Raw genomic sequence first — 72,089 nt, 5'->3', positions numbered from 1 at the left:
CTGACAACTGAGATTCAGCAGCCATTTTACTTCTGTTTTTAACGTGCTTTTTCCTCTTTTCTTAGAGTTCAGATGTAGAAGAGGGGATGGGGTAAATGCCTGAGGCTTAGCTAGCCATAACAGTGTAGCAGTGTGGGAATTCAAGGACATGTTCTGATAAGGTTTTGGCAGGCTGAAGGGCAGCAGAGAAAAGCCTGTTTGTGCTAATTGATGAATGTGATTTAGTACAGCTTTTGTGGGGAGGGAATTGCAATTTGTTACTTTGTATCTGGGAGGAGGGAATCTCATTCTTGGGTTCAACTATGTAAGTGCCAATACTTTGTTTCCTAATAAAATGTTCTTTAAGGAAGAAATTCTTGCGTTGAAGTTCTTTTAATTGGTTTCATCTATCAGAATCATGACAGGGGTGTCAAAATCGCAACATCACATGACGTGTCATGACGTACTGCAACTTATCTCCATTGCCGGCAATGGGGTGGGTGCAGGTTTGGTGTGATGCATCCGGCCCACAGGCCGGCAGTTTGATACCCCTGTTTTAGAGAGTCATTGAGGCCACTTGGAGGTTTACCTGTGTCGTCAGGATCACCTGAGTAGTGCAAATGTGTGTGGAGCCTTCTTGGCTGCAGGATGTTTTCTGCCCTGGGTCCCTTCGCTATGGAAGATGGGCTCAAGCTGTTGGGGATGAGTCTGTGTTGTCTGCATCTCAAACTGAAGCACAAATGATTCCTGTAGTCTGCAATGTTTGCTGGAAATCCATTCATACTCCAGCACCATTCGAAGAGTGCTCATCCCAAAGTGCATAGCTAAATGTCTATGGAGATTCTCAGGTGTCCAAGTCATGGTTGTCCCAAAGGTGCTTTTTCAGGAAGCAACTGGACTTTCTTGTTTGTCTTTGAAGACATTTCCCTCAGAAATGTAAGCATAAGGCTAGAATTGCCATCTCTTGATTACGGACAAAAACATAACAATCACAAAAACAATAGTAATTCTAACTATGAAATAAAATAAAGTAGCTAAAAGGAAACAGAGATATAAGAGCTTCTTTAAAGCAAAAACACCCTGGTGTAGATCTGATCAATCTTTCATCATTTAATGTTATAACATTAAACAATCCTATAAGGAATGTATGTGGTAAATGGGTGTTTCTGCTGTTTGTTATGGCTCCTTTGACTACAATTCCTATCTGTACAGCTTGAAGCTACTTTGTCGGCTACCCTGTCAGCTCCTTTCTTTCTTTGGCCATTCTCTGCCAATCCAAATTCCTGTTTCTCTGGGATGCCAAGGGTGATGCCTTTGTGAAGAGAGGAATCCCTGATTAGTGGACATACCTTGCTCCCACTGCTGAAAGAGAAGAGTCTTCCCTGTCTATTCTTAAATTCTTCTGAAATCTTTTTCACCACCACCTCCTGACTCTTCTGTTTTGCTTCTCAACCTGGAACTAAGGAGAAACTTCCTAATAGTGAGGACAATCAACCAGTGGAACAACTTACCCCCCGAAATTGTGGGCGCTCCATCACTTGAGATTTTTAAGAAGAGACTGGACATTCACCTGTCTGAGATGGTATAGATTCTCCTGCTTGAGCAGGGGGCTGGACTAGAAGACCTCCAAGGTCCCTTCCAGCTCTATTCTGTTCTGTTCTGTTCTATTTGTTTTCCTAACTGTATCAGCTTGTGTGCTTGCATTCTCCTCTTTATCCTGGGTCCACCGTTGAACCTTTTTGTGTTACTTGGCTCTACTTTTACTTCCTCGAGACTCCCTGCTCTCAATGATCTCCACTTTTTGTTTTTTGAGTCACAGCAATAGTTTCTCTGGTTGCCTGATCAGTTGAACCCCCAACTGCACTGCTCCACCTTCACGCTGCAACTGATGATAACATAAGAAAGCTGCTGAGCTCTTCCCCCCCCCCATTTTCTTTCTCATTCTACAGCAGTTCTCAACTTACAATCATTTGTTTAGTTACTGTTCAAATTTACAATAGCACTGAAAAAAGTGACTTATGACCAGTTTTCACCCTTATGACCGCAGCAGCATTCCTACGGTCACATGATCAAAATTCTGTCACTTGGCAACTGGGGTGTATTTATGACCGTTGCACTGTCTCAAGTTCACGTGGTCACCATTTGTCACTTTTCCAGCCAGCTTCCAACAAGCAAAGTCAGGGGAAGCTAAATTCACCGTGAGTCACTTGAACAACTGCAGTGACTCACTGAATAACTCTGGCAAAAAGGTCATAAAATGTGACAAAACTCACCTAACAACTGCCTAGCTTAAGAAATGGAAATGTTGGGCTCAATCGTAGTTATAAGTCAAGGATAACTTGTATATGCTCTTTGTTGAGAGGGCATAAATTACACTGTGAACATCACACCCTACATAAATGGCATAGTTTTGTCCTGTGTTTCTAATAAAAAGCAGTCAGACCTACATGTGGAGGGGATACCCGTGGAATTATAAATCACCATGTTTTGGTGGAAAGATGGATAAATGGGAGCAGAGGAAAATAAACCCAGTTTAAAACGGTGAAAATAAATTCCTAAAGTTCCTTTTCCTTTGTTTTGACACAGCTCATTATTGTAACCTAGCCAGCAAAAAAACAAACAAAAACCAGCAACCAAACCTCAAATGTATTAGCATTCATATTTTGGAAAGTGATCAGCCTTGCTACTAGCTATTATTTCCATTAACATAACAGTTGCAGTTTCTATATTGGCTACAGTATATATTTCGGTTTTAAGTTTATTTTAAATTAAAATTAGATTATCCAGCTTTTAGGGATTGAATTCTGATTTAATTTTATTATACAGTGACTAGGATTAAAAATTATAAAGTAAAACATCTTGTTTTCTTTTGCACGAGTGGTGCTAAAGTAGACATAATTATGCATAAACATGGACATAATTAAGGAGACAAATTTTGGAACAGTTACTCAGGCATCTTATATAACTTTTATACAGCTTAATAAGGTTAATTAATTTCAGGATTTCCACTGATTTACCAATAAAACCTCAGGAACATATTTTGACATGCTCACATGTGGAGTAAAGCTATCATGTGGTAATAAAGACCGGGAAATGATTTCGTTTACAAATTTTAGACAACAAATTATCTTTAACATGTTGTTACTTTAACATGTTGTTGCTACTTTAACATTTTGTTAGCATTGAATGGAATCATGTCAAAAGAACTCCAGAAAGATGATAATTATTTGTCGCATAGGAAAGTAAGACCAAAATGTTCCTTTTTGAGGGAGATGAGTGATTTATAAATGTGGGAAATGAATGAATGAATGAATGAATGAATGAATGAATGAATGAATGAATGAATGAATGAAAAGGAACACTTGGATATAGCAGTTTTCTGGCAAGCCTAATGCCCTAACACTATTAATCAAAAAGGATCAAATGGAAATAGTAGGCCAATCTGTGCAGTTTTAAATAAAGAGTATTTAATGTGACTAGCAAGTACAAATCTACCATAGTCATCTACAGGGACAATCAAAACAGTTAAGATTCAGTGGTTCTTAATCATGGCAACTTCCAGATGTCTGGGGCATTCACTATCCATAATTCCTCAGCAGGCATGGCCATTGCTGAGAATTCTGGGAGCTGAAATCAGCGGTGGGATTCAAATACATGAACAACCAGTTCTCTGTGTGGATGCCATTTCTGGAAGTCCATTCTGGGCCTGGGCAACAAAAAATTAGCTACCTGTTCTGCTGAACTGGTGCAAAGTGGCTGAATCCCACCACTGGCTGAAATCCAGACCTTGTCAAAACGAACAAGGATGGGAAAGGCTGGCATAATGAAGCTCTGCCCCCTATAAGAGGCAGATAAAAAAGGACAGGGTTTCATTGTGCAGATTTTGCCTTTTTGATCCCCATTCCCTTGCACAGACACTTCTGTAAATGACTACAGTACACATATGTGTAAAGAAATAAACGATGGAACTTATAGGAATAATATACAGATGCAATGACAATCCTTGTGGGCCTTCTGTTGTGCCTTTGTCTTCTCCTGTTCTCAGAGCCCACATCCATGGATAGGAACTCAACTCTCTGATCATCTGTCCATAGTAACTCAACTCTCTGATCATCTGTCCAATAGAAGGGATTGCCAAAACTGCTACAGAAACCATCTGGGAATTCCAGCCAAGCCAGATGTATTTCATTTACTTCTTCAGTGGCTTGTTATGGCTTCCTTAAGTAAAAATAACAAGGTTCAGAGTACAGCATAATTTCCTATACTCAGGCTTGATAGTGCAATTAAGAAACAAAAGAATTTCCATTGTGCTTACAAAATTGCTTATACATGAAAAAAACTACCATGGTCACGAGCCAAACAATTTAAATGCTGAACCAGCCTTCTACTAAGTTAAACACTACCTTTTCTCTATCCCTTTCTTACTTCCTTATTTTTCATGCTCCCAAAATACACTTTTCTTGTTGTTAGCTGTGAAGTTGTGTCCGACCAATCATGACCCTATGGACAACATTCCTCCAGGCCTTCCTGTCCTCTATCATCTTCTGGAGTCCATTTAAGCTCACACCTACTGCTTCAATGACTCCATCCAGCCACCTCATTCTCTGTCATCCCCTTCTTCTATTGCCCTCAATCTTTCCCAGCATTAGGATCTTCTCCAGTGAGTCCTTCCTTCTCATTAGGTGGCCAAAGTATTTGAGTTTTAGCTTCAGGATCTGGCCTTCTAAAGAGCAGTCAGGGTTGATCTCCTCTAGGACTGACCAGTTTGATCACCTTGCAGTCCAAGGGACTCGCAGGAGTCTTCTCCAGCACCACAGTTCAAAGGCCTCAATTCTTTGGCGCTAAGCCTTTTTTATGGTTCAGCTTTCACTGCCATACATTGCAACTGGGAAGACCATAGCTTTGACTATACGCACTTTTGTTGATAGGGTGATGTGTGTGCTTTTTAGTATGCTGTCTAGATTTGCCATGGCTTTCCTCCCCAGGAGCAAGCGTCTTTTAATTTCTTGGCTACAGTCCCCATCTGCAGTGATCTTGGAGCCCAGGAAAATAAAATTTGTCACTACCTCCATTTCTTCCCCATCTATTTGCCAGGTATTGAGAGGGCCGGATGCCATGATCTTGGTTTTTTTAATGTTAAGTTTCAACCCAAGTTTTTCACTCTCCTTCTTCACCCGCAACAAGAGGCTCTTTAGTTATTCTTCAGTTTCTGCCATTAGAGTGGTATCATCTGCATATCTTAGGTTGTTGATATTTCTTCCGGCAATCTTAATTCCAACTTTTGATTCATCTAGCCCTGCCTTTGTGCTCTGCATATAAGTTAAATAGGCAGGGCAACAGTATACAGCCTTGCTGGACTCCTTTCCCAATTTTGAACCAATCAGTGGTTCCGTGTCCAGTTCTCACTGTTGCTTCTCGGCCCACATATAGGTTTCTCAAGAGACAAATAAGATGGTCTGGTACGCCCATCTCTTTAAGAACTTGCCACAGTTTGTTATGATCCACACAATCAAAGGCTTTAGCATAGTCAATGAAGCAGAAGTAGATGTTTTTCTGGAACTCTCTAGCTTTCTCCATGATCCAGCGTATGTTGGCAATTTGATCTCTAGTTCCTCTTCCTCTTCGAAATCAAAATACACTAGCAAGTTGTAAATGCTTTATAGCTCCTTTCTCTGTATCCATAGGAGAAGGAGTGGCAGAACCTGGGGGCAGAGTTCAAAAGAGGAATCATCCTGGACAGCCGTGACCTGGTTGATTGAGAATCTCCATAGACATCGAGAATCTCCATAGATGAATCAGCCTGGAGTCTGATTAGCTACAAGCAAAGTCCAACCCTTTTTGAATTCCACTGACCCTTATCTAGGGCCAAAATAGTGCTAAACATTAGTTGAACAGTTTTCTGTATATAGGCATGATCAAGGTAGTAATCAATTTAATTGGAACTTCGTGGGTGGTCCTGGTCTTCCATATCAGACAGTATCCCAATCTTCTGTACATGTTTTTGAACTTTTCTTTTCTGTACCGAACTACGTATCTTGATTATTGAAATCTCTGAGTGATAATCCAGTGGTTCCCCCTCTCCCCACTACCCAAGTACAATGTCATGAGAAAGAATGGGATAAATTGGAAATATTTTTTAGTTATCTGGGACAAAGTTAATAAGTCTGAACTGGCTCCATACCAGTACTGGACCTCCCTGAATTTTGTTATATTTTTTCTGGAATTTTATGATGCTGAAGCAGCTGGAGAAGTGAAAATTTTATTGTTTATAAAAAACATCACAGTAGGGAGGGAGACATGTCTGTCCTTGGAATGTTTGCATCATTGGTCTTCCGAGAAAAATCTTTAGTTTTATCATTCACTCCACCTCATTGTTATCAGGATTTCATCTGAACGATTGTAGATGATGTTTGATGAACTGTGCTAGGCAGGAGACTAGCAACTGATGGGATTTATGGGGGAAAAAGTTAATCCATTATATTTCAACTTAAACACTCAATATTCAGTACTGTTCAGCTCCGCCACATTCAAGACAAGGAGATCATCAAGTCTCTTTTGTTTTTGCACAAAATGTCTCCTGAAATTTGGCCAGGTCCATTCCCATTTAGGTTTAAACTGGTGGCACAGTGGTTAAACTGCAGTACTGCAGGCAACTTACCCACAGCCTGGAGTTCAATCCTGATGGGACTCAAGGTTGACTCAGCCTTCCATCTTTCCGAGGTTGGTAAAATGAGGGATCAGATTGTTGGGGGCAATATGCAAATAATGCTTCTACATTGTAAACTGCCCAGAAAGTGGTGTAAAGGGTTATGGGGTAGTATATAAGCCTAAATGTAATACTACTGCTATTAAAGGAATATAATTTGAATCTCTTTCACTGATTTCTAATGTAGTTTCTTGCAAAATTTAGTTCATTATGCTGAAAGCAAAGCAAAGTGATAGAGGGAAAAAAAATTCTGATTTTCTGTACAATTGGGTGGGTTATTAAACAACATTAGATCAGAACTAGATGCAGTGAGATGGGTAGCAAATACATTTGATGAAGATCATCATCATCATCATCATCATCATCTTGGCATCAGACTGGACTGGATTATCTGCAATTGATACAGGCCAGATGATGATAATTCTGAAACTCCTGATTGGATCAAACATTGAACTGGCTTGTCTCTATGTATCTCTATTTTATGAATTAAAGGACACTAATTGCACTGTGATATTTGAAGAACTCTGAATATGCACAGTGTACTGAATATTCATAGATAACAATCTGTCATTAAATTAATATCTGGGTAATAACAAGTAAACTATAGTTTTGCTAGGCAGGTATCAGAAAATACTTCGCTGGTTTTGATAACAGCAAATATCAATAAACAACGACAGCAGAAATTTATTAGATTTAATATTCCCAAGACACAATAGGAAAACAAGGGAAGCAGTTCAAAAGATATTTTTTTAAAAAAATGATCTCAGCACATATAGTGCACAGAGTAAGAAATAGAAAGAATTTGTTTCTCAAGCATACCATCATTATCACTATCAAAAGTTAGTGTTCTCATACACCATGTTTTATACAGCATATAAACGCCAGTTGGGGTTTTAGAAAAGGAACTAAACCTGTGCCATCTTTTGACTAGTTTGGAGGTGCAGAGTTGAGACTAAGCAGAGAGGAATTGCTAGGAGGCATGACTTCCTGATTCCATGGGGAGCTGGTTGCCAAGGGAGAGAGACTGCTATGAGGAGGACATACATTCTTTTATCCTGTTAAGTCTTGAGAATCATTTATCCCCTCCCTAATCTATGGTAGTTTGTGGGTGGGGGTGGGGGTGAAGAATTCCTCTGAACTAAAAAAAGTGTACGATTAGTGTCAAACCTCAGCTCTCAGGACTGCCTTTCAAACTGTTTTCCTGCTTTACATGCACAGTGTTCTTCCACCCAAAATTCCTTACAATGTGTTTGTGCGTTGTAGTCACAAAGGTGGTTCAGAACTTTATCTATCGAGAATTCTTAGTTTCTTTCATAAGCATCAGACACAGATACATGCACTGTATTTTCTACTTCCCTCACAAATAATTGCCTCACAGTTCACACCTGAATATCCATGGCTTCCTTTCCCTCCTTATGTGTTGTTGATCATGAAGCGATATTAGAATGGTATGACATGTCCAAATGACTGGCCAAAAGCAAATACAGCTTTTGGAGTTGAGTGCACCAATAAAGCACAGTTGCTGATTTTCTTAGCTTTGAGAAAAACAGGAGAGACAAAATGAACACGAGGAATTGGACAGACTCCTATAAATTGTGGTTATGACAGCAGCTACTCCTAAAGGACACAGAAATTTGGTCTTATATCAACAATAGCTGGAACATCAAAATGTAAGATTAGATACTGTGGTAGGATAATGGGAAACCTTTGCTTATAGGAGATTAGTCATGCTTTGATACTGAATAGTTGCCAAAAAGAAGTATAAACCAGGAGTAGACAAAGTCTCAAAATGAAGGTTAGTGTTTTGGGAGTTCCAGTCCTTTTGTGACCCACATTTTTATAACTACACATGGCATTTATTAGGGGGAAAATCGTATTCTTGATATAACTCATCTTTTATTCAAACACTTCTTCCTGATTTGTCCCAAAGATCCTTTTTATACATTTTTTTCAAAAATTGAAGCAAAACAAGCCAAAAGCTAGAAATTACCAAATTAAAAAGTGAAATAAATATGTGAAAAAAGAAATAAAATTCCAGAATGTATGCATACATAAATTATCTTAAGAAATATAAACCTTTTAAACATTTAGTAATTAAGTGTCTTGACATTGCATCAAGATCCTCAAGCACCCGCCCTTTTTGAAGTCCAGTTTTATATGTATCTTATCAATTTTATCCTCATTTCTTTTAAAAATGTGCTTTCATCTTTTATATAGTCCTGGCTATGACAGCTAGATTACATTCCTGTTAAAAGGATTCACATCTGGCTTGAAAAATTTTATGTGAGGAGTGCATACAAATAATTCCTCCTCAAACTAAAACAAGCTATTAAGATGCCGTGTTGTTAGAGCTCCAATATCTCCTTATTATTTCTATAATGATATAGATGAGAAGGTGGAAGGAATCTTTTTAGTGTTTGAAGATCAAGTTTGAAATGAGTGATTAATGCTCTAAGAAATTAAGTTCAAAGTGAACTCCATAGATTTTAGAGTGGCTGAAAGTACAAGAAGCAAATTTAATTTAACTGAATTTAACAGAGCCCAACGCAAAGTTACTTACCTAGAAAAAGAAATTAAATGTAAAGATGCAGGAAGTCAGATACTTAGCAATAGAGGTGTGTAAAAAGGATTTCAGAATCATACTTGGTCCCAAACAGAATGTAAGGCAGCAGAATGTAATGAGAAACATTTTACTAGCATCACTGTAAGCCTAGCTATCAAATCTCAGGAGGTAATGGTTCTACATTACTCTGTGGTGACCAATTTCCTGCCTTGAGCCTATGGTTACCATTGGCCACTGACTTCTTCAGAAGGATCCAGATCAGTGGTTTTCAGCCTGTGGTCCGTGGACCCCTAGGGGGGCCATGATGTCACAGGGGGGTCTGCAAAGGCTTGAAGAAATGCCATGATTTAAATCTTGAGTTAAGTCTTGGTCATCTGTGGCCATGATCTGTGACCACAAAAGGTATTTAAAAGGGGGCCTGTGCTGACAAAAAGGCTGAGTACTACTTGTCCAGATGAAGTGGAATATGTGGAGGTGAAGGCAATCCAGAGGACTCAGGGTGTGAAAACCACTTCCTGCGAGGAGGGACAGAGGGAACTGAGTATGTTTTGTCCTTAAAAAAAGATGACGCTGTGAGTCACAGATGGAGAGGGGGGGGGGACATGATAGTATCTTCAACTATTTGAAAGGAGAGAAAAGAAAGTTAAAACCTGTTATTTCCCATCCCAGAATGCAGGACTCAGAATAAATCAAATGGAAGCAGATGCCAGCTAAATGTCAGGAAAGACTTCCTAACAATAATATAGGTTTGTGAAGAAGATAATCAGCCTTTTGAATTGCACTCCTCAGGCAGGAGAAACTGAATCCAGGAGGATCACAAATCGCAACCCAACAACTTCCAGCAGGATGCTGCACCCTGGCAAAGGGCAGATCTGCACCCAAACAATCAAATAAACAAAACCTGAGTCCAGGACAAGAAAGTGAAGGTAGCCCTTGACTTACAACTTACAACCACAATTGAGCCCACATTTCCATCACTTAACAAGACAATTGTTAAGTAGGTTTTTGCCCCATTTTGCAACCATTTTTTTTGCCACAATGTTAAGTGAATCACTGCAGTTGCCATTGATTCTGAATGTCAGAAGCCAGCTGGAAAGTTGTTAAATAGTGATCACATGACACCAGGATAGCGCAACTGCCATAAATATATACCAATGGTGAACCACCTGAATTTTGATCACATGACCATGATGTAGTGGCTGTGTGAAAGAAAATTGGTCAGAAATCATTTTTTTCAGCACCATTGTAGCCTCGGTCACTAAATGGATGGCTGCAAGTCAAGGACTATCTGTAATTTGTGAAAATGACTCAAGACAGCTTCCCACCCCAATTCTCATGAAGATGAAAGAGGGAATAAAGCAAGCACATTCAGACTTGCAAGATTTGGTTAACATACTTGTGTTCGGTGCTGGACGCTAGCCAACCCCCTGGCTGCAATCTCCCGCCTAGCCTCAGACACCCAACCCGGTGTCCAGGAATTCCCACCAGCCGGATTAGCCAATCACGAGGCTGGACAGGTACATACAGAACAATACTGTAGCTGTTTTAATAAAAGTCATTTATATCTACATGGTGTCTGTTTCTTACTCTGGTCTACTTGGTAGGGCCGACACCAGTCAGAGCCAGTTCCTCCTCATCCAGAACTTCACAGCCTCAGATAATCAGTAAGCCTTTAAATGGCATCCTTTGTTCATCCTGGAGGAGAGATGTATAAGTGAAGGATAATTTTACGTCTCATGTCACTGAATCACTTCACTTAGCCACCATGTTAAATAGGAAGGGTAAGAGAATTGAGCTCTGGAGTACCTGATCTTTTCTTTGAAGACAGAGTGGTGGTTTTTTTTTCAACAATCCCTGTATTTGTAGATAAATAAAAGGATGGGCATTAAGAAAACACAGCAGTCTATGCACCTCAGATAATGTAGGCACCACAGACACATCAATGGAGGTGCTAACGTAGTCTTGGTTCCAGCATTTCCCCCCAATTTTTTAGCCACTGCTAATTTAATTTATTTAAAATAGTCAAGTTGCAGTATTCAGGATTCACAATAGAGTAAAAAAAATAAATAAACCTCTCTAAGCAGAAATTAACCCATTAGTCAATCAAGTAAACTAGCACATAGAGCAGTGAAAACAAAGAGAGGTGCAGGAAACAAAACAAAGTAAACACATAAAAGTAGGGAGGTCACCAAAAAAAACACAACAGTAGGTAAAATATTAAACTAAACCATGTTGACCAGGTGATTTTAAAGAAGGTGAAATAAGGTTAAATTCTAGTGAATTAGGGGATTTTCCAAGCTTTGCAAGACCATAGAGAACGCCCTCTGCTGCATCCCAACCAGCTGGGATCCAGTCTTTGTCTGAACAAATCTCAGGAAGCAGGCAGGCCTGCGAGGGAGGAGATGTGAGCCTTTCTAAGTGCACCAGGAAAAGTGTTTATCCAACCCTGATGTCATACAAATATTTTCCCTGGGAAAGCATTAGTGAGTGAGAGGAGCATGTCTGACAGCCAGATTCTAACCTGAGCAGTCATTAACTCAACATGCTTTATGACTATAATTGGAAAGAGATTTATTTAAGAAATTACCTGATAGGGATAGGTAAAACTTAGCACCTAGCTAACCATATACATACCTTTTAGATTTTTTTTAAAATCCCAAACTGTATTATTTTTTATTAATAACTTAAAGTAGTGAACATTCTTAATACTCCTTCCTCCTCCTTTTTCCCCCCACAAGGACAACCCTGTGAGGTGAGTTGGGCTGAGAGAGAACGACTGGGCCAAAGTCACCCAGATGGCTTTCAAGCCTAAGGCAGGACAGGTATTCACTGTGTCTCTTCAGTTGTGTCTGGCAACATAGAAAGTGACCAAAAATCAGCAAAGCCAGTAGCAAAAAGAGGGGACACAAAGTAAATCAGTAGCTTTCTACCTACACCAATAATTCCCTGGTGATCAGTAAATGATGAGCTGCTGAAGCATCAGTGCTACTGAAGTCACACTTCTACCTTTCTGATGCAGAGCGGCACGTATGTGTCTTGCTCTAATGAACTACAGTTCTGTTAATGTATTATAATAAGAGAATAACAGAGTTGGAAGTGATCTTGGAAGTCTTCTAGTTCAGCCCCTTGCTCAAGCAGGAAACCTTCAGACAAACGGTGGTCGAATCTCTTCTTAAAAACCTCCAGTGGTGGAGCACTCACAACTTTTGAAGGCGAGCCATTGTGCTGGTTAATTGCTCTCACTGTTAGAAAATTTCTCTGTAATTCTAGGTTGGTTCTCTCTTTGATTAGTTTCCATCTATTGCTTCTTCTGCCTTCAGGTGCTTTGAAGAATAGGTTGTCCCTCTCTTCTTTGTGGCAGCCCCTTAGATATTGGAACACTGCTATCATGTCACCCCTAGTCCCTCTTTTCATTAAACTAAACATACCCAATTCCTTGCAACTGTTAATCATATGTTTTAGCCTCCAGTGCCTTAATCATCTTTGTTGCTCTTCTCTGCACTCTTTCTAGAGCCTCAACATTTTTTATATATCATGATGACCAAAACTGGATGCAATAGTCCAAGTGTGGTCTTACCGAGGCATTATAAAGTGGTATTAAATACTTCACGTTATCTTGATGCTATCCCTCCGTTAATGCAAAGTAGGACTGTGTTGGCTTTTTCGGCAGCTGCAGCACACTGCTGGCTCATATTTAAGTGATTGTCCACTAGGACTCCAAGATCCCTCTTGTAGTTGCTACTGTTGAGCCAGCTACCACCTATTCTATGTAGAACCTTCCTTTTCTCACCACTGAATTTCATTTTGTTAGATAGGTCCTAGTGTTCAGATTTGACAGGATCCTTCTGCTCACTATGGTTAAGAGAAAAGGAAGTTTATCTTGTAGGAAAAAACTCATTCTATAGGAGTCTTATCATTTATGCAGATTTGAGAGAGATAGGCAGTCCAGAGAATGAAGAATAAGTAAATAAAATAGGAATCTGTTTTGTTTTAAAACTGGAAGAAATTGATACCATCTGGTTCTGAATTATTACATAAACACACACAAAACCCCCCAGAAACAAATAATAATTAAAGTATATAAGCTGATGTATATCTTCAGGTACATGATCAGATCCTTGCAAGGCCTGTATTTACTGCAGGCAGTGTAGGGAATACTTGATTCATCAGCCTTGAATGTAATGAAGTGGAGGCATTAGCTTTAAACAATAACAGATGGACAAGCTTCAGACTAGCTTCCCCGCATCTATTATCTTTCTATGCTCTACTAGGCCCAGCACGATCATTTTGGTTTGCCAAAAGCACTTCTACTTATAGTTTTGTAGGCTGCTTTACGTTGGCAATGCAATGCCACATGACAGTCTGGAAAGAGAAAGGGCATTCTCATTGAAAGATATAAACAAGCAGAGGGACAAAGCTGTGCAAAAAAAAAAAAAGATAAAGGTTTATTCTTCAGACTGTTATAAATGGAGGAGATTTAAAGGTGGTTGGGGGGAAGAGATTATTGGGCCATATGTCACTACTATTCCACATACATAAAATGCTTTCAACAATACAAACAAAGCTTTTTCCAGAGCTTAACTGTGCATCTGTTTAGAAATGGACCAGAGAACAAATAACTTGGGGAATGGACCATTCTGCTGCCATGTTACTCCAATGCTCCCTTTATTCTCCAGACTGAAGAAAATGGCTTCTAATGGCCAGCTGAATTTGGAACAGATGGTTGAAGTGGGTATGAATTTTGAAAGTTCTCTCGCTTCCATTTTAATTCTTAAGTGCAATTTTGTGGGCAGCATTCTAGAAAGATGCATGCTAGTTTTATCCATCAAGGATTATGAATCAGTCTTAGAGAAATTTCAGTTTAAATTTAGGCAGTGGGATTAAATTGGGGAAGGAAGGAAGGAAGGAAGGAAGGAAGGAAGGAAGGAAGGAAGGAAGGAAGGAAGGAAGGAAGATGTAAAACAGATGCAAATTGTTGATTGCATGGTGCTGATGAAGGCATACATATAGATTGCACTGTGGAGAAAATGGTCTCTGAGCATTTTCTAAATCCATATAGATAATTAAGGAAGGAGGAATTAAATGAGCATCATATTGTACAAAACACATTAGAAAGTAGAGACAAGATTGTTTTCATTATATTTCTTGCTCGAGGACAAAACCAAAGATCAGGAAGGTAAATTTAGATTGATTACTATAAGGGCAGTTCAGCCATGAAACAAATTGACCAGAGCAGCTGTGGTATCTCTTTATGTAGAGCTCCTCCAAGGAAATAATCTGGAGATCCATCATTCAGAAATGTTTAGTTCAAGCTTGGCCAATGTGTAACTCACCATGCTAAGCACAACAAACATGTCCCCTGGGGCATGGTGGTTAGGCTGAGTTGCATTTGGCTCCAGAATCAAATCCAAAACTCATATGATGTTCTTGAATCAGTTCTTTTCTCTCAGCTTAACCCATTTTGGCTGACAATTAGTGGAGTATTAATGCCTGCTTTTTCCAAGCTCCTTATAGAAAAAATGGAATATAAACATGCAGTATCAAGTACTTGATAAATCCAAGATCTTTGGGAACTTGCTCATAAGTAGATTTGGCAGTAAAAAGCCTTTTAAAATTGTTGTTTCCTTTCCAGAGAATTTTCTTCCTTATAAGAAGCCTTAGCCTTTAGTCAAGCCTTAATAAAAAACAGCATCATTTTCCCTAAGACTTTACATCGAAGAAGAAAATAAACTTGGTGTAAGAATTTCCCAGGTGCACTCATCATAGAGTGTTATCTGTTGCTTGACTAATTGAAGTTTTGTTCAGAGCCACAGAGAATTGTTTGCAGTGGCATTCCTTCCATTCAAAATCAAGCAGTAGCTTGCAAAAGTAAATTTAAAAACCCCACTGGTCTATTGCCAAGGAGGTTTTGCTGTTGCCCTTACATGCAAGAGTATGACTCTGGCATAAAAGAATATCAAATAGAACAACTTTTTTTCCCCTAACGTCTATAGTTTTTACTTTTCCAGCAAACAATTGGCCTACACATTTGTCTGAAAGATGGAGATGCTTTGTTTGTGCAATCATGCTTGGCTGATAGGAGATTTCCTGTGAAATCTGTAAAGCATTAAGACTTGAGTTTTAAAAAGGAGAAGAAGCATGTTTGTTGAAATTGTTGACATCAAATTCTTTTAGAGTTCCTTATTGGTAACCTATGCTTAAGCATCCACTTCTGTTGATTATAAAACAGATCTGCTATGGCTATTGGGCTGGACTGAATTTTGCCGGTTGAAGAAATCCTTACAGGCAGAGAGAATGGCTATTAAGCATGCGATGGCTGCTTGTCCCCTCTGACTCACAGCCCCCTTTGTTTTGGCTTTTACAATGCATTGTTTTTTCATATCGGCTAGTTAAATCCCATTATTTCCAAGCTCATTGACTCACAGAAGAGCAAGACCTGATGATCCTGGTTTACTGCTAGCTTCACTGTACCGGCAGCACTAATTGGCATTAGTTGCCATGGCAACATCTCTGGACTTCATTGCAGCTAGTGATCGACTTTGGTCAGGGGTCAGTGATCCAGAATCACTCCAAATTCCCGTCAAGCATTTCAGGCTGAACCACTTCTCTCTTTCATTTATGTGAATAGCTGGTCACTGGGTATTCTCTCTAAGACAGGCAGGAGAGAACAAAGTCTCACAGACCAACGTAAATGTAATCTGGATTGACAATTTGGTTCACAAGTTTAAAAAAGGAGATCTATCTTTTACATCTAAAGGGCATTGTTCAGTGCTCTGTTGGCCTGAGGCATTTTTCTCTTGGTCTGCGTCAAAGTAAATTGGATGTCCAGGAGTCTCATTTCAAAGTGTATGGTTTTCTTTGTGAAGGTCTATCAATCCTCTTTTTCAGACCAGCATCTGTGGATGCATTTTACCAAACGCTTAAGATGTACTTTTTCAGCCAGACATTTTGTTTGTGCTGATGGTGTTCTGCTGATTACCAGCACTGGTTTTAATTTTTGTTATCCTGTGTTTTCTTCAATATAATTTTGTATGAAATATTATCTATGCCTTTAATTTAACCACAGGACTAAAACAAAAAATATTGAATTATGAATACTGTGCTATATAGATCCCTAAAGAGCTCTGATGAGCTACTATAGTTGCCTGAGCTACAGGCTACTATAAGGGAAGCCAGCCTCCTGCCCTTTCCCTCCTTCTCTGTCTTTCTCTGTTATATATGAAAGAAACTTCATATGAAAGAAAGTGGAGAGGAAAGCAGGGCATAACTGAACCATGAGCAAACTTGTTTCTGAAGGCAGAGTCTTGGACCGGGCATTGGACTTTCAACACTTTTAAGGCATTTTTTGCACCTGTCTTTGATGAATATTCTGCTTAACAGTAATGAAGGGAGAGTGGAGAGACTTTAAATTACTATTCATTAGATTGAACATGGACCTTGTTTACAACCTGCTTCATCATGGCTTTCTATTTAAAATAGAGCACACAGTTCCAAATATACATTTTTACATATATGTTGTTTGTATACAATCCATGTCCTCCATTTGATGACACCTTCCTTTTTGGACAGTAATCTCTAATTTAACATAACTGGGTTCTGAGAAATTGGTCTATTTCCCCCACTTTATTTGTAAGAGGAACAGACTCATGACTACACAAACATAGTTACTCACATATCATGTCTAGTCTGGCCTTGAGCTAAGATAGAGAACTTTTCAGCTATTTCTGAATCACCAAAGACCATTCCAGGATCAGGGGACAAAAACTTTTATGTTGATGTCAGTCCCAGCAATTATTTATATTAAATATATTCACTTTGTTATAGAGCCAAGATAATGGGATCAGACTATCTGATGGAAGATGTGTGAAAACCACAGGAACGCTGTTAGTTGGATGGTAAAAGAACCATCTGTTGTTACATATTCACAAAGCACCTCCCTGTAAAAGATCTTGCGTCACTAATGGCAAAGTGCAAAGAGATGATCAGACAGCACATGGAGAAGAAAAAGTCTAGTCCAAAACATTTTGTAACAAGTAGTGTTGCGTACAATCCAAGAAGATGCATACCAGGTATTTTGCAGGATATCACCTTGCCTCGAACCATGAGATGAGTGGCACCTAAATTTGATAAATAAATATGCACAGGATAAACTCCCCAGTAATGTGTAGCATTATCCTGCAAATACAGTGTTTGTCTTAACACTCTAAAAAAATTCTGTTCCAAGTCACTGAATGGTGTCTTTATGAAAATTGACTTACTATATGTTTGAGAAGTACAAATGACCAGTTTTCTGTGAAGTTACAGCTTCTGAGAAGTGTCCTTCAACAATTATTATGAGTCCCAGACAACTCTTTCATCTTCAGGCATGGATTTGGTTAGACTTCAGAAGAGAAGATTTCTAGAACCGAGGAATGGTTTCATTGGTCATTATAATGGGGCAGTGGCTATATGCACACAGTCTACAGCTAGGGCTAAGCAATATGTACTGATTAATGAATGGGAAAGTTATGAATGGGAAAGTTTCTTCTAGCTTTATATTTGATCTCTGTGCAATTATGATTCCTTAAGTGCATCATTTACATTATTTGCCCAATTTATTTGCACATAGATCATAATAGCAGCCACGTATAGTTCAAGGTTTTTTTTTAGTATCTTATTTTTCTGAGTCTGTGGGGTGTGGGGCTTTTGCAAATCAATTAAAATTAATTCATCAACCTTGAGATTTTAAAAAAATGTTTGCATGAAAATTGTATGGATTTTACTGCACATTTTCCCCAGTGTACTTTTATCTGCTATGCTACCTATTTTGCGAAGGATTCCCCAAAATACAATGCATTTTTGTACATTTTGTTGCATTTTATGTGGGCTTTCCCTTAATATGCAAATGTTTAAAATTGGTGAACTGCTTTACAAAATGTGAATTCTGCATGATAACTAAATTTAATCTTGTATAATGGATGAATTCAGTTTGATAAATGCATACTAAAAACAATAATAAATTCAAAATTCCGGTTTTGATTACTGCTATGCACTATTTGTAGGAATTCCCTTGCAAATTGTCTAGAAGTTGCAGTTGGTGCCCGATGTGGCCATTAGGTTATGAATTGATACATGTTATAATAATGATAAAATATTTGTACTGAAAGATCTGCACTAGTTGAAGATTCCTTGCAGAATACTGTTTAACTTGTTCAATACAGCTTTAAAGCTCTGAAGGGCAGAGGACCTGGCTATGTAAAAGCTGCCTTTCCTTGATATAAATCTGCCCAGTTTCCAAAATATAAAGAAGAGGCTCTTTTGAAGATCTGCTATCAGAGAGTTATCTTTCTGGAAAAAAAGAGAGAGGGGCTTTCTCTTGTGTTGTTCTCACACTGCCTTGCAACATCCCTTTTAACAAGTCTGTAAAGACCCAATTGCCAGGGTCTTAATTATTAAAGGTTTTTAATAAGCCACTCTGAGTGGCCTGAACTACGAAATGGGCAGCAAATAAATTTGTTAAGTAAATTAATAAAATAAATAATACTTTCTATTTTTAAGATGTTTTTAAGTTTCCTTAGCTGCCTTGGATGCTTGGCAGAGAAAAAAAGAGCAAATAACAAATATATAAACAAACAAAAATTGTTTCTGTTCCACAGTAAGGGTTTACAAAATGATTGATCAAGCGGAGGAAGTTATGGGTGAGGGCTACCCCAGGATCCAAATATCTTTTCTACATGTAGATTGTTTCCAGATTTATAACGTCAACACAGAAGTCAGGTAAGTGTGCAAAAGTGAAATTTTGCACATGGGTTCGATATTAAAGAGTAGAAAAGTTTGCATACTCCGCATCTGGACCTTCAATAAAATGAATTCCTCACAGTTAAAATATTGCCCACACTGTATGGTGGACCACCAGTTCTGCTGAGAATGAATTCTTTTCAGCTCTTAAACCAAATATGATTTATACTGTATTCACAAAAGCTTATGTTTTAAATAAGCATAAGACTTCTCTTTCTGAAATTTGACAATGGTGTATCAAAACTAGAACTGTCAACATTGTGTGAAATTGAATTTCCAGTATATTGCTGAAAGTAATTGCTTCCACTTGTCCGATCTAAAACATATGTCAGGATTAGTAAACTTTACACTTGTTCTGAATTTCTGAATTGCTAAAAAAGGTAGAAATATAAGTAGTACATTTCATTTGTATAAAACAATAGAAAAATCTTAAATTTGGGCTTGATTAATTATATATTATTTAGATTTAGCTTCATAAATTTACTGATCTCTTTGATGGATGCTTTAGAAAAATGTGCAGCAAATGTGAAGTAAATTGTTACTGTAATCCTGTGTTTCAAATTATATGTAATGGCATTTTCCCTCCTGTAATGATCATATGCTGAATGATATTTCCTGTAGTTAATGAGTTGCTGGTTGTAACCCATTCTCAAATATTTTGGAATGGCTTATTTTCCAAAAGCATCATGGTAACATGGAGTGAATTTAGCATTCCCCACTGAATTTGTCAAAGATTTATTTCTCATACTCATCTTACTTTTTAAAACCTCATTTTATTTTATTTTTTAACCAGCAGAGAAAAAAATTCCATGCATAGACTAATTGGCAGATGATTCAGCCATCACAAATATATTTTGCCAAAGCTTATCTGCATCTGATGCAGAAGTTCTGAAAACTTGAATCATCGAGACAAACATAAGTTGAACCAGGATGCCAGACACATAATTTCTCAAGATTTATCACAAGCATTTGGACTCTAGCAATTACTTCATTCTTGATCTAAAGCAGCTTTGTGCCACTGCCATCTTTCAAATGGGCAGAGACCACACCTTCCATAATCCTCAGCCAGACTATTATGTCTGAAGATAATGGAAACTGTAGTATAACATCTGGAGGGCACCAAACTGGAGGAGGTAGTATACACTTTGTTACATGATCAGTTACAAGGAACTTATTTACAGGAAAGTATTTAAGTTTTGCAGTACTTAATACTTCAGTCTTGTCACAACAAGAGATGACAAGACTGAACATCAACATCTTAGGAATCAGCGAACTAAAATGGACAGGAATGGGTGGATTTAATTCAGATGACTATCAGGTATACTACTGCGGGCAAGAATCCCTCAGAAGAAATGGAGTAGCCTTCATAGTCAATAAAAGAGTAGGAAAAGCAATACTGGGATACAATCCCCAAAATGACAGAATGATCTCAGTTCGAATCCAAGGCAAACCATTCAATATCACAGTAGTCCACGTCTAAGCCCCAACCATTGGTGCTGAAGAGGATGAAATTGACCAGTTCTATGAAGACATACAGCACCTTATAGAAATAACACCCAAAAATGATGTCCTTATCATCATGGGGGATTGGAATGTTAAAGTAGGAAGCCAAAAGATAACTGGAATAACAGGCAAGTTTGGCCTTGGAGTACAAAATGAAGCAGGGCACAGGCTGATAGAATTTTGTCAAGAGAATACGATGGTCATAGCAAACACTCTTTTCCAACAACCCAAGAGACGGCTCTACACATGGACATCACCAGACGGTCAACACAGAAATCAGATTGACTATGTGCTCTGCAGCCAAAGATGGAGAAGCTCTATACAGTCAGTAAAAACAAGACCACGAGCTGACTGTGGCTCGGACCATGAGCTTCTCATTGCAAAGTTTAGGCTTAAACTGAAGACAGTAGGGAAAAGCACTAGGCCACTCAGGTATGAATTAAATCATATCCCTGTTGAATATACAGTAGAGGTGACAAATTTAAGGAATTAGATCTGATAGACAGAGTGCTTGAAGAACTATGGACAGAGGTTCGCAACATTGTACAAGAGATAGCAACTAAAACAATCCCAAATAGCTGAGGAAAGGAGGGAAGCGAAAGGCAAGGGAGAAAAAGAAAGATACACCCAATTGAATGCAGAATTACAGAGAATAGCTAGAAGAGATAAGAATGCCTTCTTAAATGAACAGTGCAAAGAAATAGAAGAAAACAATAGAATAAGGGGGACCAGAGATCTCTTCAAGAAAATTGGAGAGATGAAGGGAACGTTTCACGCAAAAATGGGCATGATAAAGGACCAAAATGGCAGGGACCTAACAGAGGCAGAAGAGATTAAGAAGAGGTGGCAAAATTACTGACCTCGAGCCAGACATCCTAGAATGTGAAGTGAAGTGGGCCTTAGAAAAGCTGAGCAAAAACAAAGCTAGTGGAGGTGACAGTATTCCAGCTGAGCTATTCAAAATTTTAAAAGACGATGCAGTAAAAGTGCTACACTGAATTTGCCAGCAAATTTGGAAAACTCAACAGTGGCCACAGGATTGGAAAAGATCAGTTTACATTCCAATTCCAAAGAAAGGCAGTGCCAAAAAATGTTCAAACTATCACACCATTGCACTCATTTCTCACGCTAGTAAAGTTATGCTTAAAATCCTACAAGCTAGACTACAGCAGTAGGTGGATCGAGAACTACCAGTACAGGCAGGATTTCGAAGAGGCAGAGGAACTAGCGATCAAATTGCCAACATATGCTGGATCATGGAGAAAGCTAGGGAGTTCCAGAAAAACATCTACTTCTGCTTCATTGACTATGCTAAAGCATTTGATTGTGTGGATCACAATAAACTGTGGCAAGTTCTTAAAGAGATGGGAGTACCAGACCATCTTATTTGTCTCTTGAGAAACCTATATGTGGGTCAAGAAGCAACAGTGACAACTGGACACAGAACCACTGATTGGTTCAAAATTGGGAAAGGAGTCCGGCAAGGCTGTATACTGTCACCCTGCCTGTTTAACTTATATGCAGAGCACATCATGAGAAAGGCAGGGCTAGATGAACCAAAAGTTGGATTGCCGGAAGAAATATCAACAACCTAAGATATGCAGATGATACCACTCTAATGGCAGGAAGTGAAGAAGAAGTAAAGAGCCTCTTGTTGTGGGTGAAGAAGGAGAGTGCAAAACTTGGGTTGAAACTTAACATTAAGAAAACCAAGATCATGGCATCTGGCCCTCTCAATTCCTGGCAAATAGATGGGGAAGAAATGGAGGTAGTGACAGATTTTACTTTCCTGGGCTCCAAGATCACTGCAGATGGGGACTGTAGCCAAGAAATTAAAAGACGCTTGCTCTTGGGGAGGAAAGCAATGGCAAATCTAGACAGCACACTAAAAAGCAGAGACATCACCCTGTCAACAAAAGTGTATATAGTCAAGGCTATGGTCTTCCGAGTTGCAATGTATGGCTGTGAAAGTTGGACCATAAGAAAGGCTGAGTGCCAAAGAATTGAGTCCTTTGAACTAGTTTATGGTGCTGGAGAAGACTCCTGCGAGTCCCTTGGACTGCAAGGTGATCAAACCGGTCAGTCCTTATAGGAGATCAACCCTGACTGCTCTTTAGAAGGCCAGATCCTGAAGTTGAAACTCAAATACTTTGGCCATCTAATGAGAAGGAAGGACTCACTGGAGAAGAGCCTAATGCTGGGAAAGATTGAGGGCAAGAGAAGAAGGGGACGACAGAGAATGAGGTGGCTGGATGGAGTCACTAAAGCAGTAGGTGTGAGCTTAAATGGACTCCAGAAGATGGTAGAGGACACGAAGGCCTGGAGGAATGTTGTCCATGGGGTCGCGATGGGTCGGACACGACTTCGCTGCTAACAACAACAACAACATATATTAGCTTCATATTTAATACATACATATATTCAGAACTAACAAACTAACAACTAGTTCAGTTGTGCACATGACTTTGAACAATTGAACTAGTCATGGTCTGCACATCACCCCAGCAATTGATTGCAAAGAGAGAGAGAGAGAGAGAGAGAGAGAGGGAGAGAGAGAGAGAGAGAGAGGGAGAGAGAGAGAGGAGAGAGAGAGAGAGAGAGAGAGAGAGAGAGAGAGAGAGAGAGAGAGAGAGAGAGAGAGAGAGAGAGAGACTTTCATTAAGACGAAAGGCCAATATCTTTATTTATCATATACAGTCAGTCATTCCTTCCTGCTCTGAAGTAAACTATTGATCACTAGAGAGGCATTTTACTGAAAGAACAGGTCGCAATCATTATTGTTGTTCTTTATCATTTTCTAAAATGAAACTTTTGGGATGAGAAGCAAAATGTCTTCAGAGAAAAGCAAGAAAATCCAGTTGCCTCTTGAAAAAAGCATCTTTGGGACAGCCATAGACATTGAACTTGTAACTTGTTTATAGCAGCTATTCTCATCCATGTCCATACTAACTGGGAGTGATAACAGTCAAGATCCCAAACTATTTAGAAGACATCAATTTTAAGATATGGTAGGTCAAAGTTAAGGTAGAGTGATAGAAGTTAAAATAGGCTAAAGGACAGAGGGAGGGAGGGAGGGAGGGAGGGAGGGAGGGAGAGAGAGAGAGAGAGAGAGAGAGAGAGAGAGAGAGAGAGAGAGAGAGAGAGAGTAACAGCTAGGAGAGCTGAAAAGATTCAATCACCAAATGCCAATCTCAAAATGAAAACACTTTTTTTGTTTACAAACCTTTGAGTATCATGTCCAAAAGGGATAAAATGAAAGCTTCTTCCCTTGACCTATTAATTTTTGCTTTTATATTTTGTGCTTACAGGAAATTGTGGTTGGAATTTTATGATGGATTGTTCTAGTTCTGCGACAATTCTGGAACACCAGGGCTTCATGAGAATCATCTAGGAGTTCCACAAGGCAATATTTGTTTATACTGTATGAAGTTTATTACTACCGTATTAACTGCAGCTATTTGGTGAAATAAAATGCATTGCATGAAATATATTTAATAATAGGTCCCACGTTGCTTTTTCATCCTATCATTCTAGGAGACAAGACCTCTGCCATGTACTCTTTTCCTTGTATTCTGCAGTAGCAGTTTTTCAACTGCTACTTCAGGCGGGGATGCAAAATTGTGAAGTCAGCATTCTGTAGTAGATGACATCCCAATGGATGGTGGGTTTGAGGAGTAGATGCCTTGTCTGGATAACTCCTGAGTTCTTGGATCCAGGTGGGAGCCAATTGCTATCCTGGCAGAGCTTATCTAGAAACCCTTGTTTGTGTTTCCAGTATAATGGAAGAAAAGTCTAACGCTGCCTCCTCTTTCCTAGTGTGCCTTGGATCTTAAGTAAGTGCCCTGAGTTCCTTGCACATATTCATCTCACTCCCATTTCTTCTGTCCTTGAATTGAATTATGTTTCCTGTGGGTATTTATATTTATTAAATTTTTATACCGCCCTTCTCCCGAAGGACTCAGGGCGGTGTACAGGGCAATAAATATCAAAATATACATACAAAAGTTTAAAAAGAATTAAATAATTATGCCCAATATAAAACAATGATTAAAACAATGTTAAAACCAAATCCAAACCCCAACCCCATCAGACCAGGCCGGATTGTTCAAATAAATAAATATATTCCCCTAGAAGGTAATTCTTTGTCAAGAAAAAAAATGTAGAAACCTATTTTGAAGTTGTGAATCTACACATAATTTCTTGGTCACAGAACATATTGAAACTAACTTTGGAATAAAGACAGTATGGATGGGCTCAAGCACAAAAGGAGCCATAAAACATGCTGGTCACTGCATTTATTCCAGATGAACTAGGCTAGCTTTTTTAAACATGAGAATCATACTCTATATTGATTTACCTAATATGGTCTCTATATTCCTTCTCTTAGATTTTCATTTCAGACATTCTGCAAAAGTTGATTAATAAATAATATAAAAATACGTTCACCATTTTAGTCTAGAAGTGAATAATCTGATAATCATTTTGCTGCATCTGCAACTGATGTTCTGGTTCTTAAAAGCCTGTGGCAAAGTTGTTGTGGTCGGGGAAGACTTTCCTCTATGTTGTGGCTTTGCTTCCTCATTAAAAGTTAAATTTTCCTTGCAAAGCACATGCACATTGTTTCTGAGGTGCCATGTTGGAGATTGGCTTGAGGGCAGGGATGGTGGGGAGTAAAAGGCTTTTCAATATGTCCTCTGGCTGTTTGTCTTCTGCCTTCTGTGGTTGAGTTTGGGGAATAGCATGGGTGATGCTGTTCTGTGACTAGTTAAACAGATGGAAGATGTTGAGGAGATCAGGAATGTGGGAAGGAAGGACAATAGTAACAATAGGCAGACATAATGACTGGGACTTCTTAATTATTTAGATTGGTCCTTGGAACGAGGCCAAGTTTTCTCCTTCAACCATTGTTTTTCTCCCACTCTTTTCTACACTACTGCTGCCTGCCTGACTAATGGCGAATGGCTCAGGATGTCACAATGCCTTACCAATATTAGTCTGGCACAAAGCTTCATAAAATAATAGAAAGGCAGATTCTATATTCTCCAAGGAGCATTTTTGGGGTAATCTATGGGCAGATCCAGGAACAGATAGATTTGCATCTAGATAAATGGGTGGATAGCCAGTGTAGTGTGGTAGTTAATGTATTGGATTAGAAGCAGGGAAACCCAAATTCAAATTTGGCACCAGCCACATAAGTTTATTGGATGGCTTTGGGCCAGTTATGCAATGTATCAGCCCAACGTAACCCACAGGATTTTTTTTTGGGGGGGGGAATAAGAGGCATGAGACCCTGAACTCTAGGAAGAAAGACAGGATATAAATTGAACACATATGAATAAATAAATAAGTCATGGAGAAAACACATTCCTTGGTTGTTTGCTCATATAATCAAGTAAAATACTCAAGAAAACAAAATACTAACTAAAATGTTGCTAATTGCCATTTTAGTGCAGGGAAAGTTTTGGAAAGATTACCGTGTGTACATGAGGTTTGTATAATGTTTTTTCTGCCTACTTGCTATTATTAAAGAGAATGCAAAAGGTTGCAGATCTGTGAGCCAAGCACTTAGGACAAGAAACCTTAAATACAAGGAATGTATCATTTTCAGCAACGTTCCTAATTTTATTTCCATTGTAATTGAATGGGGTGGACCGTGTGACTAATCTGGTTTTTTTACTTTTAAAATTTTAAACTTATATTTTTAAGGAATTGGTGATGTTATAGCACAACTTAAAAGTCATTTTTTTCCTTTATATTAACAAGCTTATTAGTGCAGAGTATTTCTGTACCACGTTCTGCATTAATGTACTTGGTCAATAGTTATTTTAAGATCAAATGAGCAGACGTGGTTAATTTCGGAGTATGTCCCAAGTACACATGTTCCTGAAGTCAATGAGTTTCATAAGAATCAGTATATGTTACACCAATGTGTGTACAGCAGAGAATAGAAATGAATTCACATGTTAAAATGTTCCAGGAAGCTCAAAGTAGAAACATTGCAAAATCTTGTGGGATATTTTTTCCTGATGTACAGTACATTAGTATAATCTGAAATATTTTTGAAAAGTGACAGTGTTATTTCTCTAGCTCTGCCTGGCCTATGGAACCTATAGTCTGATGGGACTTCTGGGAATTGTAGTCCCAACCCATCTGGAAGAGAGTGATTAAGAAAGGTTGGACTGGAAACTTTTTTCTTGGAACCTGTACATATGTATAAATCTGTTTTCTATTAACTCTCAGTGGAATGTCATCTGCTGTCCATAACAAATCAATAAAACAGGCTGAACATCCTTCTTCTTGCATCTCATGGAAATTATTTAAGGAAAGGTGGCACAAATTTCCTGAAGCAATTAGCTATTCAAAATCAGCAACCATGAAGTATGCAATAAGTACTGTCATAGTACTGGCACAAGAACAGACATATGCCCTTTCTTCTTATTTCATCTTCAATACTGATTCCATTCATATGTAATTGCTGAACTAGTTAGAAACAGAATTCCTTCTCTCCAAGAATATTAGTTCACAAATGAAGGCGAACATATGTATCCCGGGATAATGTTGCAGGATCCAGTTTGGGTCAGTCACTAAACTCATCTCATTGACTTCTTTGTACAGAAACAGTGTGTTGCCTTTTCTATCTTAGTACAGCTCCCATTTAGTCAAAAGCTTGGTTGCACATATAATACAGTATAATCTGTCAACTGTTGTTTTCCATTTTTTTCTTTGCTTCCCAAAAGCTGCATTCATTTCTGAAAATGCTACTGCGAGGAATATTCATTTTATTTGTGAGAGTTACTTGGACCTGCTCAAAGCTAGATTCTGACTGATCGGTTCCAGCTGAGATGCCTGGGACATCTATGATTGCTGATTCAGAGAATTAGGGTTTTCCAATCTTTTAGCTTGGCACCTGCTTGTTAGATCCAGGTTTCTCCCAGATTTTTAAAGCTGTCAAGTAGATGGTCTCTGATATCAACTTCTTTGAATGGAGGAGTGGTTCCATTAGCCTTGAAGGAGGCTGTGGTGCACCCTCCCCCCAACAGGAAGCCATTGCTGATCCTGAACAACTATTGTATAGTCTCCAACCTTCCCTTTTTAGAGGAAATAGTAGAATGGAGGGTCAGAGGACCCTGGAGAAAGCCAATTATTTGGACCCATTTCACTGAGACCAGGGTTTAGTAGGAAGGCAGCATTGGTCACATTTATTGATAACCTATTTTGGAGCCCGGATGGGAGTGGTGTATGCAGCACATATGCTCTATGATCTCACAGGCCTCTTGAACTCTCTACTCCAGCCCAGAGTTACTTTGATACAAGGTGGGCAGCAAATAAATTTAATAAATAAATAAACTCCTGCTCAAAAAGTAGGTAGAAACTACGGCCAAGAGGGATTTTATGCAGGGATTTTATACCTGGTGCACCAGTTGCACCTTTTGCTTGACCAGAAGGCCTTTCAAAGAATCATCTCACATTTTGATTACTTTAATTCTCTCTATTTAAAGTTAACCTGGATGTCCATGATGTGGTAGCATGGCGGCAGCGAAGATGCCATGTTATGGGTTAGCTTCAGGGTGCATTTTAAAGTGTTGGTTGTCATCTTTAAAACCCTTCAAACCACAGGGCTTGGCTGAAGGATCAATTGTCTCCTGTCGTCTCTGCCCATTGAGTACAAGATGAGTGTACTCTGGGGCCCATCAGTACAAAAATTTTCATCTTGTAGGATCCAGGAAGTATGGCTATTTTGTTACAATTTCTGCCCTCTGAAATAGTTTCCTCCCAGAGATTCAGATCATTCAGGAAACTATTGAAAATCTGGTTTTTCTGTCATGTCTGGTGGACAGTGATTGTGGAGTTTCTTTTTGTCATTAGTTTTATTTTGCTTTGCATTGAATTTTTTTTAATTTTTTTTTTAATCTTGTGATCAGTTAATCTCTATCTCCATCTTTCTATCTCTGGCTCCTAGTGGTAAGCTGCCTAGATTTGTTTGGGAATCAGTCAGCTTATAAATTAAACATAGGTCCTAAATACATTGAATCATACTGAAATAACAGCCAATGGATTCCAAAGAAACACGATTACCAACTTAATCCGAAGAGAGACACCCACAAAAACCCAAGACAGAGAACAAGAAAATGGCAAAGCCCTCCTCCCATACTTGAAAGGGACCACAGACAGAATCAGCAAGATCCTCCAAAAACACAACATCAAAACAGCATTCTACACAGATAGAAAAATATCCACCATCCTAAGAAACCCCAAAGACATAATTGGGTTAGAAAACCAAGGAGTATACGAAATCCCATGCACCACCTGCCCCACCACATACATCGGACAGACCAACAGAAGAATAAGTGCACGCATTGAAGAGCACAAAAACTCACTCAGAAAGGGAGAACAAACTTCATCCCTGGTCCAACACTTTGAAGCCACGGGACATGAAATTGATTTAAAAAAAACCAAAACTATCGCCAAAATTGAACATTTTAACAACAGAATAATCAGAGAAGCCATTGAGATAGAAAAACACCCCCACAGCATGAACAAACGAGATGATACCTCTCGCCTACCAGCCATTTGGAAACCCGCCTTGATTGACAGATGAGCCCCAACCACCAAGAATGATACCAGACCCAAACTCATGATAACATCACATGACATCACCACCACACAACCATTCAAAAAGCAAATCCGAACCCACAATGATAACGACGCACAACCACAAAACAGAAACCTAACTACAGCTGCAACATCAGCCACTTTAAACCCCTCCAAACCACACAATAAGCAAACTGACACCCACTATAAAAACATGGCACCTCCACAAACACGAAGCCGAACAAAAGCAGCACAACTCACCAGCTCAGGTCTAAGGCTGGCAGCTGAGACCAGCCCATCCACTCAAAACACACCCCCACCCAATCAGAACACACCCACCATTCAAAACACATTCCCACCCAATCAGAACACACCTAATCCCCCACCCAATCAGAGCACACCTCCACCCACAGAACACACTTCCTCTGGCAGTTTACAAAAGAGGAACAAACAGCCACTACCACATGCTTCTCCCAGAAGAAGGAAGCTGAAGCCACCAGCCTGAGGATGACGGATGGGATTCCGTCGAAACGTTGCTCCTACACCTTCAATTCTATGCGGGAAAAAACCAGAATGACCAAAGATCCATATATATATATATATATATATATATATATATATATATATATATATATATATATATATATATATATATATATATATATATATATATATATATATGTGTGTGTGTGTGTGTGTGTGTGTGTGTGTGTGTGTGTGTATGTGTGACGCGGTGGCTCAGTGGGTTAGGATGCTGAGCTTGTCGATCAGAAGGTCGGCAGTTTGGTGGGTCAAATCTCAAGTGCCGCGTAGCAGAGTGAGCGCCTGTTACTCATCCCAGCTTCTGCCAACCTAGCAGTTCAAAAGCACGTACAAATGCAAGTAGAAAAATAGGGACCACTATGGTGGGAAGGTAACAGTGTTCCATGCGCCTTTGGTGTCTAGTCATGCCGGCCACATGACCACGGAGTCATCCTCAGACAAGTGCTGGCTCTTCGGCTTTGAAACGGAGATGAGTACCAGCCCCTAGAGTTGGAAACAATTAGCACGCATGTGTGGGGGAAACTTTACCTTTACCTTTTACCCACATAAATAAATAATTAAACAAACAAACCATCTTTTATTTAATTCATCTCTTTTACCTTCTTCCTTCTCAGTTCCTTTATTGTTCCTAATGCTTTTACTAAAATCTGAGGCAGTTTTCCTGTTATCTGCCAGGTACATCAAATCTATAATTTCGAATGTCCACTCCCCTTGATCCATGTTGATACTATACTGTGAATTATATTAAGAAGGGGAAACCCCTCTTGGGGAAATTATTTAGGGGTGGTCTAAAAGTAGCTACATCTCTCCTGGATTTGCCTATTCTACCACGAATACTGAAGTCCAAAAATTCAGCCTTTAGTTGCTTCCTTTTAAATATTTCTCAAGCGTTTCAAAGATTTCAAACCATTTTGTTGTAGTCAAGAGGCTATATAATAGTCAGTACCCATTGCATTTTCCAAGCATCTGATCAACCAAAAGTGAGATCTTGTGTGTTTTGCTTACTGTAAAGTCATAAAACTGTTTTGTTGATTTCTTCTCCTACTAAATTCACAATTTCTTCCCTGCAGACCATTTTCACCAGACCTTGAAGTTTCCTAGTATACAGCTTCTCAAAATACTACAATGCCAGTTCCCCGTTACTGCTTCCCATTCTTTATGTAGCAAGTGCTAAATCATCCAGTCTTCTTTCTCCAACTGTCTGAGAGGCTAAATTCTTAAATCATATTGAGTCATAATGAGATTTGTTTAGTTTTGGCTTTGTGTGCTGTGTCAGTCCAGCTATTGTGGTTTATCCAATAAAATAAGTGATGCCATAGGACAAAGTGTGAAGCCAGCACATATCAAGACTAAGAATGTACTAAAAGTATTTTCAGTGTACTAAAAGATGGTAAGATATGTGTGTTAAGAATTAAAATATATAATCGATGTGCTGACAGATCTGGCACTGGGCATCACCCACTTGAAATAAAGACTGAAAAAACTGTTGAATCGCTTTTGTGAGGTCTTATTAGCGAGAGGAAAGATCACCCAGAGTGTTCTTGGCTTACATCTATTACATAAATTGTGTGCAAACCAATTTCTTGTAGTTTGTAAATAATTATAATTCTTTGAATTATTGCCAAATCTCAAATGTATTACAGGTTTACATGCTGAAATCCTTGCCTGGATTTTCCCTTCTCCTTACTATCAAAAAAAATATCTTAAGAAACTTCATTTTCTATACCATTTTCTTCAGTATAATGCAAGTCCAAATAAAAACAAACTTTTTAAAATAATAATAATAAAAATAAAAAATTGGAAGGGACCTTGGAGGTAATCTAGTCTAACTCCCTGCTCAGGCAGGAAACCCTATGCCATTTCAGACAAATGGCTGTCCAGTCTCTTCTTAAAAACTTCCAGTGTTGAAGCATTCACCACTTCTGGAGGCAGGTTGTTCCACTGGTTAATTGTTTTAACTGTCAGAAAGTTTCTCCTTAGTTCTAGGTTGCTTCTCTCCTTGACAAGTTTCTATCCGTTGCTTCTTGTCCTGCCTTCAGGCGCTTTGGAGAATATGTCTCTTAAAGTTTCCTATTTGCTTTGGGTTTTCTTTAAGTAAATGGATGAGATATACATTTTATTCAGGTCAATTAACTTAGAATTATAATAAAATTCTCAGTAACTAATAAGCTAATTACTCAGTCCAGCCAATTACCCTAAAATTTTATATGAAAGTAGACAGTCATCTTATGTTATTTCCCAGAAGGTGTTTCTAACTTAATTCCAGTACAGTTGCTTCTTCTATTATATTCCTGTATTTGGGTCCGTAATGCTCAGTTATTAAACATTATAATTAAATAAGTAAGAACTAATGCAAACTAAAAAAAATTAAAAGCCTAAGAAGAAAAAATAGAAAGTGCAGGAATGGAAAAAAAGGAAAATGGAAAAGAAAGAAAAAATAAAAATGTATATAAATATGAGAAATATATAAAGAAATGTCTTTCTCTTCATAACAAATATAAATTATTTCAATAATTTATCACCTCTTAAAGTACAACAAATTATTTCACATGTCAACTCTCATCTATAAACAAATCTTTAAAGGCTTGTCATTCAGTCCTGATCAGCAAAAATCCGTTAAGATTTTGTGTTTGCACAGTTGAGCTCATGTCCTAGGTATCAGACATTTGATTTTGCCCTGTGATCACTAGAAAACAATCTTACAAGAGGAGCAAAATAGCCACAGTGTAGTAAAAAGAAAGTCAAAACCCCAAAATGTTACATAAACATCAAGAAAAGTGCTAAGACAAATGATGAACATGGATCATCAAAATAAAGCTTCAGCATTATATTCAGAGAAGCTCTTATGGTGCTCCACAGAGAGCTCTCTCTCCTCCCATTCTGCCTATGGTGACATTATATATTGCACCTATAGTGATGCCTGTAGAGCAGAAGGAAGGAGGGAGTAGCAGAGGTAAGAATCATTAGTGTTATTACATTTTTTGTAAAAATGCATGTCTAAGAATAAGGGTTGATACATATAAAGTGACTCATGGAGGAATGTACATTGGCCTTCTCATGTATTATCACTGGTTAGTTAATCATTGCAGATATTTGAAGGTTCACCAAGAACTCAGTCACAATCCATAACACACAAGATATCATTTTTGCTGTCTTAGTGTGACTGTGTTTTCAGTCTCCAGGTAATGCAAGCCATAGTTTCTCATGATATCCCCAAACTGTGGGACATGATTGCCTCTTAATTAGATTAAAAATTTACTTCAAAACGTTTTTAAGAGGATACCTTGACATCATTTGCTGATGTGCAAGTCCTGACAAATAATAATTTATGCTGACTGGAAGCTGGAAGTAAAATTTAGAATGGTGGTGGTAGAACAAAGTATAATAGCCTTGACATTTCCAATTCTTAGGGACAATTAACAATAGTTAGATTTATTTTAATAATAGTACTAGTTGAGAAAATCTATATATTGGCCATTTCAGCATGCAATGTCCTAGGAGAAGCAGCAATGCCATGAGTCAATGCAATTCTTCATGAGAAAATGAGCAGTAACTACATCCCAAGCAACTGTAGCAGAAAAAAGGGACTTAGAATATCCAGGGCTTTCTTCAGAATTTAAATGATGAAATTAATAATTATAATAGCCAACTATAATAAAATATAAATAATGATTTAGATAATGGTTATATATGGTAACTGACAGTAGGAACCACTAAGATAAATAGTTGAGTAAATGTGCAGAGTGGAGAAATATTTTTAGTAAAATAAAAAGTGAAGGAAATTTTTTCTAACCCACTACTGGATAGTATCTTCAATATTTTCTGAGCCCATTTTATTTTTTAAAAGGAAGAGATACCACTGCCCCTTTAAAAAAATTCAGTCAGAGGAAACAATCTCCTATTCTTGTTTTTATTTTTAGAACTTCCCCCTCTTTTTTTGCTCAACCATTTAAAAGGTTATTTTAATGTAATAACGGAACAAATTCTATGGACTACAATTTTGTGGTCTCATTTTCTGCCACATGCTTAGCAACATCTGTCAGAGATGTTTTAGTTTGGATTCCTGCTCTGAGTAGCAAATTGGACTCAGTCATCTGAATAGCTGCCCACCACTTTTGGAGATTCTGAGAATTTTTGGAAGCACAGAAGGGACACATTTAGCCAAAGAACAAATGACTCAAGAAAATGAGAGTAGCAAGTAAAGATTAGAAGTTGTTAGATTCTAGCCAGTGTGGCCAATGACTGTTGCTGAAAATGTCTGGACTGTTGCATGTTATTAATCCAGTTCTAATGCAAAATTACTCCTAAAGATGTCTAATATCCTTATGTGATTTCTTATCTTCCCTTGATCAAGATAAGTGCTGCTGTCTACATCTTCCTCAGATTTCAATGTCTTTCTCGTGCTGTTGCCAGTCATTGCCTAATTATAATGGCCTGTGAAATTTGCTGGTAAAACATCTGGATGAGAGTTTCTCTATACATAAGGATGGTATATACAGTGCATACAGGAGTATTCAGATCCCTTCACTTTTGTCAATTTTGTTACGCTGCAGCCTGATTCTACTGTTGTTGAAATTGATTTTTTTTCTCTTCAATCTACACTCAGTACCCCATAATGACAAAGTGAAAACAGAATTTTAGAAATGTCTATAAATTTATTAAAAAGAAAAAAAAATGTAATATCACATTGCCATAAGTATTCAGACCTTCACTGAGTACTTTGTTGAAGTACCTTTGGCAGCAATTAAGCCTCGAGTCTTTTGGGGAATGATGTGACAAGCTTTGCACACATGGATTGGGGGATTTTCTGACATTCTTCCTTGCAAATCCTCTCAAGCTCAGTCAGGTTGGATGGCAACCATTGGTGGACAGCTATTTTCAGATTCCTCCAGAGGTGTTCAATAGTATTCAAGTCTGGACTCTGGCTGAGTCACTCTAGGACATTCATAGAGTTGTCCCTAAGCCACTCCTGTGTTGTCTTGGCTGTATGTTTGGCTGTATGCATTGTCATGTTGGAAAGTGAACCTTCGGCTCAGTCTGAGGTCCTGAGTGCTGTGGAACAGGTTTTCATTGAGGATATCCCTGTACTTTGTGAAGTAGCCGAAGGACCGCTCGGGACGACAGGCTAGTTAAACAACAAGTTTATTTAGAGCAAGACAACATTGAATGATTTGTTCGGCTTTTATAGCCGACAGCTGGTCGCGAGGACCAATCAGCAGTGTTTGTTTTGGCGCCGTGTCAGACGGGGACCAATCAGCGTCGTCATCTTCTGACAGCTCCGGCTTCCGCGTGGTGTGGTGTTTTGACAGCCGCGAGCTGTCAGTGGTTGCGCCTGCGCAGTGCGGTGGACGCTTTGACAGCTCAGGCTTCATCACGGTCCGGAGTTTGACAGCCGCGAGCTGTCAGTGGAGGCGCCTGCGCAGTGCGGGGAACTTTGACAGCTGTCAAAGTTCCCGCGTGTATTCCTGTCAAGCGGCTTTACTTAAATACCTTTGACGATGCCCTAATATTTATACTTGTGAACATAAGTACACTTTCATTGAAGAATGTTTACATATACAATACACCCCTTACCCCTCCCCTGGTGCGTTTCTTTCCTCTTGGATGTTTGAACCAGCCCATTGATAGTCTTTTAGATAGGTGGGTGGTTTCCGATTCCTGGTTGATCGGCGAAGGGGCGGTGGGTGGTCTGGGTCTAGTTCTTCATTTTGATGTTCAACTTCCTGGTTTGGGATAGGCAGCATTTCCGGTGGGGGTTGTACGTCGGCACTGGTTGGTTGCTCAGCATCGTGTGGCGGTTGTCTGGGTCTGAGCTGGTCAATATGGCGGCGTATGTTGCCCTGTGCCTGCGTAGCTATAAGGTATGAGATGGGCCCTGTTTGTTTTATTACAGTCCCTTGGACCCACTTGTTTTTATCTGTGTATGATCTTGCCCATATTAGTTGACCCGGGTTAAGTGTGCGGCCGGGGTGGGGGTGTTGTGGTTCTACTGGATATGTGTCGGGGTGCAGTCTATCGAGACGTGTTATTAGCCTCCTTCCCCATCTTAATTCCGCTGGTGATTTGCCGGTTGTGGAGCATGGCGTTGTGTGTTGTGCTAAGAGGAACTGGCTGATGCGCCTCTGCCAGTTTCCTTTAACGAATTTTTTTAATGCTTCTTTTGTGGATCGTACCATAATTTCAGCCATCCCGTTTGACGATGGGTGGAACGGCGCCGACGTGACCAGCCTAATACAATTCCTCGTAGCGAAGATCTGAAATTCACGAGAGGTGAATTGAGGTCCATTGTCGGAAACTATGGTGTCAGGTAGGCCGTGTGTTGCGAATATTTTCCGTAAGGCTTGAATAGTGGCTGCGGACGTTGTTGTCCTAAGGGGCGTGACTTCCAGCCACTTGGAATAGCTGTCCACTGCTATTAAGAAACTTTGGCCCTGGATAGGTCCTGCAAAATCTATATGTATACGTGACCAGGGGTTCCTTGTAGTCTCCCATTTATGGATCGGGGCCTGGGGGGGTTCATTCCTGGTCTCCTGACAGGTATAACACCCACCCACATACTTTTCAATTTGTTTATCTATGTTAGGCCACCACACGTAACTTCTAGCCATTGCTTTCATTTTTACAATTCCAGGGTGCCCTTCATGTAAGATGTGTAATGTTTGGTCTATGTTTTCTTCTGGTATGATGACCCTATTTCCCCATAGCAGGCATCCTCTATGTGTTGAAACCTCGTTTTTCCTATTATAATAAGGTTGGAATTTGGGTTGTGGGTTTTGAGCTGGCCACCCTGTTGTGGCCCATTTGAGGACTCTGGCAAGTATTTTATCTTTTGCTGAATTATTAGCTATTATGTTTGCAGTCAGGGGGCATTCAGGCAGTTGAGAGATTGCTAAAATTTGGCTGGCTGGGGCTGGATCTGAGTCCCTGGTTTGTATGGGCAGTCTGCTGAGGCAGTCAGCATGTCCCAATTCCTTACCTGGTTTATGTATTAGTTGATAAGAGTAGGCTGCTAAGAACGTTGACCATCTTAAGATTCTCGGAGAGAGAATTTGTGGTGTAATTTTATTCCAAGTAAATATGCCTAGCAGGGGTTTGTGATCTGTAAATATCGTAAATGGTCTTCCATACAGATAATCATGAAATTTTTTTGACCCCTGCTACTATCGCTAGGGCTTCCCTGTCAATTTGTGCGTAGTTTCTTTCAGCTTTGGTCAGAGTGCGAGAATAGAAGGCTATGGGTCTTTGTGTGCCGTCCTTGAATAGGTGACTTAAGACTGCCCCAATTCCGTAGGGAGAGGCATCGCAAGCGATGCATATTGGGGTGTCTTCTCTGAAAAGGGTGATGGTTGAGCTTTGACAGATACTCTTTTTTAACGATTGGAAACTATTTTCCTGTTCCTTGGTCCAGGACCAAGTTGTACCCTTGTCGAGGAGCCTATGGAGAGGCTCTGCAATAGTGGCTTTGTGGGGAATGAAAGCATGGTAAAAGTTTAACAGTCCCAAAAAGGATTGAAGCTCTTGCTTATTCCTAGGGCTGGGTGCGGATTGAATAGCCCTTAGTTTCTCAGAGGTGGGGTGGATGCCCTGGCTATCGATTTTATACCCTAGGAATTCTGTAGAAGTGACTCCAATGGAGCACTTTTCCCGCTTAAGTTTGAGACCGGCTTCTCTGAGCCGGCTCAGCACAGCTGACAGCCTGTCAGCTAAACTAGCTTCATTTTCTCCGGCGATGAGAACATCGTCGAAATAGGGGCAGACCCCGGGTATTCCTTTCAGGGTCTTTTCCATGATACCCTGGAAGATACCCGGGGCTGCAGATATGCCGAACTGAAGCCTCTTAACTTTAAAAGCACCGCGGTGGGTGACAATAGTTTGCGCTTCCGCGGTGTCGTCTGTGACAGGCAGCTGTAAATACGCCTGCGAGAGGTCAAGCTTGGCGAAAATGGTGCCAGAGCGGATGGAAGCAAATACGTCCCTTACCGCTGGCACCGGGTAAGCATGGGGGCTGAGGGCTAGGTTGACTGTCGCCTTATAGTCAGCGCATACTCTCACTTCGCCATTAGGTTTGATTGGGGTGACAATAGGGGTCTCCCAGGTTCCCCCATCTGTTGGCTCCAGCACCCCTAGACTCACGAGTCGGTCAAGCTCGTTTTCAATTTTTTCTTTGAGGGCAAAGGGTACCCTCCTAGCTCTTATTTTAATTGGTTGGATTGCTGGATTTAATTGCAGGGAAATGGGGGGACCTGTATATTTCCCTAAAGTGCCCTCGAAAACGTCGGCGTACTTTTCGCAAACGGCTTCCAGGCTGGGTGTTTGAATGGTATTAACCCCTGATAAGGCGATGCCTAGTGGAGTGAACCAGTTAAGCCCTATCAAGTTGGTACGGTTCCCTGGCGTAACTAAAACCTCCAGGGGGCCTTTGAACCCTTTATACTGTACAAGGACCTTGGCTTTCCCTTCCAACGGAATAGGGGTTTTCTGGAAGTCAGCAAGGTGAACCTGAGTTTGTTTCAGGGGAATTTGTCTACGGCCTTTCTGACAGATCTCCTGATAGGTAGTTAGCGAAATTAAGGAGACCGCTGACCCTGAATCCACCTCCATGTGGCAAGGCACCCCCTGAATTCTGACCCAGACCTTAACCTTGGAACTTATGCAGTTTACCCTATCGATTGTCTCAACCCGGTTGCCTGGTGGGGTTTCCCTGTTGGCCTGGGCAGCTGGCCTACCTGGGGGGTTTGCCTCCACCTCATTGACGTTGTCCCGGCCCTTGCTGCGGCACACCGGCTTGATGTGGCCAGTCTTCCCGCAGTTGTGGCATTTTGCGTTCCTAAAGCGGCAGCTTCCACGGGCATGGTTGCCCCCACAGCTGGCACAGGCGGCTCGTTGCACGTAACGCGGGGGTGGCGGTGGAGGGTCCCTGACTCCTCGGCGGTCCGACGTTTTTCCCCTCCTCGGCTGTCGGTGCTCCATCCTGCGCTGTAGGGCTTCTCCATCGGTGAAATCTACCGACTCTCCGCTGTCGCTGAAGGTTGCGCTTTCCTGGTAGACGGTCGCCGGGGTCTCTGGGGTCGTGTTCGTCGGCTTCTTTTTGTGGCTGTGTTCATATGCCATGATCTCCCTGGTCAGCTCAGCCAGATTCATGTCAGGTTTGGACGTCAGTTTTTTTTGTAGCTTCTCGTCCCTCAGACCGATCACCACCTGGTCCCTGATGCGGTCTTCCAGGTCGGGGAAGCAGCAGTTCCGCGCGGCGTGTCTGACCCCGGCGATGAACTCGTTGGCGGGCTCGTCCTGCCGTTGTTTCTTTTGTGCGAATTGCACCCGCCAGTACAGTTCCGAGCGAGCCGGCATGTAGTACTTGTTCAGCTGGTCCACCAGGTCCGCGTAGGAGACGTCCGTGATGGGCACTGGGCTGAACAGCCCGACGGCTGCGTCGTACACCGGGGGCCCGCTGATGTACAGCAGGGCGGCGGCCTTTGCTCGGTCGTCAGTAATTTTACTGACGAGGAGAAATCCTTCAACTTGGCCGAGGTGTGATTGCCATCTCTCGGGATGGCGGGTATCAAACTCCCTCACACGGCCGAAGTTTGCCATGTCGTCCGGTCCTGGGTTGCTCCGATGGAAGTTAAAACTTCCGTGTCAGCTCTTGCCGGGAACTCTCTTCCTCGGCCGTGACTTCAGCTCCGGAGCGATCCCACCTTCGTCGCCAGTGAAGTAGCCGAAGGACCGCTCGGGACGACAGGCTAGTTAAACAACAAGTTTATTTAGAGCAAGACAACATTGAATGATTTGTTCGGCTTTTATAGCCGACAGCTGGTCGCGAGGACCAATCAGCAGTGTTTGTTTTGGCGCCGTGTCAGACGGGGACCAATCAGCGTCGTCATCTTCTGACAGCTCCGGCTTCCGCGTGGTGTGGTGTTTTGACAGCCGCGAGCTGTCAGTGGTTGCGCCTGCGCAGTGCGGTGGACGCTTTGACAGCTCAGGCTTCATCACGGTCCGGAGTTTGACAGCCGCGAGCTGTCAGTGGAGGCGCCTGCGCAGTGCGGGGAACTTTGACAGCTGTCAAAGTTCCCGCGTGTATTCCTGTCAAGCGGCTTTACTTAAATACCTTTGACGATGCCCTAATATTTATACTTGTGAACATAAGTACACTTTCATTGAAGAATGTTTACATATACAATACACTTTGCTCCATTCGGCTTTCCCTCAATCCTGACCAGTCCCCAGTGCCTGCTGCTGAAAAACACCCCCAGAGTATGATGCTGCTACCATCATGCTTCACTGTTGGGATGGTATTGGGCAGGTGATGGTACCTGGTGTCCTCCAAACATAATGTTTAGAATTGAGGCCAAACAGTTCAATCTTGGTTTCATTAGACCAGAAAATCTTGTTCCTCACAGTCTGAGAGGAACTTCTTCAGGTGCTTTTTAGCAAACTCCAAGCAGGCTTTCATGTGTTTTACACTGAGGAGAAGTTTCCGTATAGCCACTCTGCCATAAAATCCAGGTCGGTGGAGGGCTGCAGTGATGGTTGTTCTTCTGGAACTCTGTCCCATCTCCACACAGGATCTCTGAAGCTCAGTCAGAGTGACCATTGGGTTCTTGGTCACCTCCCTTACTAAGGCCCTTCTCCTACAATTGCTCAGTTTGACTGGATGACCAGCTCTTGGAGTCCTAGCTATGCCAAACTTCTTCCATTTGAGAATTATGGAGACCACTGTGGTCTTAGGAACCTTCAGTGCAGCAGAAATTTTATTATAGCCTTCCCCAGATCTGCGCCTTGCAATAATCCTGTCTCTGAGCTCTGCAGACAGTCCCTTTGACCTCATGGCTTTTGCTCTGTTACAGTACGCATTATCAGCTGTGAGGCCTTCTATAGAGTGTGTGCCTTTCCATATCATATCCCATCAATTTAATTTACCACAGGTTGGCTCCAATCAAGGTGTAGAAACAATGATCAAGAGAAATAAGAGGCACCAGAGCTAAATTCCAAGTGTTGTTGCAAAGGGTCTGAATACTTATGTCAATGTGAGATTTCAGGTTTTTTTCTTTTTAATAAATTTACAGTCCTTTCTAAAATTCTGTTTTCACTTTGTCATTTTGGGGTACTGAGTGTAGATTAATGAGGGGAAAAAATGAATTTCAACAACTGTAGAATCAGGTTGCAGCATAACAAAATTGACAAAAGTGAAGGGAATCTGAATACGGTACTTTCTGAATGCACTATAGCTTTGTGAATTAATCAACTGGTTATCCATACCTTTATTGGGCCAGAATCTAGCCATTAAGATTCAACAGATTTAGGTCTTACAATTAAAGACTGATTCAACAGCAGTTGTGTTTTCCCCAAATCAAGTATCATATCAACTATCTTTTTTTTGCAATCTTTAAATAGCCTTTACAGTAAAAGAAAGAAAGGTAATTTAATACAACAATTTATTGTCAGGGGGAAAAACCAAAAACACAATAAAACAACAGATCTAATTAGAGGTTTTGCACAGGTGTATTTCTTGATATTTGGCCCATTGTACATTTGACTGTCTGGAATAGCACAGAGTCTCTTGCTTGTGCAGGAGTTTGGACTAGAAGACCTCTAAGATCCCTTCCAACTCTGTTATTCTGTTATTCAGAGTGCTTTGTAAATTCGTCTGGCAGATGTTGTGTCATCCTGATTGAAACCCTGCTTCCTTAGGGTCGATTATCCCCTCATGTATTATCCAGGTTTGGATAGCTGGTTAATGAGATTCTTTTTAACTTCCTCGCATATAGATGGGTACAAAAAAAGAGAAAGTCAACTAACAAAACTAGTTTCTATGATAGACTTCAAAGGCAGGAACAATAGCTCTGGATGGTCTTTTGTCTACTTCTATAATAATAATAATAATAATAATAATAATAATAATAATAATAATAATAATAATAATAATAATAATAATAATAATAATAATAATAATAATAATAATAATAATAATAAGTTGGAAGGGACCTTGGAGGTCATCTAGTCCAACCCCCTGCACAGGCAGGAAACCTTATACCATTTTGGACAAATGAGTGTCCAGTCTCTTCTTAAAAAAGTCCAGTGTTGGAGCATTCACCACCTCTGGAGGCAGGTTGTTCCACTGGTTAATTGTTCTGTCAGGAAGTTTCTCCTTAGTTCCAGGTTGCTTCTCATGGGAAGGAACAATTATTTGTCTTTCCTTGATTTGTTTTGAAAAAAAGGATATAGAAGCTTGGAGGCAATCAGGAGGTGACAAACTAGTTAAATCACTGGTGGCCTCTAATATTTAATTATTCAGCAATATTTAATTGCTTGGAGTAAACATCCACTTGCTTTATAAAACTAAGAAAAGGCAGCACACAAAACACATGCACCTACAGAAGATCCTGAATTCTTCTTCAACTAGCACAGTTGCCTGATGTCAGGGATGATTAGGCAGTACCTAAATATAAAATGATGTACGGTATGCAAGATTAGACATGTATGAATAAATATATGTATCTGATTTCCGAACAGGCTCTCGCATTTGGGATGAATGTTCTTGCCATTCTTGTTTTGATTCTCCTCTACCCTCTATGTTGCTCATAAGATATGCAGCCTCCCAAGGCAGGGACAACATGTACTACTTGGAACAGGGAAAAATGCAAAATCCCATTTTATCCATTGTTCATTTCCCCATTAGCAACAGCATCATCAAGAGTCATCCAGACTTCATTGTGCCAAAATAACAGTAATGAGGACAGCCTTTATATTGCTTCAGCAACGGCTGGGTGATGCTGTGAAGACACCAGTGCAGAAGTTCAGAAGCTGTTGTGACAGTTTGCCTGTGGAGAATCTCAGACATAACCTTGGAAAAACTGTGCAGTGGCAGTTATGCACAAGCCAGAAAGAGCGCTGTGAAAATATCTACAGACCCCTCACATCCTGGACATAAACTGTTCCAACTTCTTCCCTCAAATCGATGCTATAGGGCAGGGGTCAGCAACCTGAAACAGTGAAAGAGCCACTCAGAACTGGTTCCCTCACAAAAGGAAAAACTGGGAGCCGCAAAAAATTGTGTGCACATGCGCATACATGCACGCATGCGCAGAACAGGGTTTGACTGAAGAGTGGAGCCAAGGCGATATATGCACCTACCCTGCATATTTGAATTGATTGGTTGAACGTTTTTAGTCCCACTTTTTTTTTGGGACTGCACATGGCAGAGGACTGGGAGCCGCAGGAGACGGCTGAAAGAGCCGCATGCAGCTCCAGAGCTGCGGGTTGCAGACCTGTGCTATAGGGCATTGCACGCCAAAACAGCCAGACACAAAAACAGTTCCCCCCCGCAATTCTGTCACTTTGTTAAACAACTAATTTCCACAACATTGCTATGCCCTGGGATGTCGAACCATCTAGTAGGGCTTTATTATTTATTATTCTTCTCATCTGTCATATTACCTATTTCCTTAGAGTCTTATGACTATAACTTGTTGTATCTTGTGATTTATGTTGATTGCTTTTATTTAGTATCTGATTATGATTTAGGTTGATGGCTTTAGTATCCTATGACTATCAGTGAGTGTTGTATCTATAATTTATGATGATTGTATTTTATGATTATGATTGTCACTTGTTGCTTGTATGTACACTGAAAGCTTATGCACACAAATTCCTTGTGTGTGTCCAATCACCATTGGCCAATAAAGAATTCTATGTTCTATATTAGAAAAACATGATTAAATCCAGGACAGGGGAAAAAATAACCCAAACTAGTTCTGCTGTAATTTCCTTGTAAAAGGGAAGTAAAGAAAATGCTACCAGGCATTCAAGATTCTGTTACTATAGCCTATCCCAATAAAATAGAGACACAATTCCTCTTGAGGAATTTACTTCTTGACCTAGGCTACCTCTGAGAACTGATATAGCATATATGTACCTGTTCAACTAAATTCAGCCACAATTTTCCATTCAAACAGGCCATCAAAATTATGTCACTTTAATATCCATTGCCCGAGTTTAATTCTTTTTCTCTACTTTTTTCCTAGTTGTTCGGCACTGTGCTTTAATTATTATTTATTTATTCTGGAATGTATCTTTCTCTCTATGTAAACAACTAAGTTAGCTTACAACAGTTTAAGGCTGTACGTAGAATTAACTCATAGTTCAAAGGCAATTTTAAAAGTTCCTTACACAATTAGTGACTTCTCATGTGCAGGGCTTTCGCCTGGCCTGGCTTGTAAAAAAATAAATAAAATCAGTGTATAATTCTGCAATATTCTATGACAGGACTGTCAGCGAGTTCCTTGAGCCTTATTTCAGAGGTCTGGCTCCTCTGCAAATGCTGAAGAAGCCGTTAAGACAGAACTGACCTTTTACAAATGAAGGCCATCATTAGGAACTGTCTGAATTTGTGAAGGTCCACCATTGTGAATCTGATTGTTAAGGTACTTGTGCATGGGATGACACAGGAGGTAGGTTTTGGCCAATCATTTGTATGGGATTGGTATCCAGATCTCATAAATAGATTAATAAAGGAGTATGCTTGTAGCTCAGGGTTGACATGAGGGGTCCTTGGTGCTCTCTGAGCTTGCTTGTTTTCTTGCAGATGTTTCATTACCCCAACTAGGTAACATCATCTAGCTACCTGGAGGTTGCTAAAATGGATCAATGTCATCTTAAGGCACTTGCAAGGTAACTGGGCTTTTCAAAAAAATAAACCAAAATATCTTATCATTTGTTTGCCTTTCTACATCACTTGTAAAAATCTGATCTTTACCACATGGTGGCAATCACCTTGCAATCAGATTTAAAGTCACTTAAATATAGTAGGGTTTGGAGCAGTATTTAAGCAATCGTTCTAGTTGGACATGATGTACTGCCTAGAAGTATGAAATGTAAACTGTCCCCCCTCCCATTTTCTTTCAGAAAACACCCTGTACTTTCCACTTTGATGCACAGGACTGAAAACTCAGTAAGTAACCAGAATTAATTTGATTTCTTGAGAGACTTTAAAGCTAAAAGGAAGCACAGTTTTTGTAGGTATTTCAAAGAGTGTGTTTTTTGCAAACAAATTTATTTTATGTGATGTTTTTCAAGTTGGCAAATTTTAACAACCTTTTTCAAGATTATTTAAAATTTATAGGAAAAGATTCCTTTATTAATAAGCTTTCTGCAGAAGTTGGACAACAGTAACAATTATTGTAAGAAAAATGAGAAAAAGATGGGGTAGGGGAAGATTTTTCAAGACTAATTGATCACAGTATCATGTTTCAAATTTTATTAAATGAAACAGTGTTAAGGCCTAGAAGAGTCAGTTGTAAGCAGAGTTCTTATCTACTTTACATATTTCAAGGAACAGATTAATCTGATACTGCGTACAATTTAATATGGCATGTTTGAAAAACTTGAATATATCTGAAATCCTAAACCAACCTTACCCAATATGGAAGGGAAAGTGTCTAAATAAATTTATTATTATAATCCACCCCATTTGGAACATGTTACTTTTTTCTCTGTTTAACTCATTAACTTGAACAAAGATTGTTTGTAAAGTTGGAAAAAGAGAATTTTTAGAGAGGGGCGGTTTTTAATCTTTGTATTCTGTGATATTTTTTGGGCTCTATAGACTGTAGATGTGCTGCCTTTACATTGAAATCCCTACATTATTTACGGATAATGCTACGACATGCAATTTAGTTGACTGCTGAATAGGAGAGCTGCATAGCAAATACATGCAGCTGCTTAAAACAAAACACAGAACAGACGAATGCTACCTGAGAATGTATTAAAGGCAGTATTAACTGAAATATAATCTTCAGGTCACAGGATGTAATGTTCTACTTGGCCCTGCTTTACTCATGACACTGGGCATTGACAAATGCTCACTTTCAGAGAAGAGCAACTGGAGGGATGAAAGAGCAAGAAACCACATCCAATGAAGAACAGCTGAAATAACTGGGGATGTTTAGTCTATAGAAGATAAGATTAAGGGGAGACGGGTTTGCAGTTTTCAAAATATCTGAAAGCCTCTCAAATGGAAGATGAAGGAGAATTTTCCCTGCTAGTCAAGCAGAATAGCCAGGAAAGCTTGACTAAAAGTTGCAGCAGTCTTCATTTTAAATGTGTTTTATGCCAGGCAGTGAAAAAGTGGGGCCTCTACAAGCAAAATGCCATCATGCCTGATCTAACTCTTATTTATTTAGATCTATCTATCTATCTATCTGTCTGTCTGTCTGTCTGTCTGTCTGTCTGTCTGTCTGTCTGTCTGTCTGTCCATCTATCTACTTACTTACTTATATAATTTATTGGCCACCAATCTGGTCAACTATGTTGGTCTCCATGAGGAAGTTCTTCACTGAAAAAAAAATCAAAATTTTAGCTTGGAATACATTTCCAGATGTCAGAGAAGCAATAGTAGCCTAACTTGTAACTTCCTCAACAATTGATGGTGCTATTTGCAAGCATAGTATATACCCAGACACACAGCACTTGTCACTCACACCACCAGACCCCACTTTGTCCTCTCCCTAGCCAGTTTGCTCTCACCAAGACATAATTGTAATTGTATGAAGGTAAGTAGGAGTTGATACAATAGGTAGAGAACCAATCAAAATAGAACTGTTCTTTCCATCCACAGAGGAAACTATCCATAGAGGATACTAAGACGGAAAAAAAAGCAACACAGAACACTTACATATACTAAACAATAAATATATCTTTCCAGTTCACATTTATTGATAAATTGGTAGATGACAACCAGGATATTTATTTCTGAAGTTGTATGTCATATGTCCTCCAAGATAACAATCTGAATACAAAGAAATGTACAAAATTTGTTTTGGAAGTAGTAGTGATTGCTTAAACTTAAGTTAGTGGTAAATATAATGATTCTTCACTCTTTCCTAGTGATTTCTTTCATGAACAATAAATTTATTAGAACATTTACCTCCTTATAATCTCCTCCTCCTTTTCTTCTTTCTCATTATATAATGACCCTAACATTTTTTTTATCTAATTGCATTGTGATTTATATTCACTAGGTTCTGTGTTCTCTGTAAGGAATATTCCTTAATGCATGAAAGAAAACATTTTTATTTTAAAATAGAACTACATTTGAGAAGTAAATTTGAGATGTGTCCTTATTGGGATTTTTCGGGTGGATTATCAGTGTACATCTTGGCAACTCTGTTTCTAACCCAAAGTGTATTATTTGGTTAGAAACCTTGGCTTAGTCTTTCCAGTATTCTCAATTCTCTAGTGATGTCATATTAAAAGTTTCTCCGCATCCTGTTATAAGTTACACATTAGAATGGAAAATGATGTGCAGGAGAGATACATTTTGTACTTTGAGTGAATATCACTATATATATTTTTCAGATTTAGGTTATTTCATAGGTTATTTATTTAGAAATCTTCCTAAGTCTTTCATCAGATGTTACATATTCAAGAAAATGCACACCAATATTTCATAATACCTTATGAATAATATGAAATTATTTTTAATTTTGGATACCCAGATACATAATTACTGGAACTGTAACAGCATGGCTGAGCTTGGGCAGGCATTATACTTGGCAGATCCAATGCAGATATAATGTAAACCATAATCTTATATTCACTCCATTACAGAGGCAATGCTACATACTCTTATAAGATCAACATCCAAACTAATCGCCAATAGATGGAGCAAACCAATGAGTTCTACCAATTATAAAGTTGCTAGGTATTAATGTCTTTTATATTCCTATGGATATTATTGATTTATTTATTTACATTTGTGTTTATTTATTAGATTTATAAGACTGCTCAAGTCAAACAATATGACTTGGGGTGGTGTACTACAGGAAAACAAACAATAAACCATCATGGTCATTTGACCACAGAACACCATCACTGGTTGCAAAGGGTCAGGTGGCCAAGTGCCTGGCATGTGGTCACATAACCAGGGAGTTTTGGTGTGACCATTTACAATGGCCAAGTGGTGCTTTACAGATATTCAGAATTTAACATAGAATTTTTTTAATCCTGAAAACATCTTCCTAAGGCAAGGAAAAATGGTCCTTTGTTTGAAAACATTGTCTAAGATTAGATGGGTCTTCTTGTCTACTGCTATTTTAAGACTATCGTTACCATAACAAGGCTATATAATTTCACAGGGCTGTTTGTTCATGGTGGAAATATGTGAGTGCTGATCCGTGCCTGAGAAAAGAAAGTCTTGGTCACAAAAAGGGAACATTTAAAAAGGGATTCTGTGTGACAAATCCAGTTTTAAGTATTGTTTATGTGACTAACCATTTAGGCTGTTTGGTCACTATAGTAGCATGGATGACCCTGGGAATTCTGAGAAACGAAAGGAGAATCCGGTCATTGGTTCATCTCTGTCACTGAACTTTGCATGCTTTCAATATTTGTAGATGATTTGTCGCTATCATTATTAAAATAAATGTCTGGAAACAGTGTTAAAACAGAGCCTAATATGGAAAATTGAAGAGTTCAGGAAAGAGAAAGCAGCAAACTCAATCAAACTGTGGAAGCAAATAATATTTCCACCTTCTGATGAAATGAAATCATTGATATGGGAAAAAGTATTCCATGGAAACAAAAAACAAAGGTTAGAATAATAAGGGGGACATCAACATTTCTAAATGGTTTCTGTTTTTGTAAAACAATCTAGGTAGCATTATTTGGCTTGATACAGAGTAATGTTCATTCTGTTCTAAAGCTATATAGTTCATTCAGTTCATACACTGATACATTTTTCTTGAATAAACATTAAACATTTGTTGTCTGCATTTTTAAGAGAGAATATGTTTATTCTGAAATATTCAATATGTAATTAAAATATCCTTTTGTATTCTTGTATGGCTAAAGAACCCCTTTTCTCTATGAGCAGAAAATGCTCCATTTGGATTATGCTTCAAAGTTGGGTTGCTAGTTTTTTCTTTACAGAGATATCACATTACTTAGTATTTTCATTAGCATTATTTTTGAAGCGATTCAGAACACATAGGCTCTCTCTCCTCGTATAAGAATCAGTTGCGTCCTTTCAAAGTTTCAGATATCAGTGGTACATGCGTATAAAAGCCATCTGCACTGTTTAGAGCAGGCACATCTTTTCCAGGGATCAAATAGCAAGAGCAGAGGACAGCCATATTATCCCAGGAAAAGATGCAGCTGCTGCATGAAGTTGCAGCCAGATGCTACAGTTGCATTTCCACAACTTGCAAACCATTTTTTAAAACTGAATCCGAAGACAGCTGCATAGCCCTACTGATTATGTTCACATTTATAAAAGAAAAATTGTTGCAACTATAATTTGCTTCTGGATAAGCTGATTTCTTATCGCCATGTTGCATGAACACATTACCAACTTATTATGCATCAACTGGCAGAAACCCATCAGGCACTTTGAAATAGTCACAGAAATTCTAGATTCTGGCTTTTTATCACCATAGGTCATCAGGCCTAGTTGGGAGCGGCACATATTGAAACCCACACTTTGCTTGTGGAATCTATTACACATTCATTCAACATGTTATATTCAGTGCTGCATTGATAAGCAAGTTCTGTTCTTGTGATATCTTTAATGTCATGATGAATGTTTAACACTTGCATGCTAAAACACTTAGGTTTATATGTACATGTTTGTGTGTGGTGGAGGAGGCACTGAAGGTTATCTAAAAATTGCAAGCCTGATCTAAGGCTTCCATCTTGGAATAAGCTTTAAAATAGAAGAAAACAGTACCACTGCTTCTTGATGGTTTGCTCCAGCTGAATTTAACTGGTTGGATTGAAGACAATCTTTTGGAATATCATGAAATTTGGGGTTTCCTCATCCCTGCCTTAACTGAAATAAGATAATATTATAACTGCTGAACAAAGAAAACTGGCTCCACATCAAAAATTAGTGAATTTCCCATTAAAGCCTGTAGTTTTGGAACGCTGAAAGATAAATTGAGCATTCTGATGAAGATTTCTGGAAATCTTTTCACAGAAGAATATATAAATAGAATAAAGCGTTGTCAAGAATAAAGCTTTGTCATAGATGCCGATCCATTCCTATTAAAATTGTGCCAACAGACTCACATTGATTTCAGCAGGCTAGTATAAGCCCCTTAAGCAATCATTTCATTTGTGACTTTTTGTGGAAATTTCAACATTAATTTTACAGTGAGTTCTTCTATTGTGAAATGTTCCTCTTAACAATGAGAAAATATTTTGCATTTTCCCCCTTTTAAAAGATGAACCCCAGACTTTGAAAAACCTCCACTATGAATCAGAGGACCAGAAGTGTCAGAAACATGTTACCCACAGAAGCACAATAAAGTGTCATCAGCACATCAGCTGCAGAGGTTTTAATAATTTAGAGACAATGTAGACATATTTGGCCATAGCAAATCTTTGTAGAACATATTTCTGCTTGGACTATAATAACTTCTACAGGAGAATTTTCCAGCTTATTCCTATGATTGAGAACATATTGTAACAGATGATACACATGTAAGATTCTTTTGGTGGAGGTTTAAATACAAATCTAAGAGGAAAGAAGGGGAAAAGATGAAAATATTTGCTGACTAAGTTTCAATTTCCCCTACTATTTATATAAAAAAATGTTATCCTCTCTTCATACTCTCTGGCCTAAACTTCAGGTTTGCTTAGGCCAGGGGTCTGCAACTTTAACAACTTTAAGACTTGTGGACTTCAGCTCCAAGCTATGCTGGCTGAGGAATTCTGGGAGCTGAAGTCCAGAACTCTTAAAGTGTTCAAGGTTGCAGACCCCTGGTTTATTTATTTATTATTTATTTATTTTATTGTATTTGTATACCGCCCTATTCCTGTAGGACTCAGGGCGGTTTACAGGGCAGTTAAAACCATGAATACAAAAAATTAAAAACAAATAAAACAATTAAATTAAATTCAAGCCCCAAGAGTAAATCTAAAACCCAGTTAAATTAACAACCCCACAGTCTGGACCAAACAGATCAAAGAGCCAAGTTTTCAGGTCCTGGCGAAATGAGAAAAGGTCGGGGGCAGTCCTACGTTCTGTGGGTAGTTGGTTCCATAGGGCAGGCGCACCCACAGAGAATGCCCTTCCCCTGGGAATAACCCGCCGGCATTCATTAACCGGCGGTACCCTGAGAAGGCCCTCCCTGTGGGGGTGCACAGGACGATGGGAAGATGATGCCGGCAGCAGGTGTTCCCTTAGATAGTCCGGACCCAAGCCATTTAGGGCTTTATAGGTCATTACCAGCACCTTGAATCTCACCCGGAGGGCAACCGGAAGCCAATGCAGCTCACGGAGAAGAGGTGTTACATGGGAGTATCGGGAAGCTCCCATCAAAACTCGCACGGCTGAATTCTGCACCAGTTGAAGCCTTCGGGTGGTCCTCAAGGGCAACCCCATGTAGAGGGCATTGCAGTAGTCTAACCGGGAGGTCATGAGCGCATGAGTGACTGTACGTAGAGCATCTCGTTTAGGCAGACTGCAGGGCTGAAGGGCTTGACGTCAAGGTTTCACTACATTTTAGGTGACTACCTGAAAACGACATGTAACTTGCATCTGTCCAGCCACACCAGAAGTGGTGTGATTTAGCTATTTTAGAGTCAACTTTCTTTAGTGCTTTCCCTAGGAGAAGAAAATAATTGAGTGGGATATCATACGCATCTCTGAATGGGTAGCTTTGTCTTGTGATATCACGATGCATCATTTTGGTACCAGTTGAGAAAGGTTACTTTAGATATTAACAAGGGAATGACAATTTCAAACATGTTTGCTTTGGAATCAGGGGTAAGAACCTAACCACGATTAGTGTGCATGCACTGAACCATGCATCTTGAATAGAAGCTGACCCATGGACCGGAATTCCACACTGGAACATTTTGGAGTTTAAAAATCACTTCTGTAGAAATATGGCATTAGAGACTGCAAGTGAGAGAAGAATGGGGTCAAAATTCAAGTTGAAAACTGCTTTGTGTATAAGCACACATGTAAGATTTTATTAGATGGATTCAACAGCAAGAAATCCACTGAAAAGGTCAGTTAAGGTTGATGACTGCAAATCAACTGGGTTTTTTTTCCTAAATTTCAAAAAGATTGCTCCATTAAACACCTGCCAACTGTATTTCATAAGGGATGTGGTGGCTCAGTGGGTTAGGACGCTGAGCTTGTCAATCAGAAGGTCAGCAGTTTGGCGGGTCGAATCCCAAGTGCCATGTAACAGAGTGAGCGCCTGTTACTAGTCCCAGCTTCTGCCAACCTAGCAGTTCAAAAGCACATAAAAATGCAAGTAGAAAAATAAGGACCACTATGGTGGGAAGGTAACAGCGTTCCATGTGCCTTTGGCGTCTAGTCATGCCGGCCACATGACCACGGAGACATCCTCGGACAAGCGCTGGCTCTTCGGCTTTGAAACAGAGATGAGCATCGGCCCCTAGAGCTGGAAATGACTAGCACGCATGTGCGGGGGAACCTTTACCTTTACCTTTATCTTCTCTTTCATTCCTTCTCAATGTCTAGCTTTCATGGTCATACGTTACTATTGGAAAGAAACACTGTTTTAACTATTCTGATCCTTGTTGTCATAGAACTTGCCTCATCTTGCATGATCTTCTTAAAACTTGTCATCATCCTTCTCCCTAGAATTAATATCTTCTCTAGCAAATTCCACATTAAGCCACTTTTCAGCCACAGAAAATAAAACTATATCTCTCTTTGGCATCTTTGCCATGAAACATTAGATTATTGTCTGTTGGAACTGGATTTTTGTATTTTTCATTTTCATTTTTATAACAAGTCATCTAAGTGTTTATTGTTTCTAAGTGTTCCAGTATTTCTGAAAGTGGATAGTGTTTTGTCCTTCTGTTTTGATATAATCACTTCCAATTCTTCTAATACATCAATATAATAATATACACTCTTATTTGTCTTTCTATTCCAAATCATTCTATTCTGAAAATAATTTATTAGATAATCAGGCCCTGGGTTCCATGAACCAGAGATCTATTCAGATGGCTTTACATATTGTTGAAAGGGTAATTTTTATTTCTTTCAACTCTGGGCAATATTTCCAGTTTTTAAGATATTATTATTATGGTCTTGTTTTTTATGTTTTTATATTCTTGCTTTTTATCTATTTTTGTATGCACGCATGTGCGGGGGAACCTTTACCTTAACTGTATTTCATACAATTTAGTTATAAATTTAAGGCTGCTTACTCCAGTGTCTGATTCTTGAGACTGCCCAGACTACTCCCTGCAGTTTTCTTGGCAAGGTTTTTCACAAGTGGTTTGCCACTGCCTCCTTCCTAGGGCTGAGAGAAAGTGGCTGGCCCAAGGTCACCCAACTGGCTTTGTGCCTAAGGTGAGACTAGAACTCATAATCTCTCAGTTTCTAGCTTGATACCTTAACCACCACCCCAGACTGGCTCACATTATATTACCTCTCCTATTTTATCCAAATGCACAATATCTGATTATATTATGTTATTTACTCAACGCAAAGTTGCTGTTCCATAGTTCCTAGTTATTTCCTGTCCCACCTGCCATGCCAAACCCTTTTAGCTTCAGTTATAAAACTTTACTATGGAAAAATAATAAATAAATTATTTTACGCATATTTATGACTACCAGCATTTCTATCATTTGTATTTTGCTATATCAATTTGTCATATTTCTTGCTCCCACATGAGTTTTTCATAGCAACACATCTTTATATCATTATAGACAAAATTAAAACTATTGCATAGCTCTTAGAGGAATGAGCACCGGTCTGCTGTTTTAAATATGCCACCATTCTAGCAAGCTTCCAAATACATTGAGGGAAACAACTATTCATGAAATATTTTCCAGACTGATGCAATTCCAGAAAACAAATTTCTAATTGTAACAGATGCCTGTCAACCTGATGTGGAAAATCTAAAAGTTCACCTTCCTATAAATGAGTTTTATCTCCTAACTCACCAAGTGAATCTCACTTATCATCCCTTCCTTCCTTCCTTCTATTTTCACAAGAATGACTGGGGAAAATAATGTAGTTGAAAAATGGTAACGTAAAAGCAAAAAAAGTCTGCATTTTTTTAATTAAGAGAGCTTGTTTATTAACTTGAACTCAGAATTGAAACTAAATATTTTGGCAGATATGAAAAAAAAGAAGAGGAACTTTGACACAGTGCAAAGTTTTATTCTCTAAATTGCCAAGACTGCCAGTTTAAACCATAGTAGTAGCGAGAGTAATGTTAGGTGAATAAAACTACTTGAAAGTCTGGTTTGCTCTGCCAGTTACGGAAGCCAATATTGAGTTAGGAATATCGAGAACATTTCCAGACAGTCAATGGTTTCACTCCCTAACCCCCATTCCCAATAGAAACAAAGTAATCACAGACTGCATTCACAAATTGATCAAAGAGGTGCAAGCCACAACCCCCAAAGAAATGCCCATCCAGCTGATTGATTTGGGACTGCAAAAACTGGCACCCAGCCAGCAATTCTCGACTGTCTCTCCCTCAGTTCCTTGCTGTTTCTCCACCAAATATTTTGATAATATCTGGCCAGTCATAGTGAGTGGCAGATAGAAAGCCATTTCTCTGTTCATTGGGGATGAATAGAAAATGGTAGCATGATGCCATGACTGCCGAACCTCAGCTGGAAGAGGGGAAGCCAGAAGATGGGATGCAAGTTGTGAGGGAGTTGTTACCAGTGTGGAATTGCTGTGGAAATCCCTCCATGTTGATTCTTTTTGGTCACTGAGGAGATGTCAGTGGACTAGCTCTGTCTACTGTATAGGAGATCCAGTGGGCATGGAGCTGTCTGAGTCATTGTATGTACCACATCTAGTTCAACATTCAGTACTGACAAGCAGCAGCCATCTTTGGGGTTTCACATTAATCCTTTTTGGTGTTCAGTGAAGATGTGGAAGACTGAATGGGGAAACAGGTTCTCCCTCTCATTTATGAACCTTCTTAATCGGTCTGTGGGCTTATTTGGTAAAAGGCATGTTCCCCTATTTTCCTTAAGAGCACAGTATACACATCTTCACTTGTGTACTTGTACTTGCGTACCTGTAAAGATTTTGGAGTCAACTGTCTTTCTTTTACTACTATGGTTTGTGGGTGACATTTTTTGTCTCTGCAATCACTTTCTCTAGAATTAAGTATCACACTTTGAAAAAGACAAAAAGTCAAGAAGATGAGATACAATTTTATTATCTTAAGGGATCTGTTTTATAGAAACAAATGAACAAACATATTATATAAATAACAATTTAGATTCAGTTAACTTTTCCTATTGGTTGTTAGCCACCCAGATTTACTTGGCTGGCTGGAACAATCACAGTTAATGTTTTAAAATAGGCAGCCATATAAATTTCTGGAATTAATAATTTAAATAAATTAATAATCTCAAACATTTATTGTCCATGATGGCAGTTGCAGGCTTTAGAATACAAATGTTGTACTACCATTTTAATCAAGAAGAAATGTGTGAACCCCCAGCCTTAAAATATAGTGTTATTCTTTCTTATATATATATATAGAATGTGCTTTAGAAAATGTTTTTTTCTCTCATTTTAAGAAAAGGAAGTTCTTCCTGCAACCTTCCCCAAATCAATTAGCTTTCCCATTCTGTTCATTCTGAAGATCTCAGATTAAGATATCCTATCAACTGTGAATTATGGGATCCCATAATATCTAGAAGGGGAAAGGCTGGGAAAATCTGCTACCAAAAAACAGAAACTCAGTTTTCAAGAAAATGAAAATTATTTTAACAAATCCTAATTTATTTTAGCCCTTTCTTTAAGACAAACTTATAATGATATAGGAAATAGCAATAGCTCTATTAGCAACGAAAATAAAACATCCACAACTCTATATGGTGTCTGAGTGTCATTCAAATGCTAATATATCTATTGGTTGGGCTGGCATCTGTTGGCCAAACATATAAATGCAGATCCTGTCTCACAAATATTAACTACACGGTTCCCAAGAAAAGAATCTAGCTCACCATATAATGCAACTTTCTCCTTGTGGGAAGAGTAAACATATATTACTCTTCAGAACTGTTCAAAGTCAAAATCAGCAAGAAATTGTATGCATAAGAAATGAAGAGAGCTAAACTTCTGGGATTCAGTCTGATCCTGTTCCCATAATCAAATGACAGAGAGAAGAAAAGGACCAGACACAGGAAAATATTCTGAGTGCATATGAATTTACTCTAAACCTTCCCTTCCCCACTGCCAAATGAAGATTGATTCTCTGGAGGATTTTGACATAAAAATGTAAACACTTTTCTGAGCAGAGAGCTAGAGAATCCAAAATATTTTCCAAATATTTGCAAAATATTGCTGTATCACAGACTGCTTTGTCAAAAGCAATTACAATCAGTTCTTATATGGCTCCTATACCAAGATGCCCATACAGAACAATATTTTTTTTTCATATCAATCTCATAAACAATATCAAAGGAGAATCACTGTGAGTGAAATTATACGTTAGAAAAGAAAGCTAAAAAGCACAGGAAGGTGAACAAAAGTGATGTTCTCTTTCTGCAATAGGTTAAGATGAAACAAAATGAAATGAAGGCTACAACATACATTTTTATTTAATGCTTATTAGAAATATAGACCCACATCAGATCATATCTAGATCAAGAACGCCAAGCACCCCATCTGAAATGAAAAGAAAATATTTGTTTAAAGAAGAATTAAATTAAATGAAAAGGTATTTATCTAAAGAAGAATTAAGTTTTATAGGAATGATTGCTGCAGGAAATGAACAATGTAAAAAGCTATAAATTATGTTACATAATTAACCTGGGGGTGGGGGATGTGCTACTGGTAACTTAGTCTCAGAAATGGTGAACTGACAGGACATTTAATTTAGGAGGACATTGAACAGTAAAAAGATGTCAGACAGAGGTCAAAGAGATCAGAGAAAATCTATTTGCAAAACAGGGTCAAGAGCAGTTGCATTGATTCATGTGACATGTCATTAATCAGTTTTATTACAGGGTCATGGAACCTTCAACAAGAATAGCAGGTGTCAAATATTAGCATTTGCAAGGTCTAATTTAAGGAAGTATTTCTATAAATAGACATACCATGTTCCTAGTAGAAGTTGGTAAGGAGTTCATCTGACAATAAAAATTCCAATGTATTCCTATAGTTAAACTTTGATTGAAAGTAAATAAATAATTTTAAATGGCTTTAATAGGGTTTAAGAATAAGATAGTGTACAATTATCTAATCTAAGATGTATGAAGTCAGTGACTTACTTTCAGTTAAACGTATATTGGATTAGCCTCATAATAATTGTTTCAAGGAATTGTCTTAAGCATCTAGACCATGGGTGTCAAACTCCATCACATCACATGACATATCGTGACATATCATGGCATTTTTTCCCTTTGCGGAGCAGGGGTGGGTGTGGCCTGCACATAACGCATCCAGCCCACGGGTTGCCAGTTTGACACCCTGATCTAGACCAATGATTCTCCATCTTGACAACTTTAAATGTGTGGACTTCAACTTCCAGAATTCCCTAGCCAGCCATGCACCCACTCTATTTTGCAAACAAGCAATAGATAAATTAATTAGGAAACAAAAAAATATTCAATTAATGGGGAGGGGAGATTTTGGCTAAGGGAATTTTTCTTTGCACGAATATATTGAATATTAAACTTATCAAAATATAAAATACAAGTGCAAGTGAAAATAATGGAAAAGTGAGGAAAGGGAAAAAGGGAGAGAGAGAAACATGGGGTAAAAGGGGAAAAGTAAAAAAAGTATTAACTTCCAACTCTTTTCAGTGCAGTAGAGTAAAATTACAGGAGAATAATTACATTACAGCCTTTTTTAGTTTTGCATACTTGATATATATTAGCCATTTTGATAACAACAAACTTCAAAGTTCCATTTTTTTTTTGCCTCGAGCACAAATTCCAGAAGCAGTTTTCAAGCAGAAATAATAATAATAATAATAATAATAATAATAATAATAATAATAATAATAATAATAATAATAATAATAATAATAATAATAATAATAATAATAATAATAATAATAATAATAATAATAATAATAATAATAATAATTTTATTTATATACCGCCCTTCTCCTGAAGGACTCAGGGCAGTGAACAGGGCAAGCATAAAAAATACAGAGATACAAAAGTTAAAAAGGATTAAATATATGCCCAACTAAAAACAGTAAATACAAATATTAAAATAACAGTAAAAGATGTTAGATGTATTCTTTTCTTCAATTAAAGTAGTTAATTCCACCACTTTCCCTGCTAGTTCCATCAGTTTATTTATTTTTTTATTTATTTTAATTCTATTTATATCCCGCCCTTCTCCGAAGACTCAGGGCGGCTTACAAACTTAGCAGTAGCCTTCATCCTATGTATAAAGGTAAAGGTAAAGGTTCCCCCGCACATGCATGCTAGTCGTTTCCGACTCTAGGGGCCGGTGCTCATCTCCGTTTCAAAGCCAAAGAGCCAGCGCTTGTCCGAGGACGTCTCCGTGGTCATGTGGCCGGCATGACTAGACGCCAAAGGCGCACGGAACGCTGTTACCTTCCCACTGTAGTGGTCCCTATTTTTCTACTTGCATTTTTACGTGCTTTAGAACTGCTAGGTTGGCAGAAGCTGGGACGAGTAACAGGCGCTCACTCTGTTACGCGGCACTCGGGATTCGAACCACCAAACTGCCGACCTTCTGATCGACAAGCTCAGCGTCCTAACCCACTGAGCCACCGCATCCTATGTATACGCCTGCTTATTAGGGCTTTCACACACACCCCAAGTGGCATTATTACAAAGTCAGCTTAATTGCCCCCAACAATCTGGGTCCTCATTTTACCTACCTCGGAAGGATGGAAGGCTGAGTCAACCTTGAGCCTGGTGGGATGCGAACCTGCACTAATTGCAGGCAGCTGGTGTTACTTAAGGAGGCATTAGCCCACTGCTCCACTGCCAGCCATTCTTCCATTGTGGGAAAGAGTAGAGTAGAGTAGAGTAGAACAGAACAGAACAGAATAGAAACTGAAGGGATTTTAGAGGTCTTCTAGTCCAGCCCCCTTCTCAAGCAGGAGAATCTATACCATTTCAGATAAATGACTGTCTAGCCTCTTCTTAAAAGCCTCCAGTGATGGAGCACCTACAATTTCTGAAGGCAAGTTGTTCCACTGGTTAATTGTCCTCACTGTTAGGAAGTTTCTCATTAATTCCAGGTTGCTTCTCTCTTTGATTAGTTTCCATCCATTGTTTCTTTGTCCTGGCCTCTTCTCACATACTGGAATATGACTATCATGTCACCCTAGTCTTTCTTTTCTTTAGACTAGCTAAACCCAAATCCTGCAGCTGTTCTTCATATGTTTTAGGCTCCAGGCCTTTGATCATTTAAGTTGCTCTTCTCTTCTAATGTATCTTTCCATTTTTGTGCATAGAGCATTCTCGCTGCTGTCAACATGTGTAACAAGAAAGTGTCAGATTTCTTTTCAAGTTCATTAAATCAAAAATAAAAGTCTCTGTTTTGCTTTATATATATATATTAATTTTTATATTAATATATTAATTTTTCTAGATTGCACATCTCTTTTGGAAGCTGCTCCTGACTATTTCTGCCTGCAAATTCATGAACAGCCACTTCAAATAATTTTTGCAGCCCTTCCCAATTCACCACATGTTCAATCTCTGAATAAACCAGTGTCTTCTCCATGTGACCAAGTCTCCTTCTTGTGAAAGAACTTGTATATATATATACAGTATGTAAGAGCTTATTCTCACAAATCCCAACCACACCAACTGGCATAATTAATAGTGAAGAGTGCTGGAATCTGTACGTCAGAAAAGTTATCTACCATAAAGCAATACAATGAGAAACTCATTCATAGCATTTAGATTATTACATGCGCTATATAGATGCCTCCTTTTCAGTGATCATGGGAGAAACTGGGAAGTGGCGCTGGGAGCCCTATAAGTAGTAGAGAGAGCCCTATAAGTATTAGAAAAAAGCACCAATGTAACATGAATGAAAATTGCGCTTATTAATATCAGCTAGGAATGCCCCAAAAGAAAAATAATCACTTGTTACAAGCAGTAATAGTTCTCTGCAGATGGTTTCAGGATGTTATCATGAACCGAGTAGGTTGGGGGAAATTTTTTTTAGCAAAAAGATATATTTCTCAAAGAAAAATATTAGTTTGCACTGCACCAGAGTGAAGTTAAAAGCAGGGGATTGTTTTTTTGCAATCAGAAGAATTCACTTTTGGAATCTTTAATTAGCTGTGCAGCAATAAAAGCAATATATGGAACCCAAGGGAAGATCTGGATAACTACTGTGAGTTCAAATGATTGAATGGTCAGAGGTAATTTACTATGTTTAGACATTCTGTTAGCCCCACAAACTGTCTGGCCACCACAAAATATAAACCTTATGGTATGCAGCTGGAAAAAGTAGAATCACAGCATTTTTCTATCTGGAAAGAAACAAATCTCTCAAAAATGTACCATTCTATTAAAAAAAATCATAGTTTGCTTAAATTTTACAATTCTTTCATTACTTAATAACAGAATAACAGAGTAGGAAGGGAATTTGGAGGTCTTCTATTTCAAACCCCAGCTGAAGCAGGAGACCTTATACCACTTCAGACAAATGGTTGTCAAATCTCTTCTTAAAAATTTCCATTGAGACTTCCAGCTTGACGTTGTGGTATAACGGATACTGGAAGATGGGGCTCCATCTTCTGGATTCAAATTTACCCTGCTGGGAACCCTAAAAAGGGTCAAAAGTCGCCCTGGAGAGGTGATGAAGAAGGTGGGGACCCTTGTTGATTGTGGGAGGGTGATGGCCCTTTCATTTGATCTGAGAAAGCCCTCCAAACCAGCAGGGGAAAGACTGGCTACATCCATGTAGCCAGTCAGAAGCTGCTGACAACTGAACAAAATAAGCACTAATGAGCAACGTGGATGGAACTGGGTGACACCCTATCCTCTCTTTATGACTTTAAGACTCCTGAAAAAACTGCTCAAAGCAAAGAATCATCCCTGAGGAGAGAGGGAAGGGGAATTTCCACTCCATTCCTGCAGGAAAAGAAAAGCAGTGAATTAATTGCTTGGGGGAAAACAGAGAAAATTACAAGATTAATTTGGAATCAATACATATATATATAACTTTGAAATTTGGGGACTAAAGGTGCTTTTGAGTTTTTTTGTTAAAAAAAAGTCTTGAAAAGCTTGTAATATAAGTTTGGACTCAAAAAGCTGGAAGACCGTGTCAATGACATCTAGTGGTGAACCACAGCACAATAATTTATTATGTTTAAGGGAAACTTGGCTTGAAGCCCAAGGACTTTTATTGTCCTTAGAAACTTTCACTCTTCTAGATTGCAGCTGCGAAAAGGGGGGGGGGACTCTTGGGCTGCTTATCTGTGTGACAGAGATGACAATCTATTTTGAAACTCGCCTGCCTGGACCATGACTATAAAAAACAACTGACTTTTAGAGCTGTGTCATGGAGCTATTTACCTGTAGAAGAAACATACATTATGGATTGAGATGATGGAATACTTTGGATTATAAACCTTTGACTGATGAACAACTTTTAATTGTTTTTTTCTCTCTGGACAGAAAGGGCATGTTTTTCATTGGACAGAAAAACTTGAATTTTGCTTATATTTGCTTAGGGGAGGCTTAAGGATGGACTGGTAGGCTGGCTGGATAACTTGGAGCTCAAATGACAATTGACTGGAACTCTTTAAATCCCTAAATAGATTGGACTATAGAGACCACATATAAAAAGAAATCTAAATCTTCCATACTCAGCTTTAAATGGTAAAAAACCATCTCTAACACTTATCTCCAAAGTCCCCAGTTTGACATATCAACAAGAAAATGTTGACAAAGCTCAGAAGAAAATTCTTTCTATGTTAAGATTAATACAAGAGACAATTGCCTTAGCTCATGATGAGACTAAAAATAACACAAATGAGATAAAAGAACAATTTTCTAATCTAAATCCACAAATTCAGAAAATGACTATAAAGGAGGAACTAGTAACCCAGAAAATAGAAGGGAAATTAGAGGAAGCAGATCCAAAGATGGAGGACCTAAAGGAAGGAATTAACAAATGGACTCAGACAAATGAAGAATTAGAAGATGTAGTGATAATAGCGGAAACTGAAAAGACATCTTACCTGTCAAGATCAAGAACACTCTTGAGGATAAGGAAGAAGAGCCGATCAAATGGAAGATAAAGCTGTTAGGAGAATTGTGGGAAAATGGAGAAGAGGGAGGCTGTTTAATGAATATCAATGGGATGAGCGTTCTTCCAAAAATACTTTAACCAAATTGTCTTACTTATTCCAAACAATATACAAAAAAAATAGAGGAAGAACTACTTGATGATTCAAAGGCATTGACTTGGAAAGTTAGTTGGCAAAGGAAGAAAGCTAGAGTAAGATTGAAGAAAATAGAGGTCCGGACTCATTAGATGGGATATTATACTATTAAAGAGATGTTTGAATATGGCTAAGAGAATAGATAATTGTTAGAAATAGAAGTGTTATTAGAACTAGAAAGATAGGATCTATAAGTAGAATTTTACATTTTGATATGAGAAGGGAAATATGAAAATGCTAAGAAGATTTGAACAAGGGAAGCCTTTGGTTGCCCAAATATAATTTATTAAGAGAAAATTATAAGCAATAGAGACACTTTGAACACTGATGTGAAATCAAATAAAAAAGCAGGAAAAAACAGGATATTGATTGAACAAATGGATATTAAATGCAAATGCAATTGAGATATGTTTGGGTTAGAAAAGATATTTTAAATTGACACTACTGATATTATATAAAATATTAGAAAAACATAACAAAGATGCTAATATTCAATTGTATATGTATTAACAGCAATAAGAATTGTATTTGCCCAGTATGGAAAATGTATAACATCAGAAGAAGAGAGGAAGCACTGGATGGTGCAGTAGTGTACCTAGATTGAGGAAGTTAATATGTACCACTGAATTACTGATGGACCCAGACAACACATTATTTATTAAGTACTTATGATTGTAAAACTAGAAAATTAATAAAATACTTATAAATTTTTTTTCCAATGGTGGAGCACACATAACTTCTGAAGGCAGGCTGTTCTACTGATTAATTTTTCTGTTAGGAAATTTCTTCTTATTTCTAGGTTGCTTCTCTCCTTGATTATTTTCCATCATTGCTTCTTGTTCTACCTTTAGATGCTTTGGAGAATAGGCTGCCCCATCTCTTCTTTGTAGCAGTCCCTTAGATATTGGAACACTGCTATCATTTCACCCCTATTCCTTCTTTTCATTAAACCAGATATACACAGTTCCTGCAACAGTTAGTTATATGTTTAGCTTCCAGTCCCCTAATCTTCTTTGTTGCTCTTCTCTGCACTCTTTCTAGAGTTTCAACATCTTTTTTATATTGTAGCAACCAAAACTGGATGCAATATTCCAAGTTTTGCTTTTCATCCAAGAAGCTTCTTCAGTTCCAAGATTCTCTTGGATGAGAAGTGAAATGTTTTCAAGGGAAAAAAACTCCAAGAAACTCCAGCTACCTTTTAGAAAATCACCTTTGGGATAACCATAACCTGGATGATTGAGAATCTCCATAGACAAGACCTTGGGGTATTATACACTGCTGGTTTAAATGATGATCACAGAACAACTATAGAGGGTGGAAAGAGACCTTAGAACTCTCTGTAAAGAAGAAAAATCCTCAGACCATTCCCAACAAGTCGCTGTCCAACCTTTGCTTGGTAACATTGTGCTAGAAGATGCAAAAACTCCAAGAAATAGATTATTGCACTGCTTAATAATTCTCACGGTTAGAAAGTTTCCTTGTTTTGAGTTTGGATCATTTCTTGTAAAGCTTCCATTGCTGATTCTTTTGCTTTCAGGAACTACTGAGAATAAATCTATACCTTTTCCCCTGTGACCACTTTTCAAGTGTTTGAAGGTTGCTATCATTCTTTCCTTAGCTTTCTTTTCTTCAGATTAAATAATCTCAATCCCTTCAATTGTTTTTAATAGGGTTTAGTGTTGCAAGCCCCTCACCATCTTCCTTGCTCTTCTCTGCACTCTTATCAGTTCCCCAGGGCCCTTCCTGACTTATGGAAGTTGAAACCAGACCTGTTATTTCAGGTGTGGTCTGACCAGTAATCATAAAATACAACTATCACTTCTTATGATCACAAGTAATATGTTGATGAATCCTAAGACTGCATTAGCTCTTTTGGCAAAAGCAGCATATTGCTGTCTCATGATTTCTAATAAAGAAAGCGGGCTTCTCTGTATGATTAAAGCTTCATGATCCTCAGTCATGTTCCCTTTAGTCACACTTCCTTTTAAACAAGGCAATTCCGAAGTCTGAGATGGCATTTTAATCTCTTCATCACCTCAGTTTGTGAATGTTTCCTCACTTCTTACTTGTTTACTGTATTTCAAACGAACAAACAGAATTGGGCGTTGGATTTAAAAAATGATTGTAACATGGACTAAAAATATTTTTCCCCTCCTTTTTCTCCCCAGTCACCGGTTTTTTTCCTCCAATTTTGCAAATGAAAGTGACATACCTGGTGAAGTTTCCTTATTGCTTTTAGCCTGAGATTTCTTGCTTGGATTGTAACAGCGGGTTCAGCGTCATTACCTGGAGGAGCTGCAGAGCAAACAACCTATAAATGAAACATTGAATATCGAGATCACTTTCCTGATTAATTTCATTGATAATACTCACAATAAACTATTGCAACATTAGACAATGTTATCAAGGTAAGACAGCCACTCCCCCCTCATCCCTTTCAGTAAATACGTTTTTGCTTTTGCCCCAAAACAAACTCAGCCCATTGATTGCAGCTTTAGAAAATTGAAAGCTGTAATGTGAAAACCAGAATCTGCTATTTGAATTGCGCAAGTGCATGGGTGGTTTTTTGAGTCTCATGACTGAACTATAAACTAACCACCTGTGTTAGATTCACAGACATGGCTAGCTTGCATTTATTTGTTTAATGTATATCCTGCCTTTGTTATTTTTATAAACAACTCAAGATAGCGAACATACCTAATACTCTTTCTTTCTCCTAATTTCTCCACAACAACAACCCTGTGAGGTGAATTGGGCTGAGAGAGCGTGACTGGTCCAAAGTCACCCAAATTGGCTGCCTGGAATAGGTTGGGCTTTAAGAACTTTTTTTAAAAAATCTAGCAAAGAGAATTTCAGTCCGATCTCTTTAAAAAAAAAACTTCCAGTGTTGGAGCATTCACAACTTCTGGAGGCAAGTTGTTCCACTGATTAATTTTTCTAACTGTCAGGAAATTTCTTAGTTCTAGGTTTCCTCTCCATATAAGACGCTGTGCCACTTTAAAATGGTGCTGCATTTTAAAAGAATTACAAATATTGGAGAGAAAATTCCAGTGACATATTTTCCTTTCAAGTGCATCAGCATCATAGTTTCTCCTTAAAAATTCATTGTGATTACTATATTTCCTGTTATTTCATGAAATACAAATATTTCTAGCATTATTTCATGAAATACAAAGAAATCAGTCTGAAAGATGGTTAAACAGATATCATTAGAAAAGCCACTTTATTTTTTCTTCTGAGAGAACATTGTCACCAAACATTAGAGAAAGAGTATATTTTTCAGATGTTTATTTTAGACTGGAAAAAATGCAGTCTCCCCCCCCCACCCCCATTTTACATTTTTAAAATTTCAGTTTAATGGTAAAATGCAAAGAAAGAAGCCATGATATAAAAAAGTTAATGTATCAGGGAAATAAAGAACCCTTGGATATGTTATAGTGTTATAACCAACAGAAAGTTAATTAACAGAAAAAAAGGAAAGCTCCATATAATAACTACTGATAGTGATATAATTTAATACTTACGATTATAAAATCTAGTCTATATAGAAACAAATTACTTTATCTTCTATTTTTTGGAAGACAAAGATATTTTAGAAATAGCTAGTAGATTCATATTCTGGATCCATTGCTTAAAAGGGACAGGAAGATTATTTTCAATTATATAAAATTATCAGTTTTGCCATGCTTCCAACCTAATATGGCCTTTAGTAATTCATGAAATGAGAAATCCTGTGTTTGAAGAATATAGTTTAACATCTCCTTAAGATCCTTAACTGCAATATTTCTTCCCAAAATCAAAGTGAATTGTAGTGATTTGAAACCAAAACAAGGACTGGACCAGATCATATAAGTTAAAGAACATTTACATTTCTTAAATGTAAACACACATACAAAATATAGTCTCAGTTTAGAAACGGATGGAAAGTTCAAGGAAAGACCATAGCTTTGCTTATGTTGGTGTCTTTATTTAATTCTTTATCACAAAATGTTTATGCTCCTGTGCCAAGAATGTTTTAAATATGCTTTTAAAAGAGATACGTCTGAGTACCGAACAAAATCTGACTTTGTATGGAATTAATACTAAAACTTTAGTATTGCAGTTGTAAAATATCTACCTTCTTCTCCTCTGTCCCTTCACTCCAGAGACAACTCACATGGATGATGGTTGCAAGTTTTCTTATGCCATTTTATGATATTGGCTCAACACAGTTTTTAAATTTGTCTGCATTTATCTTTGCAACTAGCTATGGACATGCATGAAAAGAGCAAAGGACAATTAAGTACTCCCAATGCATTTAATGCCTTGGGCAACCCAATTCTAAAAAGTTAAGTTGTTGAGCTGACATTATGGTGATTGAATCTATCCTAAATTCAAACCCTTCATAGCCAGAAGGATTGCTTGAAACCATCACTGCATTCCAGGGATTAGAAATTATTTAGGACTACTAAAACTAGGCCTGGTCAATTTGTCAACATTTTGCACATCTCCATAGGTTGAATTTATTTATTTATTTATTTATTTATTTATTTATTTATTTATTTATTTATTTATTTATTTATTTATGTTTTTTGTTTGTTTGTTAAATTTATATGCTACCCATCTTGTCAAGAGGTGACTCTGAAAGGGGATTGAATGCAGTGCTACAGTATTCATCTTTTTTTGGCTTCTTCTCTCCTCTTGCTAGAAGATCTCCCTATTAACCTGGTAGATCTCTTTATTGCCAGTTAAGAGTCTGTTGAGGAAACACACTATTTTTGTATGGCAGTAATAGCTAGAAAAATATTTGTCCCCTTCATCAAAACCCCGTCCATTTAGCAAATTTTAGTCAGTATGTGGTCCTATGCCATTTTTCTATTCAAGTCATAAAAGTCTTTCATTTGAGAATGCTTATTGCATTATTGTTGGATATGACCCTATTAATACTATACTTTGGAAGTCCACAGATTACAAGTATACAATTAACAATGGTATATAATATTTTTTTAACTTTGATCATTTGAAAGAGTAGTCTCTGCCCCCATTTTTTCTTAAGTTTAAATACAGTTTAAATACAAAACACTACCCATCTTTCTATAATTTATTATAAAGACACTGTTTTTGAATATGTGGACCTTTTAGTAACCAGATCCCTAAAGTCTAAAAAGCCGACATTAGTTGGATTAAACTCAGCAGATGGTGATATCTGGCTGAACTTGTCTGGTATGGTCTGAATAGCATATGGATGGGAAACCTCTAAACAAATTCAGGGTTATAGGTTATACTAAGAGATTAAAAATAGTTCCCAAAAGGCAATGGCAATCCACTTCCATTTTGCTGCCAAAAAAATGACATGAAGCACCATGTGATAAAATCACTAGGAGTCAAAGGCCACTTGATGGAGACTACTTTTTAGCCATTGTAGATATTTCTGAGCTATTTACAGTTTACATCTCAGAAGGATTTAGAAGCAAACAAGTCAGGAGTCCTGCCATATCGTTTAGCACAGTGTTTTAGCAACTTCACTGGCTGGAAGTTTTAGGAGTTGAAGTCCAGATATCTTAAAGTTGCTAAGGCTGAGAAACACTGGTCGAGCATGCATAAAGCAAAACAAAGGAAAATGTACGTATACAATCTTGCCCAATAATACTTTCACATTTGAATAGAATAGAATAAAAACTTTTATTGTCACTTTAAATGTACACTAATCGGCATACATTAAAAAAAACTTCATTGCATACCATTTATGTTCCATACCATCAAAATATATGACTGGCATATTCAAGGATCTTCTTGGTATGATTGCCCAAGACATAAGTTATTCTGTAGTATATTATAAAGTATATCACCACATTTGGTACATGTTAAAATACTAACCATGGCATTTAGGTTGATGCCAAATCAGCAGATAACTTAGGATAGTGATAGGGTGTGTAATTCTGAATATGCATTATGATTTAGCACACACCGGGTTTCAACTTATTTATTGTGATCTTGAGGATGCATTCTTCTTAAACATATACTTATCTTTAAATTCCTGACTACCCACTTTGAACACTGCTTAAATGTGCAAACTCATTTGCCATAACCACATCCTCATATTGCTTGCTGGGTTGTAGCCAGGGGATTTGGTGACACGCTGATACTCCTTCAATTGTGCATTAACTTTAATAATACAGACATGTGCATTTGCAAGTGTTCTTGGGCTGAGAAGTTTCTCTTGGTTCAGGACAATCAGTCTTAATCTCTGCTATTTCTAGCATAAAGTTGGAGTGGATGTGGATGTAACTACCTCAAAAGTAAATTAAGAGCCACCCAAGTGATAAGAAAGTGACTATGTTGACATAATGTTTCACAAAGATATTGTTATGGGAAAGTTGGAGTGCATGCTGCATGTTTAGTTATTAATGCTAACGCAGAGATAAGGTATTTGATAAGAATACTGAAATGTGCCTAGGTTGTGTGCACAGAAATGAAGAATGCTATTTAATACCAAGAATATCAAATAGTCCTTTTAAAAAGCCTGCTGAAATTATGCAAGGGTGGAAACTGAATGCCAGCAACACTATCACCAACAAAGAGTCAAACAATGGGGCATTGTAGACAAGCTGTGCACTCAAGGTTAACCTGCAAAGAAGCCATCAATTAAACTCAGCTATGTTAAATCTCTTCTGGGTTGCCCAACTGAGTTGTTCTTTTTTAAAGTGTTCATGCACGGGACTAATGTAATATTCACATGTGTGAATTAAGTAAACAACAATTTAAGTCTAGAAATGTTTGCAATATTTTGTTTTTTAGTTATATACCATTTTTCTTTCTAAAGGAGTCATAATAGAGGATCAGAAGATAATAGGGCTATAGCGAGATATCTGTGTGGCATTAATTTCTGAGTTTCTATTAGAAGGAAACTGACAGAATGTAAGAGAGTTTTCAACCTGTAAAGTGTCACAATATTTTCAAACATTTCTTATGCTGTCACTTACTTTTTCTGACATTGCTTCTGCCCCTACGCTATTGCCTCTTTTGCCTGCAGGTCATTCTGGCCTATCTTTCTCACTGTAGATTTCTCTATGGACAGTAATGGCTGTGATCACTTATTTCACAGCCATTTAGACCCTGCATCTTCTGGCAATTAGCTAAGAATGTAGCAACATTATTTTAGGAGATTCCAAAGTCTTAGATAACTGAATTTCTCCATTTTGGGGATCATCAGGACCAATAGCTGCTTCTCCTCTGTTCATTCTACAAATTTTCCTGCAATTCACTCATCATCTTAGCATCTTTGCACTCCTACCCAGTTGCTGTTGTTTAGCAATTGCTGATTAAGAGTTTAAAAGGTTTCTTAAACTCATATTGACACAATGTTCTTAGGGGATGAGAATGCATGATGCATTCAGGATGGTGAGTCACAAGTTGTGCGCAGGTTTACGAGCTATGAGGAGGCATCACCAAAGGAACGTTACAATTGGCTGTAACGATACACCAGAAATATTGGGGGCTCAGGATTGAGCAATATTTGAATGAAAATAGACCTGGCTATATTAGTCCTTTGAAATGTTTCTATTACAAGATTTGGCTGCCCAAACCTTTATGTAAGCTGTCAAAATCTGTTATATATTTTCTTCTTCCAGTTATAACTTGGGAATGAACCATTTGGTGTCAAGACAGATTTAATGCTTTTCCCTCACCCTTCACCTTCTTCTGCCCCCCAGTACACTAGTAATTCAGTTATTACAATTCCAATATGATCTTCAAGGCTCATACATTATTGGAGGTTTTCCAGTCCAGAAGTAAGTGGAATTTCTTTGTGCTGAATAGTGATTGTATTGTTTTCAATTATGCACCACAACATGCTAACTTAGTGCCTTGGTGCCAACATAATCAGGAAACCCTTGGAATTAGCTGCCAAATTGTAACATTAAACTAATCAATGAATGACCATATGTAGCAGTCACATAGGAACAATATATCAGTTAGCTTTGCAACACCATTAATTGGAAAGCAAATATAATTTTGAGCATATCTTACCAGAATTCAAGCTGAGGATGCCAGCAAAACTTTCTCTTCTTTAAGAGCAGGCAAAAGTCTGTTTCAATGAAGAGATGGGCCTTGTGAGGCTCCCCCACTCCAAATTCTACATCATTGAAACTAGAGTAAATAGGTTCCCCAGCGCTTATGCAATCTTCCTGCAACTTTCTCAGTTTTTTCTCCAAATCCCACTTCAATACAAGTTGTCCATCTGATGCTTCAGATTGATTTGTCAATGGATCTGAGTTATTTTCCTTCTTTAAAATTAATCTGGATAATTTCTAGGACAGTAAAAGGAGAATGGGAACAATCTCTCCCATATCTGTTGAAAGAAAGAAAGAAAGAAAGAAAGAAAGAAAGAAAGAAAGAAAGAAAGAAAGAAAGAAAGAAAGAAAGAAAGAAAGATTCATTTTGGCTGTGATCTTTCTACACAAATGGACCAAAAAGGAAGTAAGAAATGGAAAATGTTATGGAGTTAAAAAGCAACAACAATGCACTTGTCCTTTGTTTTATTTTGTGAATTTGATATAATTTGATGTAGTATTCAGATAGAAAATTCTGATATGATGAAAGAATGCATATCTTCAGTATTACCATTTTGGAGGATCTAGCAAAAGCTTTTATTTTTCATTAAATTTCTAGGATGTAGTTTAGTAAGACCAAACTATTTAATTAATAACAATAAACTGTAGCATTAATACATTTATATGTTGCCTTGCTGACCTGGAATTAATGGACATATTTTTATGGATGTATATGCATGTGCGTAAGGGTGTTTTAATAATCTAAAGAGCCTTCTATTCTGAATGTTTCCCATACTGCTCATTTATTTTAGGAAGTCCCAGAAAGATTATTTTGACATTTAAGATAAGATAAGATAAGATAAGATAAGATAAGATAAGATAAGATAAGATAAGATAAGATAAGATAAGATAGATAAGATAAGATAAGATAAGATAAGATAAGATAAGATAAGATGATAAGATAAGATAAGATAAGATAAGATAAGATAAGATAAGATAAGATAAGATAAGATAAGATAAGATAATCTTTATTGTCATTTTTTACTGTGGGCACAATGGCACACATAAAAAATGAAATTTAGTTGCCCACTCTCAAAGTGAAACACATACATGACACACACCTAAAACATACTATATACAACATATGTATAGACCCACACCCCTACATATACATAACAATAAAATATTAAATACTATCCATCTTGAATATATAACAGAAGGAGGAAGCCTGAGTGTTCACAAGGTTAATGCTATGTGGAATGAAACTATGGTTGGATCTGGATGTTCTGCTACGGATACCACGAAGCCTCCTCCCAGAAGGTAACAAGGAAAACAGGTTGTGAAGAGCATAAGTAGTGTCCCAGATGATCTTACGGACCCTGTTCAAACAATGCTTCTGTGCTATGTCTTGGATGGGAGGGAGGGAACTGCCAATGATCTTTTATTTTGACCCTTTGATTAGTTCTTATTCTCTAATTGCATTTTGTTATACTGGCTAAAATATTTGTGCAATTTTAAGTTGACATTAAAAATATAAATGCAAAACCAGATAACACAAAGCTAGTAAGCCAGTAAAAGCAGACATATTTATCAGTTGAGTCTTCTCCACATTTGATCAGATTTTGCTTGTTTGTGATGTATATTGGGTTTTAGCAGATTTGTTACAGAAACTGGCCACAGAACATAATTTCCTTTTAATTTATTTAGGCAGTTTATATGCTGTGAATTCCAAGATAATTGTGAGTGGCTTCTATTGAGTAAACTAGAAAGAAAACACTCCAAATGAATGACATCCACTTTCTTACCAATGATACAACAAGAAAAACTGTCTTCATAGCAATCATCTCCTATGGCTAGGAGCTTACATATACACACCCAGAATTGATAATCATGCCCAAAATATGGCTTTATTTATGCTTCTTATCTTCCCACACTGTAATTCCATTTAATATTCTATAAATGAAAGATTTGAGTAAATAATTGTTTACAAACTGGCAATCAGAATTTGGAATTGGCAAAAAACAATAGTG

The sequence above is a fragment of the Vipera berus genome (assembly GCF_964194415.1).
Source record: "Vipera berus genome assembly, chromosome: 1".
Classification (NCBI taxonomy): Eukaryota; Metazoa; Chordata; class Lepidosauria; order Squamata; family Viperidae; genus Vipera; species Vipera berus.
The sequence above is the reverse complement of the archived record's forward strand: the minus strand, read 5'-3'. Positions refer to the sequence as shown.